The following is a 72,089-nucleotide window of genomic DNA, read 5'->3' on the forward strand; positions in this document are numbered from 1 at the left end:
GATCATCTTATAATGCTACCGTCAATCAAAGAAAGATAAGATGCATAAAAGATAAACATCACATGCAATCAATATAAGTGATATGATATGGTCATCATCATCTTGTGCTTGTGATCTCCATCTCCGAAGCATCGTCATGATCACCATCGTCACCGGTGCGACGCCTTGATCTCCATCGTAGCATCGTTGTCGTCTCGCCAATCTTATGCTTCTACGACTAGCGCTACCGCTTAGTGATAAAGTAAAGCATTACAGGGCGATTGCATTGCATACAATAAAGCGACAACCATATGGCTCCTGCCAGTTGCCGATAACTTGGTTACAAAACATGATCATCTCATACACTAAAATTTAGCATCATGCCTTGACCATATCACATCAAAACATGCCCTGCAAAAACAAGTTAGATGTCCTCTACTTTGTTTGTTGCAAGTTTTACGTGGCTGCTACGGGCTTAGCAAGAACCAATCTTACCTACGCATCAAAAACCACAACGATAGTTTGTCAAGTTGGTGCTGTTTTAACCTTCGCAAGGACCGGGCGTAGCCACACTCGGTTCAACTAAAGTTGGAGAAACTGACACCCGCCAGCCACCTGTGTGCAAAGCACGTCGGTAGAACCAGTCTCACGTAAGCGTACGCGTAATGTCGGTCCGCGCCGCTTCATCCAACAATACCGCCGAACCAAAGTATGACATGCTGGTAAGCAGTATGACTTATATCGCCCACAACCCACTTGTGTTCTACTCGTGCATATAAAATCAACACATAAAACCTAGGCTCGGATGCCACTGTTGGGGAACGTAGTAATTTCAAAAAAATTCCTACGCACAGGCAAGATCATGGTGATGCACAGCAACAGAGGGGAGAGTGTTGTCTACGTACCCTCGTAGACCGGAAGCGGAAGCGTTATAACAACGTGGTTGATGTAGTCGTACGTCTTCACGGCCCGACCGATCAAGCACCGAAACTACGGCTCCTCCGAGTTTTTGCACACGTTCAGCTCGATAACGATCCCCGGACTCCGATCTAGCAAAGTGTCGGGGATGAGTTCTGTCAGCATGACGGCGTGGTGACGATCTTGATGTTCTACCGTTGCAGGGCTTTGCCTAAGCACCGCTACAATATTATCGAGGATTATGGTGGAGGGGGGCACCGCACACGGCTAAGAGATCAATGATCAATTGTTGTGTCCGACGGCGAAGCCCTGCGACGGTAGTACATCAAGATCGTCACCACGCCGTCGTGCTGACGGAACTCTTCCCCGACACTTTGCTGGATCGGAGTCCGGGGATCGTCATCGAGCTGAACGTGTGCTAGAACTCGGAGGTGCCGTAGTTTCGGTGCTTGATCGGTCGGGCCATGGAGACGTACGACTACATCAACTAAGTTAACGCTTCCGTTGTCGATCTACAAGGGTATGTAGATCACACTCTCCCCCTCTCGTTGCTATGCATCACCATGATCTTGCGTGTGTGTAGGATTTTTTTTGAAATTACTACGAAACCCAACAGTGGCATCCGAGCCTAGGTTTTATGTCTTGATGTTATATGCACGAGTAGAACACAAGTGAGTTGTGGGCGATATAAGTCATACTGCTTACCAGCATGTCATACTTTGGTTCGGCGGTATTGTTGGACGAAGCGGCTCGGACCGACATTACGCGTACGCTTACGCGAGACCGGTTCTCCTGACGTGCTTTGCACAAAGGTGGCTAGCGGGTGACAGTTTCTCCAACTTTAGTTGAACCGAGTGTGGCTACGCCCGGTCCTTGCGAAGGTTAAAACAGCACCAACTTGACAAACTATCATTGTGGTTTTGATGCGTAGGTAAGATTGGTTCTTGCTTAAGCCCGTAGCAGCCACGTAAAACTTGCAACAACAAAGTAGAGGACGTCTAACTTTTTTTTTGCAGGGCATGTTGTGATGTGATATGGTCTAGACATGATGCTAAATTTTATTGTATGAGATGATCATGTTTTGTAACCGAGTTATCGGCAACTGGCAGGAGCCATATGGTTGTCGCTTTATTGTATGCAATGCAATCGCGCTGTAATGCTTTACTTTATCACTAAGCGGTAGCGATAGTCGTGGAAGCATGAGATTGGCGAGACGACAACGATGCTACGATGGAGATCAAGGTGTCGCGCCGGTGATGATGGTGATCACGACGGTGCTTCGAGGATGGAGATCACAAGCACAAGATTATGATGGCCATATCATATCACTTATATTGATTGCATGTGATGTTTATCTTCTATGCATCTTATCTTGCTTTGATTGACGGTAGCATTATAAGATGATCTATCACTAATTATCAAGAAGTGTTCTCCCTGAGTATGCACCGTTGCGAAAGTTCTTCGTGCTGAGACACCACGTGATGATCGGGTGTGATAGGCTCTACGTTCAAATACAACGGGTGCAAAACAGTTGCACACGCAGAATACTTAGGTTATACTTGACGAGCCAAGCATATACAGATATGGCCTCGGAACACGGAGATCGAAAGGTCGAGCGTGAATCATATAGTAGATATGATCAACATAGTGATGTTCACCAATGAAACTACTCCATCTCACGTGATGATCAGACATGGTTTAGTTGACTTGGATCACGTAATCACTTAGAGGATTAGAGGGATGTCTATCTAAGTGGGAGTTCTTTAAGTAATATGATTACTTGAACCTAAATTTATCATGAACTTAGTACCTGATAGTATCTTGCTTATGTATGTTTGATTGTAGATAGATGGCCCCTGTTGTTGTTCCGTTGAATTTTAATGTGTTCCTTGAGAAAGCAAAGTTGAAAGATGATGGTAGCAATTACACGGACTGGGTCCGTAACTTGAGGATTATCCTCATTGCTGCACAGAAGAATTATGTCCTGGAAGCACCACTGGGTGCCAGGCCTGCTGCTGGAGCAACACCAGATGTTATGAACGTCTGGCAGAGCAAAGCTGATGATTACTCGATAGTTCAATGTGCCATGCTTTACGGCTTAGAACCGGGACGTCAACGACGTTTTAAACGTCATGGGGCATATGAGATGTTCCAGGAGTTGAAGTTAATATTTCAAGCAAATGCCCGGATTGAGAGATATGAAGTCTCCAATAAGTTCTATAGCTGCAAGATGGAGGAGAACAGTTCTGTCAGTGAGCATATACTCAAGATGTCTGGGTATTGTAATCACTTGATTCAACTGGGAGTTAATCTTCCGGATGATAGCGTCATTGACAGAATTCCACAATCACTTCCACCAAGCTACAAGAGCTTCGTGATGAATCTATAATATGCAAGGGATGAATTTTTATAAGACTATTCCTGAGCTCTTCGCAATGCTAAAAGTTGCGGAGGTAGAAATCAAGAAGGAGCATCAAGTGTTGATGGTCAACAAGACCACTTGTTTCAAGAAAAAGGGCAAAGGGAAGAAGAAGGGGAACTTCAAGAAGAACAACAAGCAAGTTGCTGCTCGAGAGAAGAAACCCAAGTCTGAACCTAAGCCTGAAACTGAGTGCTTCTACTGCAAGTAGACTGGTCACTGGAAGCGGAACTGCCCAAGTATTTGGCGGATAAGAAGGATGGCAAGGTGAACAAAGTGTGATATACATGTTATTGATGTGTACCGTACTAGAGCTCGCAGTAGCACCTGGGTATTTGATACTGGTTCTGTTGCTAATATTTGCAACTCGAAACAGGGACTACGGATTAAGCGAAGATTGGCTAAGGTCGAGGTGACGATGCGCGTGGGAAACGATTCCAAAGTCGATGTGATCGCGGTCGGCGCGCTACCTCTACATCTACCTTCGGGATTAATATTAGACCTAAATAATTGTTATTTGGTGCCAGCGTTAAGCATGAACATTATATCTAGATCTTGTTTGATGCGAGACGGTTATTCATTTAAATCAGAGAATAATGGTTGTTCTATTTATATGAGTAATATCTTTTATGGTCATGCACCCTTGAAGAAGTGTCTATTCTTATTGAATCTCGATAGTAGTGACACACATATTCATAATGTTGAAGCCAAAAGATGCAGAGTTGATAATGATACTGCAACTTATTTGTGGCACTGCCGTTTAGGTCATATCGGTGTAAAGCGCATGAAGAAACTCCATACTGATGGACTTTTGGAACCACTTGATTATGAATCACTTGGTACTTGCGAACCATGCCTCATGGGCAAGATGACTAAAACGCCGTTCTCCGGTACTATGGAGAGAGCAACAGATTTGTTGGAAATCATACATACAGATGTATGTGGTCCGATGAATATTGAGGCTCGTGGCGTATATCGTTATTTTCTCACCTTCACAGATGACTTAAGCAGATATGGGTATATCTACTTAATGAAACATAAGTCTGAAATGTTTGAAAAGTTCAAAGAATTTCAGAGTGAAGTTGAAAATCATCGTAACAAGAAAATAAAGTTTCTACGATCTGATCGTGGAGGAGAATATTTGAGTTACGAGTTTGGTGTACATTTGAAACAATACGGAATAGTTTCGCAACTCACGCCACCCGGAACACCACAGCGTAATGGTGTGTCCGAATGTCGTAATCGTACTTTACTAGATATGGTGCGATCTATGATGTCTCTTACTGATTTACTGCTATCGTTTTGGGGTTATGCTTTAGAGACGGCCGCATTCACGTTAAATAGGGCACCATCAAAATCCGTTGAGACGACGCCTTATGAACTGTGGTTTGGCAAGAAACCAAAGTTGTCATTTCTGAAAGTTTGGGGCTGCGATGCTTATGTGAAAAAGCTTCAACCTGATAAGCTCGAACCCAAATCGGAGAAATGTGTCTTCATAGGATATTCAAAGGAAACTATTGGATACACCTTCTATCACAGATCCGAAGGCAAGACTTTTGTTGCTAAATTCGGAAACTTTCTGGAGAAGGAGTTTCTCTCGAAAGAAGTGAGTGGGAGGAAAGTAGAACTTGACGAGGTAACTGTACCTACTCCCTTATTGGAAAGTAGTACATCACAAAAACCTATTTCTGTGACACCTACACCAGTTAGTGAGGAAGCTAATGATGATGATCATGAAACTTTAGAACAAGATACTACTGAACCTCGTAGATCAACCAGAGTGAGATCCGCGCCAGAGTGGTACGGTAATCCTGTTCTGGTAGTCATGCTACTAGATCATGATGAACCTACGAACTATGAAGAAGCGACGGTGAGCCCAGATTCCGCAAAATGGCTTGAAGCCATGAAATCTGAGATGGGATCCATGTATGAGAACAAAGTATGGACTTTGGTTGACTTGCTCGATGATCGGCAAGCAATTGAGAATAAATGGATCTTCAAGAAGAAGACTGACGCTGACGGTAATATTACTGTCTACAAAGCTCGACTTGTCGCAAAAGGTTTTCGGCAAGTTCAAGGGATTGACTACGATGAGACCTTCTCACCCGTAGCGATGCTTAAGTCTGTCCGAATCATGTTAGCAATTGCCGCATTTTATGATTATGAAATTTGGCAGATGGATGTCAAAACCGCATTCCTGAATGGATTTCTGGAAGAAGAGTTGTATATGATGCAACCAGAAGGTTTTGTTGATCCAAAGGGAGCTAACAAAGTGTGCAAGCTCCAGCGATCCATTTATGGACTGGTTTTGATAGTGTGATCAAAGCATTTGGTTTTATACAGACTTTTGGAGAAGCCTGTATTTACAAGAAAGTGAGTGGGAGCTCTGTAGCATTTCTGATATTATATGTGGATGACATATTACTAATTGGAAATGATATAGAATTTCTGGATAGCATAAAGGGATACTTGAATAAGAGTTTTTCAATGAAAGACCTCGGTGAAGCTGCTTACATATTAGGCATTAAGATCTATAGAGATAGATCAAGACGCTTAATTGGACTTTCACAAAGCACATACCTTGACAAAGTTTTGAAGAAGTTCAAAATGGATCAAGCAAAGAAAGGGTTCTTGCCTGTGTTACAAGGTGTGAAGTTGAGTAAGACTCAATGCCCGACCACTGCAGAAGATAGAGAGAAAATGAAAGATGTTCCCTATGCTTCAGCCATAGGCTCTATCATGTATGCAATGTTGTGTACCAGACCTGATGTGTGCCTTGCTATAAGTCTAGCAGGGAGGTACCAAAGTGATCCAGGAGTGGATCACTGGACAGCGGTCAAGAACATCCTGAAATACCTGAAAAGGACTAAGGATATGTTTCTCGTATATGGAGGTGACAAAGAGCTCATCGTAAAAGGTTACGTTGATGCAAGCTTTGACACTGATCCGGACGATTCTAAATCGCAAACCGGATACGTGTTTACATTAAACGGTGGAGCTGTCAGTTGGTGCAGTTCTAAACAAAGCGTTGTGGCGGGATCTACATGTGAAGCGGAGTACATAGCTGCTTCGGAAGCAGCAAATGAAGGAGTCTGGATGAAGGAGTTCATATCCGACCTAGGTGTCATACCTAGTGCATCGGGTCCAATGAAAATCTTTTGTGACAATACTGGTGCAATTTCCTTAGCAAAGGAATCCAGATTTCACAAGAGAACCAAGCACATCAAGAGACGCTTCAATTCCATCCGGGATCTAGTCCAGGTGGGAGACATAGAGATTTGCAAGATACATACGGATCTGAATGTAGCAGACCCGTTGACTAAGCCTCTTCCACGAGCAAAACATGATCAACACCAAGGCTCCATGGGTGTTAGAATCATTACAGTATAATCTAGATTATTGACTCTAGTGCAAGTGGGAGACTAAAGGAAATATGCCCTAGAGGCAATAATAAAGTTATTATTTATTTCCTTATATCATGATAAAAGTTTATTATTCATGCTGGAATTGTATTAACCGGAAACATAATACATGTGTGAATACATAGAGAAACAGAGTGTCACTAGTATGCCTCTACTTGATTAGCTCGTTAATCAAAGATGGTTATGTTTCCTAACCATAAACAAAGAGTTGTTATTTGATTAACGGGATCACATCATTAGGTGAATGATCTGATTGACATGACCCATTCCATTAGCTTAGCACCCGATCGTTTAGTATGTTGCTATTGCTTTCTTCATGACTTATACATGTTCCTATGACTATGAGATTATGCAACTCCCGTTTGCCGGAGGAACACTTTGTGTGCTACCAAACGTCACAACGTAAATGGGTGATTATAAAGGTGCTCTACAGGTGTCTCCAAAGGTACATGTTGGGTTGGCGTATTTCGAGATTAGGATTTGTCACTCCGATTGTCGGAGAGGTATCTCTGGGCCCTCTCGGTAATGCACATCACATAAGCCTTGCAAGCATTGCAAGCATTGCAACTAATGAGTTAGTTGTGAGATGATGTATTACGGAACGAGTAAAGAGACTTGCCGGTAACGAGATTGAACTAGGTATTGAGATACCGACGATCGAATCTCGGGCAAGTAACATACCGATGACAAAGGGAACAACGTATGTTGTTATGCGGTCTGACCGATAAAGATCTTCGTAGAATATGTAGGAGCCAATATGAGCATCCAGGTTCCGCTATTGGTTATTGACCGGAGATGTGTCTCGGTCATGTCTACATTGTTCTCGAACCCGTAGGGTCCGCACGCTTAAGGTTTCGATGACAGTTATATTATGAGTTTATGAGTTTTGATGTACCGAAGTTAGTTCAGAGTCCCGGATGTGATCACGGACATGACGAGGAGTCTCGAAATGGCCGAGACATAAAGATTGATATATCGCACGGCTATATTCGGACACCGGAAGTGTTCCGGGTGATTTCGGAGAAAACCGGAGAGCCGGAGGGTTACCGGAACCCCCCCGGGAGAAGTAATGGGCCATATGGGCCTTATTGGAGAGAGAGAGAGGGGCAGCCAAAGGTGGGCCGCGCGCCTCCTCCCCCCTGGTCCGAACTGGACTAGGAGAGGGGGGGGGGGGGCGGCGCCGCCCTTTCCTTCTCCCTCCCCACTTCTTTCCCCCTCCTAGTAGGAGTCCTACTCCTACTAGGAGGAGGACTCCTCCTTGGCGCGCCATAGGGGCCGGCCGGCCTCCTCCCCTTGATCCTTTATATACGGGGGCAGGGGGCACCCCTAGACACACAAGTTGATCCACGTGATCATATTCTTAGCCGTGTGCGGTGCCTCCTTCCACCATAGTCCTCGATAATATTGTAGCGGTGGTTAGGCGAAGCCCTGCGACGGTAGTACATCAAGATCGTCACCACGCCGTCGTGCTGACGGAACTCTTCCCCGACACTTTGCTGGATCGGAGTCCGGGGATCGTCATCGAGCTGAAGGTGTGCTAGAACTCGGAGGTGCCGTAGTTTCGGTGCTTGATCGGTCGGGCCGTGGAGACGTACGACTACATCAACTAAGTTAACGCTTCCGTTGTCGATCTACAAGGGTACGTAGATCACACTCTCCCCCTCTCGTTGCTATGTATCACCATGATCTTGCGTGTGCGTAGGAATTTTTTTGAAATTACTACAAAACCCAACATGTCCGCCATAGGTTTTGTTTAAATAATCCAAAAGAAATATATTCAAATTACAATGCATGGATGCAATCAATTAATAAGGAAAAACTGAATCAATCATAGTACATAATAAGCATCATCAAATATAATCTCGAATACGTCGTCTCGAATAATAGATATAATCTCGAATACATCGTCTCGAATAATAGATATAATCTTGAATACATCGTCTCCAATAATAGATATAATATCGAATACATCACTAGCTAGCTAGCTAGCAAGCTAATAAAGATCGAATACTACAGAGTAATCTAGGCCACTCGCGGTTCCTGAGGTGCGGGCGGTGGACACCCAAAGAGAAGGAACCATCACTAGATCATAGCTCGGGTGATCTCCCAAAAGAACCTGCCAGGTATTGGAGAACCTGATGTCCATAGCAGCCATGTAGCGATGGACGTGCTCGTCCTCCTCCCTGACACGGCGACGTACCACCTCCGGCGGGGCCGGCTCCCTCCGCACCGAAAGTGGCCCACGCGAACGCCACCAAAGGCGATGAGGGTCGACGACGGGACCCGGGGCCGGGTTCCTCACCAAGCGTCGCGCCCCTGAAGGTAGCACCTCCCAGTGCCAGCCCGACGGAGCCCAGTCCCGGACATGGGTCCTCTGAAGCAGGACATCGTCGCGAACGGGTCGATGGCGAGGATGCGGGCCGGGCATCATCGACAACAAATACTATATGCCGCAGAAGTAAAGTAACATTTTTCAAATGATGGATTGTGATTTCATATATGCAAATTCTAAATTTTATAACTAAAACTAACATTTCTAATATTTCTATAACTAAAACTAACATTTCTAATATTTCTACAACTAAAAAACATTTCTATATAACTAACATTTCTAATATTTCTATATAACTAACATTTCTATATAACTAACATTTCTATAACTAAAACTAACATTTCTAATAATTCTATAACTAAAAAACAGAAAGATTGCTAACAATTCTATAACAATGTGTGTGTGTGTGGTTGGCGGCCGGGGCAGGAGCTCACCGGCGAGGCGCGACGACGGGGACGGGGACGGAGACGGAGACAGAGATGGGGCGGCGACGATGGGGACGGGGCGGCGACGACGGGGACGGGGATGGGCCAGGCGGGGACGACGGGAGGACGGGGCGGGGCGCGGCGACGGGGACGGGGACGGTGACGGACGGCGACGAGGGGCGGCGGCGACGGGGCAGAGGAGAAAGAAGTAGGGAGAGATGAGAAACTGACAATTTTTTTGAAGTGTTTTCTTATATAGAACCCACCTTTAGTACCGGTTGGAGCCACCAACCGATACTAAAGGTCTGTTTTGGCCAGGCGAAGCGGCGGGAACCGTACTCCCTTTAGTATTGGGTCGTGGCACCAACCGGTACTAAAGGCCCCCCTTTAGTACCGGTTGGAGCCACGACCCGGTACTAAAGGGTGTGCGCTGCCACGCGAGGGGCGCAAAAGTTTAGTCCCACCTCGCTAGCCGAGGGGCACTCGCACCTGCTTATAAGCCCTGCCGTCGCTGCTGTCTCGAGCTCCTCTCTTATGCAGGCCTTCTGGGCCTACCTCTTCTGCGATGCCCTGTTGGGCCTACTGGGCTAGTGGGCCTGTATCCTGGCCCAACTAGAATTTGGGTTTCTAGTCGTATGCAGGCCGCTGTGGCCCAGTAGGTGGGCTTTTTTTTCTTATTTTTTTGCTTTATTTATTGTTGTTTTATTTATTTTAGAGTTTTTTTTGCTGTATTTAGAGTTTGTTTGTGAATATTTTTGCTTTAGGTACAAAAAATTACAAACTTTCTGTTAGTACCGGTAGTTTACAAATTTGAATAGTTTAAATTTTGAATTATTTGAAATTTGTGTGAATCACTAGTTTGTGAATAACTTAACTTTGAAAATAGATTTTTCAGTGATTCTTTTTTCTTATGTTTAATATTAGTGTGTTTTATCATTATATTCAATTTGGTAATGCTTAGGTTATTTAAAAAATGAAATGCCTTTGTAACGGATGAGTTTTCGTCCGAAACCCTGATACTTCGAAAGAGATTGCCTATTTTTTACACGAAGTGCATCCAGTTTTGCGGTAATCCTCTCTACTTTTTGCACATGCTATATTGGTGAAATTATGATACCATGCCAACTTTCAACCTTTTCTGAGTTCATTTGAAATGCTTTTCAATTTCAGGGTCATTTAGCTGAAAAAAATCAGTAAATGCATGAAAGAATTTGCTTGCACATAAAATTTCTTCGCGTTTCAAATGCCAAAACACATAACTAGCTACCCTAACTATTACAGAGATTCCCTCCTGGGTGTGAAACACAGAAGAAAGTGATGATAGTGAAGCCGATCACATCCCAGATCTTTGGGTGTGAAACTTTTTCTTCGCGTGTGTCCCTTTGCGCCGTAGCCATGGAAAATCTTCATCATTTAACTGGATGCTCGGGTCAATATTCACTGTGAATGGAGCAATTTCATCAAACTTTTCATAATCTCCTGACATGTCTGTCTTGTCATCCACTTCCACGATGTTTCTCTTCCCAGAAAGAACTATGTGCCGCTTTGGCTCATCGTACGATGCATTCGCTTCCTTATCTTTTCTTTTCTCGGCTTGGTAGACATGTCCTTCACATAGAAAACCTGTGCCACATCATTGGCTAGGACGAATGGTTCATCTACATACGCAAGATTGTTGAGATCCACTGTTGTCATTCCATACTGCGGGTCTTCCGTTACCCCGCCTCGTGTCATATTGACCCATTTGCACCGAAACAAAGGGACCTTCAAACCACGTCGATAGTCAAGTTCCCATATGTCCTGTATATAACCATAATATGTTTCCTTTCCCGTCTTGGTTTCTGCATCAAAGCGGACACCACTGTTTTGGTTGGTGCTCTTCTTATCTTGGGCGATCGTGTAAAATGTATTACCATTTATCTCGTACCCTTTGAAAGTCATTATATTCGAAGATGGTAACTGGGACAGCAAGTACAGGTCATCTTCAATAGAGGCGTCATGCATGGTACGTGTCTGCAACCAGCTGGCGAAACTCCTGGTTTGTTCATGTGTAATCCAGTCATCAGACCGCTCCGGGTGTTTGGAGCGTAGAAAATTCTTGTGTTCATCCATATACGGAGCCACCAAGGCGGAATTCTGTAGAACTGTGTAGTGTGCTTCAGTGAGAGAATGTCCGTCCATACATATTATTTGTTCCCCTCCTAGCGTGCCTTTTCCATCCAGTCTGCCCTTATGCCACGATTCAGGAACACCAATCGGCTTAAGGTCAGGAATAAAGTCAATACAAAACTCAATGACCTCCTCATTTTCATGGCCCTTGGAGATGCTTCCTTCTGGCCTAGCACGGTTATGAACATATTTCTGTAAGACTCCCATGAACCTCTCAAAGGGGAACATATTGTGCAGAAATACAGAACCCAAAACGTTAATCTCTTCACATAGGTGAACTAGGACGTGCGTCATGATGTTGAAGAAGGATGGTGGGAACACCAACTCGAAACTGACAAGACATTGCACCAAATCATTCTCTAACCTTGGTATGATTTCTGGATTGATTACCTTCTGAGAGATTGCATTGAGGAATGCACATAGCTTCACAATGGCTAATCGAACGTTTTCCGGTAGAAGCCCCCTCAATGCAACCGGAAGCAGTTGCGTCATAATCACGTGGCAGTCATGAGACTTTAGGTTCTGGAACTTTTTCTCTGCCATGTTTATTATTCCCTTTATATTCGATGAGAAGCCAGACGGTACCTTAATACCGAGCAGGCATTCAAAGAAGATTTCCTTCTCTTCTTTGGTAAGAGCGTAGCTTGCATGACCCTGATGTATGCCGTCTTTTCCGTGCATACGTTGCTGGTCCTCCCGTGCCTCAGGTGTATCTTTTGTCTTCCCATACACGCCCAAGAAGCCAAGCAGGGTCACACAAAGATTCTTCGTCACGTGCATCACGTTGATTGGAGCGGGCCTCTAGGTCTTTCCAATAGGGCAGGTCCCAAAATATAGATTTCTTCTTCCACATGGGTGCACGTCCGTTAGCGTCATTCGGAACAGGTTGTCCACCAGGACCCTTTCCAAAGACCACCTTCAAATCCTTGACCATATCATGTACATCAGCACCAATACGGTGGCGAGGCTTCGTCCGGTGATACGCCTCACCTTTGAAATGCTTGCCTTTCTTTCTTACAGGATGCCTGCTCGGAAGAAATCGACGATGTCCCAGGTACACATTCTTCTTACAATTAGCCAAATATATACTGTCGGTATCGTCCAAACAGTGCATGCATGCACGGTATCCCTTGTTTGTCTGTCCTGAAAGGTTACTGAGAGCAGGCCAATCATTGATGGTCATGAACAGCAATGCCTTTAGGTCAAATTCTTCCCCCATGTGCTCATCCCACGCACGTACACCTGTTCCATTCCACAGTTGTAAGAGTTCTTCAACTAATGGCCTTAGGTACACATCAATGTCATTGCCGGGTTGCTTAGGGTCTTGGATGAGCACTGGCATCATAATGAACTTCCGCTTCATGCACAACCAAGGAGGAAGGTTATACAAACATAGAGTCATAGGCCAGGTGCTATGGTTGCTGCTCTTGTCCCCAAAAGGATTAATGCCATCTGCGCTTAGACCAAACCATACGTTCCTTGCGTCATTTGCAAACTCCTTCCCGTACTTTCTTTCGATTTTTCTCCACTGCGACCCATCAGCGGGTACTCTCAACTTTCCGTCTTTCTTACGGTCTTCTCTGTGTCATCGCATCGCCTTGGTATGCTCTTTGTTTTGGAACAAATGTTTCAACTGTGGTATTATAGGAGCATACCACACCACCTTGGTAGGAATCTTCTTCCTGGGGCGCTCACCCTCGACATCACCAGGGTCATCACGGCTGATCTTATAGCGCAATGCACCGCATACTAGGCAAGCGTTCAAATCCTCGTACTCACCGTGGTAGAGGATGCAATCATTAGGGCATGCATGTATCTTCTGCACCTCTAACCCTAGAGGGCAGACAACCTTCTTTGCTTCGTACGTACTCTCGGGCAATTCGTTGTCCTTTGGAAGCATATTCTTTATTATTACCAGCAACTTTCCAAATCCCTTGTCAGATACACCATTCTCTGCCTTCTATTGTAGCAATTCCAGTGTGGTGCCCAGCTTTTTCTTGTCACCTACGCAATTCGGGTACAATAATTTTTTGTGATCCTCTAACATGCGCTGCAACTTCTTCTTCTCCAAATCACTTGCGCAGTTTCTCTTTGCATCGGCAATGGCCCGACCTAGATCATCAACGGGCTCATCTGATGTCTCTTCTTCAGCTTCTTCCCGCATTGCCGGCTCATCTTCTTCCCGCATTACCGGCTCAGCTTTTTCCCTCATTGTTGTATCATCATATTCAGGGAACCCATGGCCAGGATAGCTGTCGCCGTCCTCTTCTTCTTTATTGTCTTCCATCATAACCCCTCTTTCTCCATGCTTGGTCCAACCATTATAGTGGGGCATGAAACCGGACTCAAACAGGTGGACGTGAATGGTTCTTGACGTAGAGTAATTATGACAATTCTTACAGCTAGCACATGGACAAGGCATAAAACCATCCGCCCGCTTGTTTGCCTCAGCCGCAAGCAGAAAAGTACGCATGCCATTAATGAAGTCGGGAGAGTATCGGTCATCGTACATCCATTGCAGGCTCATCTTCAATACACAGCACCGAAAACACCAAATTAATACAATACATAAAGTTCATACATAAAGATCATACAACACTTAAATGCAACAAACAAATAACTCTCTAGCTAAAGAATTTAAATGCAACAACAAATGCGATCAAGATCGCAACTAAGGTAACAATTGATCCAACAGTATAATGATACCAAGCCTCACTATGAATGGCATATTTTCTAATATTTCTAATCTTCAAGCGCATTTTCTCCATCTTAATCCTGTGATCATCGACAACATCGGCAACATGCAACTCCAATTCCATCTTCTCCCCCTCAATTCTTTTCAATTTTTCCTTCAAATCCTCGTTTTCTCTTTCAACTAAATTTAACCTCTCGACAATAGGGTCGGTTGGAATTTCCGGTTCAACTACCTCCTACATACAAACATCTATGTCAACTTGATGGGCATAATTTGTCATAAAAACGAAATGCAATGAATAGTTTTAAAAGAGAATACACCACATCCGAATCATAACCCGGACGAGGGCCGACGGGGACGGATATCAAAACCATGGCACTATGTATAACAAACAACGTATGGGTAAGATAATTATACGAGTAACTATATATCCAAATCACACAAACATCAATTTTTTATATAAAACTTCATGAACAAGAGGCTCACCACAAGGTGGTGCCGGTGATGGGACGTTGCGAGCGATCGACGGTGGTTACGACGGAGATTTAGAAGGTACTAAGTAAACCACACCTACATATGCAAACTAACTGTTAGTTTTGACCTCAAATTGCATATAAATCAAATACTAGCGCATATATATAATTCCTCCCAAATTACTAAACTCAAAAATCAATCACTATATAAAGCATTGCACGAGCTAATCTAGCAATGAGAGATGAAAGGACAAAATTGCTAACCTTTGTGATCATTTGAATGGATGGGGGCCTTCAAATCTTGACAAATTTTAGGCAAAATGTGTGATGAGCTTGAGAGGAAGAGGGAAAAGAACAGAGAGGAGAGGGGAAAGGGGAAGAACAGAGCGAGCTCGGGTGGACGAAGGGTCTATGTAGGACGACATTTAGCACTGGTTCATGATACGACCCGGTACTAAAGGTGCTGAAGGGACCCCGGACTGACAACATACTGCGACCACTCACTTTAGTACCGGTTCGTGGCACGAACCGGTGCTAAAGGTTCGCCACGAACCGGTACTAATGAGAGCGGCCGGCTAGCCGTTGGAACCGGCACTAATGCACACATTAATGCCGGCTCAAATTCAAACCGGCACTAATGTGCTTCACGTTTGACCCTTTTTCTACTAGTGGTACTCCATCTGGTTGCTTTTTACTCCGCATATTAAATATGTGTCAAGTTAAATTTTGTAAAGTTTGATTAAATTTATATTTCAATATCAAATATGTATACACCCTCCATTTGTTTATACAAGACCACTATAAACATCTTGTATCTATATAAGGCCACCAACAATAATTGAGACAAAATTAATAATTTTTTCTCGTACTAGCATCCTGTCAGTCATAATGATGGCCAACCGCTTGCTTCACTCAGTTTCCTTGTATGCACGAGGCGTATTAATGATTCCAGTAAACGAAAAAAACTGACTTGCAAAGTACATTGATACATGTAATCTGAGTTTGTGGCCTTGTACATTTCATAATGAATCTAACCATGTTGATTTGACATCGTGAATGTTAATATTTTTTCTATAAGTTTGGTCAAAGTAGAGATACTTTGACTTGGGACAAAATTTATGTGCGGACTAAAAAGGACTGGAGGGAGCATATATTTCCTTTCTGGGTTGTCATAAGTTGCTTGAAAAAAAATCCAAGTATCCATCAGTTGATTTTTGCCCTAGGTTCCATCTTTCTCCCGCCGCCTTTTCTTCTTCCCATCCATGTCCCCCGTCACGTAGCCGTGACCAGTGGTGTTGTCACGCACGCCTCTTCGTCTGGGTCTGAAAGAATTTATGTTGAAGTTTACATAAATCAGATTTAAATTAATAGGATTAAAACTAAAAAAAGAAATGATTTTTTAATATAATGCCTATGACGAAGCCGTCGTCCTAGCCGTACCACATGGCAAGCAATCTATGCCGCCGGCCGCCGCCACGGCTATGCGTATATGTGACGGTGTCAACCCGCCGTCTGTCAGTGGGACGCCGGGCCCATGTGCATGCTGACAGCCCCTCTATGCCAGCGGGGGCCGTCTGCACAGAACGAGGTATGCTGACGGTCATTCTATGCCGATGGGGGCGGTAGGCATAGACCTAGCTATGCCGACGGCCTTCCTATACCGACGGGTGCCGCTAGGCCATCGGCATACCTACATATATGCCTACGGCCTCCGTCGGCATAGATGTGGCCGTCGGGACCGATGCTTATTCCGGTAGTGCCTGCCAAGCCGCCGGCTCCGGTACGCTACCGTCTCCATCCATCCTCTAAGCCTTGCTCTATTATCCAACGACGACGAACCCTACACTGTCAACCCCCTAGGGCGAAGACATCATCCCCGTCTCCAGCCAAGTCCTAGCGAGGCCTTGCCAGAAACAACAGCTCACCATCTTCTTCTCCCAAAATCGACTAATCGCAAATGCCATTTCCAGGCAACTTGCAAATACCTTTTTTTCCTTTGTCTTTCCCAGGGCTTGCCAATTGACGTTGACCAGAGAGAGAAAGTGTGCGGCTGGTGAGTGCGTGCGATTCATGGCCAGACCGCTGATCACACTTCATACGAGAACTGAAGGCAGTGCGGAGTGTGATGCCCTTTTCAAGTGTGCAGCAACCCATCCACCGAACAACGGATATGATACTACCTTATCTCTTACTCTGCATCGTTAATTACACACTGTATGTTACTACTAGACCATTGAAGGCGCGCGTTGCCGCACCCGTTCATTTTTACAATAGAAGATACAAATTCTATTAGTATCTAGAAACATGATCACAACCAGATCCAAGCCACATAATAACTTTGTCGGAATCACGATATGGCACATATAATTTCACTGAATCCATACATATAAACTGCAAACATACTCAAGTCTGGAAATAGCAGTGATCATTACTTCTTTTTTTCTGAACAGGCCCACTACAAAGATATAACATTATTAAGAAAGGAGAGCTCTGTCATTTTTCCGTGTCTGAAATGGTAAGCCCTTCTGTTGTAACTTCCAGGAACACTTTGGCCTTACCAACAAAAACAACAACTTTAGCGTGCTCGTATGAGCAGTGAATTAGCACATCAAACCTGCAATAATTGTATAGCAGATGGTACAAAGGTATACCAAAGAGACAAAACTTGCTCGGAACAAAATGCAAGGAAAACTATTGTCTGATGAAGAATATAACCTAATGATGGCAGATCCAAGGACCAAAAAAAGGACTCCATGGACTATCTCCCAAGGCCAAACAAATTTTCTCTCAAACGAATATGTGAAGTGCCTCAGGCCCTCACACTGCCCATGAATGATTATCTAATTGGTAATATAATTTCTATATGGATTATCACTTATCACTACTATAATGTAACAAATTTACCAACACAAGGAGCGCCAAAAACTGGAATCAAAGCTAAATCTTCTTGTTTTTTACTCTTTGGCACAAAATTGCATAAACACTGAGAACTGGTCAATGTAGGGAATGTCGAGGAAGGAGAAAAAAACTATACTATAGTTGATATCTGATATAGTTTAACACGGTGTTAAATGATAAAAAAAAACTTGTATCCATCTGGATCTGTATAATTTGAAAGTAATGGTTACCAAAGGAAGAAATCTCCATTCCAAATAGAAATAATTTAAACGACGTACTAATTTTCTTACGAAAGTAACCTGCAGGCTAAAAATGTATTTTAAGAACTAAAGCTACTACAAATTAACGATCTATTTCAGACAAGCAAGTGGCAACTACTCATTGTTTTGTAAATAGCAGATTGAAAAATAACATTTACTTTCTAAATCCGGAGTAACACAGTCCTCGGTATGGGGACTATATAATCTGGATTATCAATTTGGAGTTCACCAACTTATGTTATTTGCATATGTGCCATGTGTTGATAAACAGAGGCCAGGAGTGCAGGTTCCAGCAGTGTCAGAAGTAGGATATGTAGAACGAAAAAAAGTCTAACTAATGAGTTTGATGGAGCAAATGAGTCTAATGCAGCAACCTTAATGAAAAACAAGACCTTAACTGGTAATAACAAAGTACACCATCTGCGTGCTTTGAATCTAAGTCAGCTATAATTTTACTGTAGATAACAGTAACATGGGCGCAACTATGTGTTTGAAATTTTTAGTCTTATAAAAATGTCTGCCACTGCTGTAAATTTCTTTTAGGCCCATCTAATAATGCGAAGCGCAAATTCATACTACAAATTAGCAATGGGAGATCCATTTGAACTTCAACGACAATAAAACAATGCAGCGTTTTTCTGATTTTAGGCTATCACAGGATAAAGCCATGAACTGGTTGGTGCTGCAAAGCGATATGCCAGAAGAAACATTGATGACAAATGTAAAAGCTGATAAATTAATCAGCTATACTGTTAACAAAAACCTATTCAGAATCATGTGAAATTTGTGTTCTTTGGGACCCACAAAAATCAGTGAAATGGAAGAGCATTGAACTATATCCCTAAGAATAGGAAGAGCTTCCACGACCTTGTTATATTTACGAATTTTTTATGGACAGGTGGTAATAAAAATAAATTGATATACTGAAAGCATGATCCTCTCTAAACAGTATCTCCATACACACACGAAAAACAGACCTAAGTCGCAAGCATAGAAGCAGGTTACAACCAGAATCTCTCATTTCTATGTACGATGTATTTGTTAGGCCAGATAAACGCACACGATATCAGGTCCGATGATTTGATTTGCTACAATTTTGGTCTAAACCATATTCAAGTTGTGCACTAATAGAGAAAATTCTATTTTAGAGCACGCATGTGCGAGAGGTTCTGTCCAATAATGTTTTGGATGAAAGCAAACAAGAAGGCATGATAGAATTATAGATCAGGATAAAAGATAGAGCAGCACCTAGAGGTCTTCGACGTCGACAGAAAGGCCAGCGGAGTACTGTTGTTACACAATGACACATCAAGTTACCTGACTACTAAGTTATCAATGTGAAATTGCTCAGCTAGATCCTGTAACATAGCTCATGGTCAGTTAAGAAGCCTATCTTTCATGACAGAACAATGTCAAGAAGAAAAATATGTCAGAACAATGTCAAGAAGAAAAAGAAAGTATATGTTAGTTGAGAGGTTGAGAGACATACCTTCTCAATCTGACCAATAAGAATAATGACATTGTTCAAAGCCTAGCAAAAGATGACACGTTTCTTCAGTTAATTTGGATATCCACCTAATAAAAGCACATATATGTGATGGTTGCTAATAAGAAAAGATCATGCCACAAGTTCTAAGAAATCTGTGACTGTTATGAGGACTTGTCATTATTAAAATGCCAGCTATATAGAATTAAATTGTACAACCAAACAGCGAGTCGTTATAACTATATCACACATTCACTCTGAATAGAAAAGATGGTTAGTGAACTACCTTGAGAGCACCTTTAGCAACGCAATCAGATACTCCATCTCTTAATTCAAATATCGCATATATTCCTAAATTGAACAATCCAAATATTAAAAACTGAACAGTCCCGATTGATCTTGAGCCAACAAATATTACAGATACAATACATCATTTCCTTTCACTTTATTTTGGGAGAAATTTTGAACTGTCATTTTACTGATTTTATTATTCCATCAGTACATAAATTCTTTTCACTTCATTCTTCCATGATGTATACTCCATGGCTCCATGCAGATTGTCATATTTATCGGTACAGAAACTGGCATCGATAAATAAAGAGACTGTAGCTAGCAAGTGACGGAGTGCATTGGAACGGATAGTGAGAGCAATATCATTGAACGGAGTTAGGGAAGAGGGGTGGTAGAAGAGGAGTAGAACCGGATTACCTGCAAAATTGGGTTGTCGCAGACGCGGGTTGGTGAATGAGAAAATTCCCTATATAACACTATTTTAAATAGTAAATGGCATGTGACATGCACGTGTTGTGAAATGTCATATATTACGAGGGAAATTTGTTGATTTTATTTAGTATTCATTTACTTATTTTATTCAACTAAGATACATCTGCTAATCTCACAAAGTTTGTAGGAAAAAAAGAAGTAATTCACGATTGTATCATCAACTAAACTATGGTGAGCTTATTCGTGTAGCTCATTAAGTAATTCATGATCAACAGTAAAGAAAAATTAGAAAAATTGTAGCAGGTTTTAACGTTTTATAGTACTACAGAAAAAAATGATATCCCTTCAAGTCTCTTATTATCGTTCTAAACCATATGATTATTCAGAAAATTGACCCCTATACACAAAAGTTATTAGTAAAAATAAAGGAAAGCCATTCTACAATATTTTTCAAACGGATCTATGAGCGAAGGTAAAAGATATTTAGTTACAACATAGATCACATTCATACTTTGTTTTGAGGTGTGCCACATAGATACTTCTATTTAATTTGCAGTTCTCTAGTTTGATTACAAAGAATAGTACCTTTCCATACAGTGTACCGCTGCATGTCATTTCTCTCCTTCTCTAATTTGCTAGCTAGTTGCTAGTACTAACGTGAGCATATCAGAATTTTCTAATCCCTCTCCTATCTCTCTTCTGTTTGCTTGTGTAGTACTGTAGTTACTAGTACTGCTAAAGGTGACATGCTCAATCTCTGTCTCTCTCTGCTTGCTAGTCGCAGTCAAACTTTGACTGAAGGCTCAATCCCTCCGGTCCTTTTTAGTTCGTATATAAGATTTGACTGAAGTCAAGCCTCGTAAAGTTTGACCAACTTTATAGAAAAAGGTACCAACATTCACATCTAAAATCAATATCAATAAATGTGTTATGACTTAAAGTTTCATATTATATAACTATAGCATTGCAGATGTTGATATTTTTTCATATAAATACGGTCAAACTTTGTGAAGTTTGACTTCATAGAATTCTAATATGCAGAGTAAAAAGGATCGGAGGGAGTACGTACTACTCATGGGAGGATGACAGAACTTTCTGGTCAGGGATGGAAGAATCATGCATGCGTACAGGCCTGTTCAGAAAGGGATACGCTGCACAGTGGCCACAATGCCTGCCACTGCGAATCCCTGCATTGTGGACCGTCTGATTAGTCTATCCGACGGTGTAGCTGTAGCCATGTTAACCTCTAGATAAAAATATTAAATGCGAGTCGTCGGATAAGAAAGATCAAACGGTCCATATGACTCCATGCTCATACACTATATAGGAGTATAGAAATGTTGTTTCCCTATTTAACACTGCAAAAAAGTTCTTCCTTATATAACACCAACCTTAAATTTCTTTCCCTTTTTAACACTTCCGTCAGTTCCGTTAGCCTACACTGTTAAAATTGATTTTAACTGATGTCAGTTTTTTATAGTTGGACGAAATTGCCCTTGTCCATAAGCATGAGAAAATAGAAAACAGACGCCGAACCAGGGCTCTCTATTCTCTCCCGACCCGAGCTCTTCTCTTTCCCCTTTCTCCCCAACCCTAGAGGCGGCGGCGGCGGCAGCAAACCTCCCAGGCCTAGCGGCGGCGGCGGCGGCGGTGCTGCGGAGTGCGGAGGGAGATGGCGCCGCGGACGACGGGCAGGGCGCGGCTGCGGACGGCTCAGGCCTTGGCGCGACTGTGGATCCAGCGTTGACCGATGACGACGGCGGGGCAGCGGTGGGGTCGCGCCAGCGTCGGGCTGCGGTGCGGTCGACCAGCGCCTGGCAAAGGCGGTGCCTCGGCTGCAGCGGCATCAGGCCAGGGCGTAGCTACTGGCCAGGGCACCCGAGCTGGCTGGAGGTTCCTGTCAGGGTGTCCCCAAGTTGGCATCGGCAACAGCTTCAGGCCGGGCGCAGCCACATGGGCTTGTTCAGGTGGCTAAATGGCACTCCTGGGAATGCAATGTTAGTAGTAGCAATACAGAGGCTCATTTGAACGCAATGTTAGTAGCAGCTAGGAGTACTGACCATCTAGTTAATGATCAGATTGCCTAGCAATGTTTGTAATGGAGGAGTTAGTTTGCTTGGCTGTGATCACAACAAGATTAACACTTTACTTTATTTCTGTTAATGTTGCAAAATATGTATATGTGAATTGTGTGATCGGATATGCATCAAATTACAAAGGAGGTTGTGCCCAATTTTTGAACTAAATATCAAAATAATTTAAATCCAGATATGGAATTTTGCATGTTTACAAGGGAGGTTCTGCCTAATCTTGTATTTAATAACAGAAAAAGTTATTGCTTTTTAGTATGTGAACAATTTTGGTCATAATTTGCGCCAGGGGTAAAATTGTCTTCTCACGTGTCATTTAACACCGTTAGTACTTAGAATGGATGGAAGTGTTAGAAAGGGAACAAATTTTAGAATTGGTGTTAGATAAGGAAGAAATTTTTTACCAATGTTAAATAAGGCACACAATTTTAAGCTAATGTTAAATAAGGAATTCTCTCTTGGTGAATAAGGCCAGGCGGACGTGGTGAGGGTGCCTGAGGTGTCGAGTCACATCGAATCGGGAGGACTGTGCGCTGCTACTGGTCTGTACAAATCAGGCGCCGGCGCCTAGGGTGAAGGTGGGAAATCGGTCGTGTCATTAGTTGGACACGCTGACGTCCCAGTGAGCTTGTGTGACGCGAAAGGTGAAGGTGGATTGCCGGGGTCAATAAGGAAGAGGGGACGCCGCTGCAGCATCAACTCACATCGCCGCGGAGGAAGGGCAACCCGCTGGTTGGGCATCCACATCGCCCAGAGTCACTGCCGCCGTCAGCGTTATCAGAGAAGGGTTGATGACAAAAGGGAGAGGCGAGGTCTGCAAATGGAGGACTCGGGTCGCCCCACTGGGCCGATGCACATTGAGAGCCCGTTGGAATCTCTTTGCCTAGTCAATCACAGTGCTCCAATTTTGTTGAAGGAGCAGCGGCCCGGAAAATTGTTGCGTTAAATGAACATCCAACGGCCAAAAACGCCCACATCATGAGATCTGACGGCTGAAACAAGTAGGGGCGTGAGAGGCCAGGAAAATTGCGCGGTTATAATGTATCTAAAAATTGGGCTGTGCGACTTTACATGTGCCTATCCAGTTTTTTTTTTTTGAAAGACAATGTGCCTATCCAGTTAGCAGCATGCCATGGAAAGTGCGTCGTACAGGACGAAAACAAGAGATGGTGGAGAAGCCGCGAGACACTGAGACGGTGGTTGTGGGCTTGTGGCCAGCGATAGTGGATAGGCCATTCCACAGACCACAGTACCAGGGCCGTACCAGTGAAATCGGAGGCCCTGTGCAAATCAAAATTAGGTCTTATGTGCGAAAAAAAAAGAATCAATTTTTTTGTCAACCACTGCAATTTTTCGCAGGGAATTACACCAGTTGGAAGGACAAGCTCAAAAGACCTGATGATAGCATGTAATGCATTGATGGATGGTGATTGTGGATAGTAGGTGGCTTGGCGTAAAATATTTCCAACTGTTATTTAGTAGTATTAGGGCCTCAGTTGAAACATTGATTAACAAACAATTTGGGGCCCTCCGATGCTGGGGGCCCTGTTCAGTCGCTCCTGTTGCACATGGGGACATACAGCCCTGCACAGTACCTTCATTCGTGTCAAACCTAGCACACACCTATCACCTATGCCTCGCCAACACTAACTCATCCATGCCCCCAATCTGGGAGAAATTATGGAGTTCGAGCTGCCCGGGAAAAGTCAAAATATTCTTGTGGAGAGCAATGCACTGTCGTGTGTCAAGCAATTCTGGCCGATATACATATATATGAAGATACAGGCGCAATGCTCAGCTTATGATGAGGGGCCAGAGACTATCAAGTACCTTCCGGGTGTTCGAAAAGACAAGGGAGGTATGGTAAGAGTTAGGCCTTAGCAATGTTATCTCCAAGGCATGCACCGTGACCATGCAGGTGAAGCTATCCTTGAACATCTGATTGGCACACCCGAATAGTTTGAGACTGCTAGGCCAAGGAAGAATCGATCTGACGATAGCCTTTGGCCGTTGGCACTTGTGGTGGGAGAGCAGAAAACTAGTTCATGATGAGCACACCCAATCACCGGCTCAATTTACCGTGCCCTGTCGGAGCTTCATTGTCAAATTATGCAGCGGTAGCTTCGCTAAAGGAAGAAGTGAAACGCGGAGGATTGTCACCCCCCCCAGGGGCTATATGAAACTGAACCTCGACGCAAGTTTTGATGATTGGGTGCTCAGAGGAACTGCAGGTGGTGCTGTTATCCGTGACAGGTCTCCAGGTTAGTTGGCCTGCCACCGTAGGAGATTTTTCATTCCGCGTCCCTCTCTGAGGTGACTCAGGATCGGGGGAACCCTAGCTCCCTCCACCGCTGGCCCTCCTCCATCCTCCCTCCCCCCTCGCCGCCACCGAGGGACACAGCCGGGCAAAGCCCAGGCAGTGCCGGCGGCGGCGGGTCTCTCCCTGGCGCGTCTCTCTCTCTCTCTCTCTCTCTCCCCTGGCGGCGGCGCGAGTTCTTTCCTGCGGTGGCTTGGCGGCGTGGTGCGGCGGAGCTCCTGCGATGACTCGGTTCTACGGCGGGGTGGAGGGCAGGGCACCGTCCAGTGGTGCTGCCTCCGCGGCGGCTGCGGCTTGGAGTCCTTGACCCCGATCCGATCTGGATCTGGTGGTGCTTGGGTCTGGGCCATGGCGGCTGGCGAGGCGTGATGTTTGTCGGGGCTTGTCGGCCTTGGGGGTGCCGGCGGCGACGCGTGCCCGGCGTGATGACGCTGGTGGACGTGGTGGTCATCTTCTTCCAGAGATGGCCGGCCAGAGGCTTGGTGATCGGATCTCGAGATCCATCATCTAGTCCCGGATACGAGTAGGGGAGACATGGTTGCCGGTGAAAACCGAGCCGACGGCAGGCGATGGCAGCGTTCTCGCCGTTACCTTGATGGAGGCATCGTCGTGTAACTACTATCGACCCACTCGTGCTGCTCCGGGGGAAACCCTGAGATCTGGTGTTCCAGATCGGACGATGGCGACACTGCGGTGTCGTTTCTCTCTTGGGAGCATCGTTTATGGAGCAGCACTGGAAGTCAGAGGCAGGAGGTGGAGCGGCTTCGTCTTGCACGGAGTTTTAGTGGAGATGTCAAGTCACGCCTGACCGACAGGTGCTACGCTTTGTCATGTCTGGTCGGCAGGTGCTACGCACGACAGATCTTCCAAGGACTTCAAGCTGTGTCGGCTGGTGGTACTTGGCAGCATGGCGCTGAGGTGCATCAGTGGCGACCACGACGTGCTCAGCTGTTTGCGCGCAGGGAGGAGGTGCCGTTGGGCGCCGTGGTGGCGTCGATGATAGCTAGACCGAGCAAGGTTGATGCATCAGTACAGTTCTGAAGATGGAGCGGTGGCAGTTGGCGGCGGCGGCCTCTAAGAGCACGCCGGACCGGTGTGTGTGCCCCAAACCCAGCAAGTGGCTAGGTTGGGGTCTTAGATCTTAGATGTTAGGCTTGGCTGCTATGTCTGTTTGGTATTAGGCCCAGGCTATCTGCGCCCCTTCATCAACTGAATAGGTGTAGCGACAGTTTGTTACTTAGACGGCGGCTTTAGTCTTATGTTGTATGACTTTACAAAGTCTTGTGAGAATAATTAATAAAGTGGACGTATACATCGCCCAGATGCAGAGGCCCGGGGTCATCCTCCTTTTCTAAAAAAAACTATATTTGATGATTTGCTATCGTATATGATGTGATTTGGTCTCCCACACGTGGAGTAAATTTTTACCCCCTCGGCCGCACACCCTTCCCACCCCGCTCCTCATCCACTCCGATGCTGTCCTACTTGTCTTCGCCGGCCACCACGCGCCACCGCCGACCACCCGTAGACGGACTCCTCCCCCACCTCAATTCGGCCGCTTCTCGTCGTCGGCACCTAAATCGAGGGATCTACGCTTGTCGCCGGACTCGACACACCCAGTCATCGATCTCGTCGCATTTTGGAGGGATTCGATGGGGATTGAACCACATAGCCACCTCGGTCGCTCCGTGTTGCCTCTCCGTATGTCCTCCTCCTCTCGGCGCTCGCATCTCACCAGCCCAGCTAGCACTCCATGCAAAGCACCGTGCGTTGGGAAGCAACAGAATTTGTTTGGATTGATTCTCTTGGCAAAGAACTGATGAAATATATGACCAGGATGTCGTTTATAATAAAATAATTGAATAGTGAAGTTTAACTAAATGGCCTAAAAATAAACAAAGTTGTGTTAATTTTTTTAGGGAGTTAAATTTAGACGGGTTAGAAATCACAATTTTTTGGAAAAGTAAATATACTTCTTTAAAAGATACTCAATCGTTGCTCCTCTAAATTACTCCATAACGGATCGATTAGAGATGTTTATATTATAGCGATCCGGCAGCGCATCTAAGGCCTTGTAGAACAGCAGGTGCTTACACAGGTGCCTGAAGAAAAAACCTGTGTTTTTCTAAAGATCAGATTGCAGAGATGTTTAGGAAGGCAGACAAAAGCAAAGATTTGCTTCCAGTGCTAGCCGATGCCTGGGAGAAATACAAAACTTGGAGAAATAAGAATAACCACTCCTTAAAAGTCACGAACGCTTCAACCCAGTGCCTTCAAATCGCAAAAGAAAAAAAAAAAGAAGCCCAACTAGCACTCCATATAAAGCACTGTGGGTTGGGAAGCAACGAAATTTACTGAGACGGTTGGTGTTGTGTTCGGATCGTCATGGCACGGTGGTTTCTCTTAGCGGCACGGCTCCGGTCCTTTTAAGTTGTCTTGGTTGTAGTGTGTTAGGAGTGGCCTATCCTGCTTTTCATGTTTCACATTGGCTTAGTGGCACTTGTGCCACTCGCTCGGTGCCTTCTTATTTTTCATTTTGACTTGTGCTTGTATGAGGGTTTTCTCACCATTATGTATCAGTTCGGTCGTCTGTGCCTTTATCTATAAAGGGGCGAAAGGCTGTTTCGAGTAAATCTATGAGACGCAGCGCATCTAGCACCCGTGCCTAATAATCCCGTCATCCGTACCATCAAACCGGAGGCCGTCATCCTGGTACGACCGTGCATGCATGCAGGCAGCCGGGTTGCATAAACCTTCAGGGATGCATGCGTTGGAAGGGTCAAACAGAGGCTTCAACGGAAGGCAAAGTGATCAATCTCTCTGACTCGACGGAGGTGCGGCCATGGATGGACAGACGCAGGGGATTGTGTGAATCCTAACCGGAGCGCACCATGGCTCACTAGCTAGCATTAGGCGTGGCATGGCAACTGGGCGCCGGACGTCGTCGATCGCCGATGGTACTGCGACACGCTGCGTCCTGCATAATTGCGTCCATTTGCGTTCAGGTGGACGCCCCTCTCATTCCTCGTCTGTGCAGACAAGGAGAGGCAGCACCCCGGTCGTAAATTTATGCACACTCTCGGCACTAGTCCATCGCATCGTGTCTTCTTGGTGAGAAACAGAAGAGGAGGAATGTGCGTGGGAGACGCGTGACCACGAGAAATGTGCCTTTTCTCTCACTTTTGATTGATAGCTTGGTTGGACTTGTTGAAACAAGTTTTGCCGGAATTAACAAGTATTGCTGCTACATCTTATCAAGCTAAGCTCGCACTGGGACACAAGGGCATGCTGAGGCAGGCGCATCCATGACTCGGATCCACCCATGGGCTACGCTACACTTGGCGTCCAGCTCCTGAACCCTACTACATGTTCTGTTGGCCGCACATTGTTGACGGAGCGCGTCTATATAAAGGAGACGGTTCCCGTGTGAGCTCATCGCCTCGTTAGTCACAGCCATTGCTTCACATCGAGCTCGAGCTACTGAGTGAGAGAAGCTAGCTAGCTAGCCAGACAGAGGGGGAGAGAGAGAGATGGGTATGGGATGGAGAGTTCTGAACGATGTGAAGCCATACCTAGCGATGGTGCTGCTGCAGGTGGGGTTCGCCGGGATGAACATCGTTGCCGTGTCGTCCCTCAAGGCCGGGATGAGCCACTTCGTCCTCGTCGTCTACCGTAACATCGTCGCCACCGCCTTCATGGCGCCCTTCGCCCTCTATTTCGAGAGGTAACTAGCTAATTACATCCATCCATGCATGGACAGATGGACTGACTACTCTCTCATATACCATCATATATCCAAGCAAGGGCTCTCGGTTGTTAATTAGAGTAGATGGTTCCACATGGTTTACCATAAAATTACACCACAACTTGCAAAATTTTACAGAGCACCACTTACACATGCATGCAGGCATGGATGAGTAGCGGAAGCCCGAAAGGATTCGATCGATTTATTTCAGTCCAGTTAGCAGCCTATGATTCAGTCCAGTTATATAGCAGCCTATGCTTGGCGCTGCGCCGCTATGTTAGCCTAGTTCTGGCCATGTATCACACGTCTTCCGACTTTTCGATCTCTCAAACGTATTTGTTTGAACTTGTAAAAGGCTTTAGTTTAAGCCCGGGCAAGTACTTCCGGTCTAAAAAAGTTCATTATTTTTAGACCAACTTTCGAGGATCTAGGGATAACTGAACAAACAGATAGATTGTGTAAAGGAAGATTGGGAAAATTAAAAAAGCCAACTTGCCAAACGTGCACCTCCACGATCTCGAGCAAACAAACACGTACAATTTGCTCAGTCCATTCTCATTTTTTGTCTCATTTAGATGGTGCAACAAGCTACACGACCACCACTCTTGGAACCTAATCGAGAAAAGTGTAGATGCACATCTTGATATACCTTCCATTTTTGTACCAGCATTTTTTTTGCAACAAAACTTCCGTATTCATCAACTGTCAAGGTAATACAAAGAACACCAAAAGTAAAAATTACATACAGGTACGTCGAGCACATAGCGACGACTACAAGTACTGAAGCGAGCCAAAGACACGTTGCCGTCATCGCACGTCCCTCACTGGAGCCGGGCAAAACTTGTTGTAGTAGACAGTTGAAAAATTGTCATGCTAAGGCCCTAAGAACATTACAACCAGCCGTAGATCAGAAGGATCCAACCTATAGACATACGAACACACATGAACGAAGACCGGATCTACATGGATCCACCGAAGACAAACGCCAACCGAATCCCGCGAGATCCGCCGGAGACAAACCATCACACTCCCTTCGACGACGCTCGAAGCACCGTTGGGACTTTCTTTATCACGAGTTAAATCAAATACGTGTAGATGTACGTACCACATCGAGAAGCATGAACATATGGATATGTAGAAAATTAGAGTGCATGAGTATAGGCAACCATGGATCTGCCTTACGGTTGCTCCTAGCGACCTCCCCCCCCCCCCCTCTGCCGCCAGAGGATGCAGGTGGGGCTGGTGGTGTTGTCTGATATAGATTTGACACCATCTGCCACCTGGGAGGATGTCATGAGACTGACCAAGCGTCCCGATTGGTAATCTTCCCCCTCATGAATGGCATCATCATGTGTGTGACATTGATATTTCTTCGTTCAACGTTTTGTGTGGCAAGCAACTCTCTTTGGTGCTTGTGGGGGCATGGTCATCATTTGGGTGGAATCTCATGTCATGATCATGCGCGTATGTAGATGTAGGATCATGGAAAGTGAAGGCGCCATCAGATAAGGGCTTCGATTTGGTGGTACTTCTTTTTTTTTCTGAAAAGGAGGACATCCCCCGGCCTCTGCATCAGAATGATGCATACGGTCATTTTATTTAAACGAACCAAAGTGAAACATGGTCTGCAGTCCAGTACAACCCACAAAAGGAGCAAGAATCAAAATGAAAATTTGAAAATAACAGAATGCCACAACCGGCGAAACATAGGACTAGATGACTAAACACCTATCCTATTGGTGGTACTTCTTGAGTACCCGAGAAAAAAACTATTGGGTGAAAATCATAGGCCAGACCCTAGTTGGTCATATTTGGCAATGGCGGCGCTTGGGTTCATTACCTTGGTGAAAGCTTTGCTTCGAGTTTGTTTAGATACGATCTTTAGGGTGAGAATCAACGAACTGACTATTGATGGTCATTTCGATTCTAAAGGCGCTGCCTTTGAAAAACCTTACTCATAGTCATTATGTTGTCATGATATGATTGGTGCCGATGGTCGTTGCTGGATTTCTTCGATCATTCTTTAAATCGCTTTAGGGTTTTCTTCTCGGTTTTTTCGCTCGTGCATAGTTTCGGTCTTGTATGAATTTGTTCTTCCCCAGCTGATTTCATATGTGTGTGCATTTGTGTTGACTATGTGCATCCTAGTCCTGCAGAGATTAGGTATGTGCTCATTGTGTTTGTATCTCCCTTCAGCTTTATTATGAATCAATAAAAACGTCTTCTGTCAAGAAAAAAGAAAATCAGAGTGCATTAATTAGCAGAAGTAGAAAATGACACATAAGCAGGTATATGCAGCTAGCTATCCGGTCTGTCTGCGGTATTTGTGCTTACGTACGTGTAAACGCACTTGAGACGACCTCCACTAAGGCAGTGTGCCCTGATTGGCCACTGGTGGAGGTCCTACCATGCATGGAACCCGCCACATGTCAGCTGGAAGCATGCACGGTTACAGTTCCATCCACTCGTACAATTAATTTTATTTATACGAGTTCATTTCGATTCATTTTTACCAAGCTCCTAGATCATCATTTCATGATAAAACGTATAACATGTGCAGGGAACGGAGGCCAAAGATGACAACCACCATCTTCATAAAGATTATGTGGCTCGCATTTCTCGAGTACGTCCGTATGGTTAATTACACAGAACTCTTTCTTCATTACCGACTGACACGTAGGTGCCCATTGTCTCTTAGGCCGGTGCTCGACCAGAACCTGTATTTCATGGGCGCGAAGCTGACCTCGGCGGGGTTCGCGACGGCGCTCCTCAACACCCTCCCAGCCGTCACCTTCGTGCTGGCCCTCATCCTGCGCATGGAGAAGGTGCGGCTGCGGAGCCTGCACAGCCAGGCCAAGATCGCTGGCACAGTCCTCGCGGTGGCCGGCGCCGTGCTGATGGTTCTGTACCACGGCCCTGTCGTGCGGTTCCCGTGGACTAGTGGCCATCACCACGCCACCATCGGTGGCCAGGTTGCCGCCGCGCGGGACTGGCTGATCGGGACCGTAATGCTCATCGCCTCCTGCATGATCTGGCCGGGCTTCTTCATCCTCCAGGCCAACACGCTCGGGAGCTACCCGGCGGAGCTGTCTCTCACGGCGCTCATCTGCAGCATGGGCTCGCTGATGAGCGGCGCCGTCGCCCTCGTTGCTGAGCGCGCCGACACCCAGGTCTGGGTTGTCGGCTTCGATAGCCGCCTCTTGACCGTCGTCTACGCCGGCATAGTGTGCTCCGGCGTGGCGTACTACTTGCAGGGCGTCGTGTCAAGGCAAAGGGGCCCGGTGTTCGTGACGGCCTTCAGCCCGCTCAGCATGATCATAACCGCCGTCATGGGCTCCATCATTCTCAAAGAGGAGATCACTCTCGGAAGGTACGTACATTAGTGCTGCCTGCCACCATATCAAAATGGACCAGGATAAATATACATGCATGCAGCAGTGGAACGTTCCATACTAATGATACCATTTCCTTTGTGCTTTCAGTGTGATTGGTGCAGTGATCATCGTGACAGGCCTCTACTTTATCATCTGGGGCAAGAGCAAGGACGACATCAGCCCCAGTCAAGTCTCCGACGTCAGCGTCAAGGGAGCCGGTGAACTGCCCTTAACCTCGGTGACCAACGGCCACGGCAAGCAGTACGAGCTCGGCAACGGCAACGGCAACGGCGGCCATGTCGACGTCGAGACGCCCACGACCAATGGGCACTACTTGCCAAGGGATCGTGCTATAGTACGTCCTTTAGTTGTCCATCTAGCTTTTCCCCTTGTACTGCATAGTCCATCGATCGATCATGCATGGAGACGATTTTTCTCTCTCTACTTTCTTCTTGCCAGCTTCTCCGTAGCTACGATCTTATCATGTGACTATGTGAGAGTAAGTAAGTGCTGCTTATAGCATTTCCCGTGATGGTTATACTGGATGCTGCCAGACATCTCCAACGCTGACCCTTAAAATGGACAATATTTGTCCATGAACCGGTAGGAATCAGTCCGTGAACGGTAATGCAGGAGATGGTCATCCAACCATGTCCCCTAAATCTTCCTCGATGCATGTGTGTGTCGCGGTTGAGGAAAGAGAGGAGATGTATGGATGACCGACGTGGTGGCCACAGGACTCTCCCAAAACAAGCCCTCCCCCCCTCCAAAAAAATTGCTTCTAGTTTGAAAGAGTTTGGACGTCCATAAGTTTGAGGGATAAAATTGGATGACGAAAAATGTTTGTACTCCAGCAAAGGACATATAGAGGCGATTTGAGGGCCTATGTTGGAAATGTCCTAGATGTGTACAAGGGTATTCATGAAATTCTAAACATGAAAGCTAACTGGTGACCGGTAGCTGGGGGCTGGATGGTAAGCGAACGGGTTTGCCTGGCAATTTTAGGTCATAGCGAATGTATTTTGATGGCAATTTATGTCTGTTCTTGCGCATGTTTTCCTTCCTAACAAAAACTGCCATGTGCCTCTAAGAAAAATGCCATGTGTTTCTAGAAAGACGACAGGTAAAAACGTTCAGAAATGCCATCTTCCTGGCGACCATTATTGGATATTGGGATCCATTCTAAAAGTGGGTATAAAGGCTGGACGTTAATGTGGAGGGTGAAGATCTCGTCCATAACTTCATTTTTGGGCCATCAGCATGTCAATTAAACAACCCAGGACCCTCTCAGGAGACTGGACTAAGCCCACAAGGGGAAATGCCACCCCGTGGCCTTGTATGATGAACGCTCGTCAAAAGGGTCTGTAATAACTGAAAATGCTCTTTTCTTTAGCAAATCTGAAAATACTCATTTTTTCTAAAACATCTGTAATTTTATTCATACTCATAACAATTACAGGTACACTGATTTGGATCTAAGATCCAAAAAAATACAAAATAACTTCTATGACTAAGAATTATAATAAAATCTCTTGGAAACACCCGTTAGATGATGTATAACACGGTGCATAAACCGTATAGGCGTATGTGTGCATGTGTATATCTGATGTATATCGGTTCAGGTTGTTGTGATTCGGTACTCAACTCATGTATCTTGTATCTATATTAACATGCACCGCGCCCCGGCTAACGCATGCGCTTCCAGCCTCGTTTCACATGGTATACAGAGCCTAGTACTTCCAATACATCTAGGTTATGTCTTCCTCCTCCTCCCCCCTCGCCATGGCCACGCCCTCTATCGCCTCCCTCGGCCACACCATCACGGAGAAGCTTACCCGTGAAAACTTCTTGGTGTGGAAGGCGCAAGTTCTTCCACACGTCAGGGCTGCGGCGATGATGGGTTACCTCGACGGCTCGACCAAGGAACCTGTTGCTGTCATCTCACCGAGAAGGAGACCGCTGGGAAGAAGGAGACCACCTCTACGCCGAACCCAGGGCATGCGATCTGGGTCACTCAAGATCAACAGGTGCTCACTTTTTTGCTTGCCTCCCTATGCCGCGAGGTTCTGCTGCAGGTCTCCAACCACACCACGGCTACGGGCATCTGGCAAGCCCTTGTTGAGAGCTTCTCTGCGCAATCCAGGGCGCGCCAGATCCAGCTCTGACCGGCGATCGGAAACACTCGCAAGGGCGACCTCTCTGTTGCTGCTTACTTCACCAAGATGGAGGGGCTAGCGGACGAGCTCGCTGCTGCAGGGAAACCCCTCGATGAAGATGATGTCATGTTGCACATCTTGGAGGGTCTCATGCACGAGCCCGACTAGAACGGGTTCGTCACCGCCATATCCACGCGCGCTGTCACCGATCAACCAATCGGCCTCAGCGAACTGTTTTCGCTTCTGCTTTCCGCGGAAGCCCGGATCACTGCCCAGCATGCCGCCTACACTGCCCACCACTTCGCCAACCTCGCTGCGAAAGGTGGTCGTGGTGGCTACGGCGGCGGACGTGGCGGTCAGGGTGGCGGATGTGGCAGCTACAACGCCAACAACTACTCCGACAACTCGGGCAACGATGGCGGCGGTGGTGCGCCGCGCCAACAGGGTGGTGATCGCGAATGCTGCCAAATCTGCAAGGAGGACGGCCACAGTGCGTGGCGCTGCAGAAAGCGGTTCGACAAAAGCTACAACAACAACATTCGCAATCCCGCATGCGGCGGCGGTGGCGGCGGACACCACGGCGGCGGCGGCGGTGGCAATCCCCGTTCGGCCAACTCTGCTCACTCCTACGGCGTGGATACCAACTGGTATCTTGATACCGGCGCCACTGATCATGTTACTGATGAATTGGAGAAACTAGCTGTTCGCGATCGCTACACTGGCACCGACCAAATCCACACGGCTAGCGGTCAAGGTATGGATATTGCACATATCGGTCATTCAGTTTTATCTACTCCCTATGGTTCCTTGTGTTGGGGAACGTTGCAGAAAACAAAATTTTCCTACGGTTTCACCAAGATCCATCTAGGAGTTCATCTAGCAACGAGTGATCGAATTGCATCTACATACCTTTGTAGATCGCGCGCGGAAGCGTTCAAGAGAACGGGGTTGATGGAGTCGTACTCGTCGTGATCCAAATCACCGGAGATCCTAGCGCCGAACGGACGGCACCTCCGCGTTCAACACACGTATGGAGTAGCGACGTCTCCTCCTTCTTGATCCAGCAAGGGGGAAGGAGAGGTTGATGGAGATCCAGCAGCACGACGGCGTGGTGGTGGAAGTAGCGGGATTTCAACAGGGCTTCGCCAAGCGCTGCGGGAGGAGGGAGATGTGTCACGGGAGGGAGAGGGAGGCGCCAGGGCTTAGGTGTGGCTGCCCTCCCTTCCCCCCACTATATATAGGGCCAAGGGAGAGGGGGGGGGGCGCAGCCTTGGCCCTTCCTCCAAGGAAGGGTGCGGCCAGGGAGGAGTCCATCCTCCCCAAGGCACCTAGGAGGTGCCTTCCCCCCTTTAGGACTCTTCCTTTCCCTTATCTCTTGGCGCATGGGGCTCTTGGGGCTGGTGCCCTTGGCCCATATAGGCCAAGGCGCACACCCCTACAGCCCATGTGCCCCCCCGGGGCAGGTGGACCCCCTTGGTGGACCCCCGGACCCCTTTCGGCACTCCCGGTACAATACCGATAATGCGCGAAACTTTTCCGGCGACCAAAACAAGACTTCCCATATATAAATCTTTACCTCCGGACCATTCCGGAACTCCTCGTGACGTCCGGGATCTCATCCGGGACTCCGAACAACTTTCGGGTTACCGCATACTAATATCTCTATAACCCTAGCGTCACCGAACCTTAAGTGTGTAGACCCTACGGGTTCGGGAGACACGTAGACATGACCGAGATGACTCTCCGGCCAATAACCAACATCGGGATCTAGATACCCATGTTGGCTCCCACATGCTCCTCAATGATCTCATCGGATGAACCACGATGTCGAGGATTCAAGCAACCCCGTATACAATTCCCTTCCTCAATCGGTATGCTACTTGCCCGAGATTCGATCGTCGGTATCCCAATACCTCGTTCAATCTCGTTACCGGCAAGTCACTTTACTCGTACCGTAATGCATGATCCCGTGACCAAACACTTCGTCACTTTGAGCTCATTATGATGATGCATTACCGAGTGGGCCCAATGATACCTCTCCGTCATACGGAGTGACAAATCCCAGTCTTGATCCGTGTCAACCCAACAGACACTTTCGGAGATACCCGTAGTATACCTTTATAGTCACCCAGTTATGTTGTGACGTTTGGTACACCCAAAGCACTCCTACGGTATCTGGGAGTTACACGATCTCATGGTCTAAGGAAAAGATACTTGACATTGGAAAACTCTAGCAAACAAACTATACGATCTTGTGCTATGTTTAGAATTGGGTCTTGTCCATCACATCATTCTCCTAATGATGTGATCTCGTTATCAATGACATCCAATGTCCATAGTCAGGAAACCATGACTATCTGTTGATCAACGAGCTAGTCAACTAGAGGCTTACTAGGGACATGGTGGTGTCTATTATTCACACATGTATTACGATTTCCGGATAACACAATTATAGCATGAATAAAGACAATTATCATGAACAAGGAAATATAATAATAATGCTTTTATTATTGCCTCTAGGGCATATTTCCAACAGTCTCCTACTTGCACTAGAGTCAATAATCTAGTTACATTGTGATGAATCGAACACCCATGGAATTCTGGTGTTGATCATGTTTTGCTCTAGGGAGAGGTTTAGTCAACGGATCTGCTACATTCAGGTCCGTATGTACTTTACAAATATCTATGTCTCCATCTTGAACATTTTCACGAATGGAGTTGAAGCGACGGTTGATGTGCCTTGTCTTCTTGTGAAACCTGGGCTCCTTGGCAAGTGCAATAGCTCCAGTGTTGTCACAGAAGAGTTTGATCAGCCCCGACGCATTGGGTATGACTCCTAGGTCGGTGATGAACTCCTTCACCCAAATTGCTTCATGCGCTGCCTCCGAGGCTGCCATGTACTCCGCTTCACATGTAGATCCCGCCACGACGCTTTGCTTGCAACTGCACCAGCTTACTGCCCCACCATTCAAAATATACACGTATCCGGTTTGTGACTTAGAGTCATCCAGATCTGTGTCGAAGCTAGTGTCGACGTAACCTTTTACGACGAGCTCTTCGTCACCTCCATAAACGAGAAACATTTCCTTAGTCCTTTTCAGGTACTTCAGGATATTCTTGACCGCTGTCCAGTGTTCCTTGCCGGGATTACTTTGGTACCTTCCTACGAAACTCACGGCAAGGTTTACATCAGGTCTGGTACACAGCATGGCATACATAATAGAACCTATGGCTGAGGCATAGGGGATGACACTCATCTCTTCTATATCTTCTGCCGTGGTCGGACATTGAGCTGAGCTCAATTTCACACCTTGCAACACAGGCAAGAACCCCTTCTTAGACTGATCCATATTGAACTTCTTCAATATCTTATCAAGGTATGTGCTTTGTGAAAGACCTATGAGGAGTCTTGATCTATCTCTGTAGATCTTGATGCCTAATATATAAGCAGCTTCTCCAAGGTCCTTCATTGAAAAACTCTTATTCAAGTAGGCCTTAATGTTGTCCAAAAGCTCTATATCATTTCCCATCAAAAGTATGTCATCTATATATAATATGAGAAATGCTACAGAGCTCCCACTCACTTTCTTGTAAACACAGGCTTCTCCATAAGTCTGCGTAAACCCAAACACTTTGATCATCTCATCAAAGCGAATGTTCCAACTCCGAGATGCTTGCACCAGCCCATAAATCGAGCGTTGGAGCTTGCACACCTTGTCAGCATTCTTAGGATCGACAAAACCTTCCGGCTGCATCATATACAATTCTTCCTTAAGGAAACCATTAAGGAATGCCGTTTTGACGTCCATTTGCCATATCTCATAATTATAGAATGCGGCAATTGCTAACATGATTCGGACGGACTTTAGCTTCGCTACCGGTGAGAAAGTCTCATCGTAGTCAACCCCTTGAACTTGTCGATAACCCTTAGCGACAAGCCGAGCTTTATAGATGGTCACATTACCATCCGCGTCTGTCTTCTTCTTAAAGATCCATTTATTTTCTATGGCTCGCCGCTCTACGGGCAAGTCAGTCAAAGTCCATACTTCGTTTTCATACATGGATCCTATCTCGGATTTCATGGCTTCTAGCCATTTGTCGGAATCCGAGCCCACCATTGCTTCTTCATAGTTCGAAGGTTCACCGTTGTCTAACAACATGATTTCCAAGACAGGGTTACCGTACCAATCTGGTGCGGAACGTGTCCATGTGGACCTACGAAGTTCAGTAGCAACTTGATCTGAAGTAACTTCCTATCTAGTCGGTGCAGGCACCTCAGGAACATTTTCTTGAGTTGCGCCATTTTCCGGTTCAAGAGGTAATACTTCATCAAGTTCTACTTTCCTCCCACTTACTTCTTTCGAGAGAAACTCTTTCTCTAGAAAGGATCCATTCTTGGCAACAAAGATCTTGCCTTCGGATCTGAGGTAGAAGGTATACCCAATAGTTTCTTTAGGGTATCCTATGAAGACGCATTTTTCCGACTTGGGTTCGAGCTTTTCAGGCTAAAGTTTCTTGACATAAGCATCGCATCCCCAAACTTTTAGAAACGACAGCTTAGGTTTCTTCCCAAACCATAATTCATACGGTGTCATCTCAAAGGATTTCGACGGAGCCCTATTGAAAGTGAATGCGGCAGTCTCTAAAGCATAGCCCCAAAAGGATAGCGGTAAATCGGTAAGAGACATCATAGATCACACCATATCTAATAGAGTGCGATTACGATGTTCGGACACACCATTACGCTGAGGTGTTCCAGGCGGCGTGAGTTGTGAAACTATTCCACATCTTCTTAAGTGTGTGCCAAACTCGTGACTCAAGTATTCTCCTCCACGATCTGATCGCAAGAACTTGATTTTCCTATCACGTTGATTCTCAGCCTCACTCTGAAATTCCTTGAACTTTTCAAAGGTCTCAGACTTGTGTTTCATTAAGTAGACATACCCATATCTACTCAAGTCATCATTGAGGGTGAGAACATAACGATAGCCACCGCGAGCCTCAACACTCATTGGACCGCACACATCAGTATGTATGATTTCCAATAAGTTGGTTGCTCGCTCCATTGTTCCTGAGAACGGAGTCTTGGTCATTTTACCCATGAGGCATGGTTCACACGTGTCAAATGATTCGTAATCAAGAGACTCTAAAAGTCCATCAGCATGGAGCTTCTTCATGCGTTTGACACCTATGTGACCAAGGCGGCAGTGCCACAAGTATGTGGGACTATCATTATCAATCTTACATCTTTTGGTACTCACACTATGAACATGTGTAGCATTACGCTTGAGATTCATTAAGAATAAACCATTCACCATCGGAGCATGACCATAAAACATATCTCTCATATAAATAGAACAACCATTATTCTCGGATTTAAATGAGTAGCCATCTCGAATTAAACGAGATCCTGATACAATGTTCATGCTCAAAGCTGGCACTAAATAACAATTATTAAGGTTTAAAACTAATCCCGAAGGTAAATGTAGAGGTAGCGTGTCGATGGCGATCACATTGACCTTGGAACCATTCCCGACGCGCATTGTCACCTCGTCCTTCGCCAGTCTCCGCTTATTCCGCAGCTTCTGTTTTGAGTTACAAATGTGAGCAACCGCACCGGTATCAAATACCCAGGAGCTACTATGAGTACTGGTAAGGTACACATCAATTACATGTATATCACATATACCTTTCGTGATGCCGGCCTTCTTGTCCGCTAAGTATTTGGGGCAATTCCGCTTCCAGTGACCACTTCCCTTGCAATAAAAGCACTCAGTCTCGGGCTTGGGTCCATTCTTTGGCTTCTTTCCGGCAGCTTGCTTGCCGGGCGCGGCAACTCCCTTGCCGTCCTTCTTGAAAGCTTTCTTACCCTTGCCCTTCTTGAACTTAGTGGTTTTATTCACCATCAATACTTGATGTTCCTTTTTGACTTCTACCTCTGCTGATTTTAGCATTGCAAATACTTCAGGAATGGTCTTTTCCATCCCCTGCATATTGAAGTTCATCACAAAGCTCTTGTAGCTCGGTGGAAGCGACTGAAGGATTCTGTGAATGACCGCGTCATCCGGGAGATTAACTCCCAGCTGAGTCAAGCGGTTATGCAACCCAGACATAGTGAGTATGTGCTCACTGACAGAACTGTTTTCCTCCATCTTACAGCTGAAGAACTTGTTGGAGACTTGATATCTCTTGACCCGGGCATGAGCCTGGAAAACCATTTTCAGCTCTTTGAACATCTCATATGCTCCATGTCTCTCAAAACGCTTTTGGAGCCCCGGCTCTAAGCTGTAAAGCATGCCACACTGAACGAGGGAGTAGTCATCGGTACGTGCCTGCCAAGCGTTCATAACGTCTTGTTCTGCAGGGAGAACAGGTGCGTCACCTAGCGGTGCTTGTAGGACATAATCCTTCTTGGCAGCTATGAGGATGATCCTCAGGTTCCGGACCCAGTCCGTGTAGTTGCTGCCATCGTCTTTCAGCTTGGTTTTCTCTAGGAACGCGTTGAAGTTGAGGACTACGTTGGCCATTTGATCTACAAGACATATTGTAAAATTTTTAGACTAAGTTCATGATAACCAAGTTCATCTAATCAAATTATTCAACGAACTCTCACTTAGATAGACATCCCTCCAGTAATCTAAGTATAACATGATCCGAGTTAACTAGGCCGTGTCCGATCATCACGTGAGACGGACTAGTCAACATCGGTGAACATCTTCATGTTGATCGTATCTTCTATACGACTCATGCTCGACCTTTCGGTCTTCTGTGTTCCGAAGCCATGTCTGCACATGCTAGGCTCGTCAAGTCAACCTAAGTGTTTGCATGTGTAAATCTGTCTTACACCCGTTGTATGTGAACGTTGGAATCTAACACCCGATCATCACGTGGTGCTTCGAAACAACGAACTGTCGCAACGGTGCACAGTTAGAGGGAACACTTTCTTGAAATTATTACGAGGGATCATCTTATTTACTACCGTCGTTCTAAGTAAACAAGATGCAGAAACATGATAAACATCACATGCAATCAAATAATAATAGTGACATTATATGGCCAATATCACATAGCTCCTTTGATCTCCATCTTGGGGCTCCATGATCATCTTGTCACCGGCATGACACCATGATCTCCATCATCATGATCTCCATCATTGTGTCTCCATGAAGTTGCTCGCCAACTATTACTTCTACTACTACGGCTAACGCGTTTAGCAATAAAGTAAAGTAATTTACATGGTGTTTCTCAATGACACGCAGGTCATACAAAAAAATAAAGACAACTCCTATGGCTCCTGCCGGTTGTCATACTCATCGACATGCAAGTCGTGATTCCTATTACAATAGCATGAACATCTCATACATCACATATATATCATTCATCATTCATCACAACTTTGGCCATATCACATCACAGAACACTTGCTGCAAAAACAAGTTAGACGTCCTCTAATTGTTGTTGCAAGTTTTACGTGGCTGCAATAGGGTTCTAGCAAGAACGTTTTCTTACCTACGTGAAAGCCACAACGTGATTTGCCAACTTCTATTTACCCTTCAAAAGGACCCTTTTCATCGAATCTGCTCTAACTAAAGTGGGAGAGACAGACACCCGCCAGCCACCTTATGCAACTTGTGCATGTTAGTCGGTGGAACCGGTCTCACGTAAGCGTACGTGTAAGGTTGGTCCGGGCCGCTTCATCCCACAATACCGCTGAAGCAAGATAGGACTAGTAGCGGCAAGAAAGTTGACAACATCTACGCCCACAACAAATTGTGTTCTACTCGTGCAAGAGAACTACGCATAGACCTAGCTCATGATGCCACTGTTGGGGAACGTTGCAGAAAACAAAAAATTTCCTATGGTTTCACCAAGATCCATCTAGGAGTTCATCTAGCAACGAGTGATCGGATTGCATCTACATACCTTTGTAGATCGCGCGCGGAAGCGTTCAAGAGAACGGGGTTGATGGAGTCGTACTCGTCGTGATCCAAATCACCGGAGATCCTAGCGCCGAACGGACGGCACCTCCGCGTTCAACACACGTACGGAGCAGCGACGTCTCCTCCTTCTTGATCCAGCAAGGGGGAAGGAGAGGTTGATGGAGATCCAGCAGCACGATGGCGTGGTGGTGGAAGTAGCGGGATTTCAACAGGGCTTCGCCAAGCGTTGCGGGAGGAGGGAGATGTGTCACGGGAGGGAGAGGGAGGCGCCAGGGCTTAGGTGTGGCTTCCCTCCCTTCCCCCCACTATATATAGGGCCAAGGGAGAGGGGGGGGCAGCCTTGGCCCTTCCTCCAAGGAAGGGTGCAGCCAGGGAGGAGTCCATCCTCCCCAAGGCACCTAGGAGGTGCCTTCCCCCTTTAGGACTCTTCCTTTCCCTTATCTCTTGGCGCATGGGCCTCTTGGGGCTGGTGCTCTTGGCCCATATAGGCCAAGACGCACACCCCTACAGCCCATGTGCCCCCCCGGGGCAGGTGGACCCCCTTGGTGGACCCCCGGACCCCTTTCGGCACTCCCGGTACAATACCGATAATGCGCGAAACTTTTCCGGCGACCAAAACAAGACTTCCCATATATAAATCTTTACCTCCGGACCATTCCGGAACTCCTTGTGATGTCCGGGATCTCATCCGAGACTCTGAACAACTTTCGGGTTACCGCATACTAATATCTCTATAACCCTAGAGTCACCGAACCTTAAGTGTGTAGACCCTACGGGTTCGGGAGACACGTAGACATGACCGAGACGACTCTCCGGCCAATAACCAACAACGGGATCTGGATACCCATGTTGGCCCCCACATGCTCCTCAATTATCTCATCGGATGAACCACGATGTCGAGGATTCAAGCAACCCCGTATACAATTCCCTTCGTCAATCGGTATGCTACTTGCCCGAGATTCGATCGTCGGTATCCCAATACCTTGTTCAATCTCGTTACCGGCAAGTCACTTTACTCGTACCGTAATGCATGATCCCGTGACCAAACACTTGGTCACTTTGAGCTCATTATGATGATGCATTACCGAGTGGGCCCAGTGATACCTCTGTCATACGGAGTGACAAATCCCAGTCTTGATCCGTGTGAACCCAACAGACACTTTCAGAGATACCCGTAGTATACCTTTATAGTCACCCAGTTACGTTGTGACGTTTGGTACACCCAAAGCACTCCTACGGTATCCGGGAGTTACACGATCTCATGGTCTAAGGAAAAGATACTTGACATTGGAAAACTCTAGCAAACGAACTATACGATCTTGTGCTATGTTTAGAATTGGGTCTTGTCCATCACATCATTCTCCTAATGATGTGATCTCGTTATCAATGACATCCAATGTCCATAGTCAGGAAACCATGACTATCTGTTGATCAACGAGCTAGTCAACTAGAGGCTTACTAGGGACATGTTGGTGTCTATTATTCACACATGTATTACGATTTCCGGATAACACAATTATAGCATGAATAAAGACAATTATCATGAACAAGGAAATATAATAATAATGCTTTTATTATTTCCTCTAGGGCATATTTCCAACACCTTGAACTTAAATAATATTCTTCATGCTCCTATTGCTGACCAAAGTCTCGTTTCTGCCTATCATCTTACGCAAGATAATGATGTGTTTATTGAACTTCACCCTGAATTCTTTCTTGTCAAGGATCAGGCTACCCGGAGAACAATTCTTCAAAACAGGAGTAGATGGGGCTTGTTCCCCGTGACCGGATGGCAGAGTGCCCCTCAACGTCAATTGCTTGGTGCTATCAAACCATCCACATCTTGGTGGCACAAACATCTAGGGCATCTTGCTCTTCCGGTAGTTCAGAAGATCCTTCGCGACTTCAATCTTCGCATTTCAAATAAGCAAGATCATCTCTTAGTGTGTGATGCATGTCAGATGGCCAAGAGCCACCAATTACCCTATTCCCGTTCAACTAGCGAATCCACGTCTCCTTTAGAGCTTATTTTTTCAGACGTTTGGGGCCCTAGACCCGTCTCTGTAGGAAAACAGAAATATTATGTCGGCATTATTGATGATTTTAGCAAGTTCAGTTGGATATATTTGCTCAAAAATAAATCTGATGTCTTTGAGAAATTTCGTCTTTTTCCAACCCATGTTGAACGTCTATTTGATCATAAGATCATTGCTATGCAAACCGATTGGGGTGGTGAATACCAACGGTTGGGCTCCTTTTTTGAACGCATTGGCACCACGCATCACGTTTCATGCCCCCATGCTCATCAACAGAACGGTTCCGTGGAGCGAAAACATAGACACATCGGGGAAGTTTGTCTCCCTCTACTTGCTCATGCCTTTATGCCGCTCAAATTTTGGGACGAAGCGTTCCTCACTGCAGTCTATCTTATTAATTGTATTCCCAGTAGAGTCATCAAGAACCAAACTCCACTAGAACGACTTTTTGGCACCAAACCCAACTATTCTTTTCTTCGCATTTTTGGTTGTGACATTTGGCCGAATTTGCGTCCTTTCAACAAGCATAAACTTGAGTTTAGGTCCAAGCAATGTGCTTTATTGGGGTATGGTACCCTTCACAAAGGCTACAAGTGTCTCGCTATTTCATCTGGTCGTGTCTATGTTTCTCGCGATGTCATCTTTGATGAGCAAGTTTTTCCCTTCGCTAGTCTCCACTCCAATGTCGGTGCTCAATTTACAAAGAATTGCTTCTTTTGCCTTCCCATCTCTTACCGTCTCCTAGCTTTGTTCAAGGGGGAGCTGATTTTGCTGCTGATCATATGTCCATGTCTAATCCCAATAACCCAGATGACAGTGTGCAGGAAACAGGGCAGCCAGATACTGAAGATTTTGGTGAAAATTGGCATGATTTTATGCAGCAAACATGGAGCTCCATTGCAGCCATAGAAGATCCGCAGGTGGCCTCGGGATCAGCGGCTGCAGCGCCGCAGGCGAATCCGCCACGGGATCCGCATCGGTAGGTGTGGCAGGTGAATCCCCGCCGGGATCCGCGTCGACAGGCGAGCGGCCAGGCGGGCGCACTGACACGCTGTCTCCCACATGGGATGACGCACTGTCTCCTGGTGGGCCGGCTGGGCGAGGCCCACGTGGCGTCAGCGAGGCGGGGCGCATGGACTCCGATGCGGCACGGTCCCCCTCAAACCTTGTGCCCACTCCGAAACTGCCAAGTGGTAGTTCGGCATCGGCTGCCGCATTGGATCCTTCTGGCTCTCTGCATGAGGTGGATTCGGGATCCTCTGTGGCTGCATCTGACTCTGCTATGTCTTCTACACAAAACCGCCTCCAAATACAGCAAGTTCGACCAACTCCGCCTCCTCCTGTCCGCTCACACACCAGGTCAGAGAGTAGTATTGCCAAACCCAAGGTTTATAAAGATGGTTGTGTTCGTTGGGGCTCTTTTTGTGCCACATGTGAACCGAAGAACCTGCAGGACGCTCTTGGTGATCCCAAGTGGAAACAGGCGATGGATGAGGAATTTTCAGCCCTCGTAGAGAACAAAACATGGCACTTGGTTCCACCAGTCAGGGGGAGAAACGTGATTGACTGCAAATGGGTGTACAAGGTAAAGCGGAAATCTAATGGCACGATTGACAGGTATAAGGCACGTCTTGTGGCCAAAGGTTTCAAGCAAAGGTATGGAGTTGATTATGATGATACCTTTAATCATGTGGTAAAAGCTGCTACTATCAGATTAATTCTTTCAGTTGCAATATCTAGAATTGATGCATGCGACAGCTAGATGTAAAGAACGCGTTCTTACACGGTGTTCTGGAAGAAGAGTTTTTTATGAGGCAGCCTCCTGGGTATGAAAGTTCAGCTTTACCACGACATGTCTGCAAGCTTGATAAAGCAATCTATGGCTGGAAACAAGCACCCAGAGCTTGGTATTATCGTATGTACTCCAAGTTATTGTCTCTTGGTTTTGCTTCTTCCAAGGGAGACACCTCATTATTCTTTTATCGTCGGCATGGAGTAACCATTTTTATGCTTATTTATGTTGATGATATTATTGTCACGAGTTCCTCCTCTAGAGCAGTTGAAGCTCTTCTTAAGGATCTACGCATGGACTTTGCGCTCAAGGATTTGGGCAGTCTTCACTTCTTTCTTGGAATTGAGGTAAAGAATGTGGCTAGTGGAATTATTTTGTCTCAAGAAAAGTATGTGCAAGATATCCTTGAGCGAGTGGGCATGAAAGGTTGCAAACCTTCTCCAACTCCTTTGTCCACTTCAGAGAAATTGTCTCTTCATGATGGAGAGGTGCTTGGAGCCGAGGACTCCACCAGGTACAGGAGTGTTGTAGGAGCTTTGCAGTATTTGACTTTAACCAGACCAGATATCTGTTTTTCAGTCAACAAAGTTTGTCAGTTCCTTGATGCACCTACTAGTACTCATTGGACATCAGTAAAAAGAATTCTTCGGTATCTCCAGGCAACCAAGAGTCATGGCCTCAAACTTACTAAGTCAGACTCTACACTTGTTAGTGCTTTTTCAGATGCAGACTGGACAGGTTGTCCTGATGATCGGAGGTCCACTAGAGACCTTACTGTATTCTTTGGTGGTAATTTGATTTCTTGGAGTACACGTAAGCAAGCTATTGTGTCTAGATCAAGCACAGAAGCTGAGTACAAGGCCTTAGCAAATGCTACTGCTGAGATTATTTGGGTCTAGAATTTATTAACAGAGTTGGGTATTCGTCACTCATCTGCAACTTCTCTTTGGTGCAACAACATTGGTGCTACCTATCTTTCTGCCAATCATATTTTTCATGCTAGGACGAAGCACATTGAGATTGATTATCACTTCATTCGTGAAAGAGTGGCTAACAAGCTTTTGAATATTTGATTTGTTCCTACTGGTGATCAAGTGGCAGATGGCTTTACTAAACCACTATCACTGCGGGCCTGTGGCAGCTGGAGGTCTTTAGACGCAATCTCAACTTAGATAGTTGTGATTGAGGGGGAGTGTTAGATGATGTATAACATGGTGCTTGTATAAACCGTATAGGCGTATGTGTGCGTGTGTATATCTGATGTATATCGGTTCAGGTTGTTGTGATCGGGTCCTCAACTCATGTATCTCGTATCTATATTAACACGCACCGCGCCCCTGCTAACGCATGCGCTTCCAGCCTCATTTCACAACACCTTCTTCATGATATAAATCTCTGCTCGAAGAAATACTCCAAAGAATTTGGTAAAGAGGTTGCAACACTAAAGATTCACTTGAATGCCATTTGTGTATTCATAGGTATAGATATGGACGTCCACGGTTCCGCTATCGGTTATTGAAAGAAGTGGTTTCATTCATGTCTATGTTTTATGGAACCTACAAGGTCACAAGCTTAAGGTAATCATGATCCGCTGAGTGTTAGTAGGATGGAAATAATGAGAATATATTTTTAAAATAGCTTCACTAATATTTAGACTAGTTTTGACTGGAACCGGAAGCGTTTCAGGGTCACCAGAAGGGTTTCGGAGTTTATCGGGTAATACCGGGTATTTTTGATAAATAATATATAGGTGGAAAATATTTTGGATGATGTTACATTAATAATAAAAGGCTCTAGTAATTATTAGGAGGCTTTTATATTTAATTTAATATCCATGGTCATTAAAAGGACAAGTGGTGGAAGAGTACTTGGGCCACTCGGGCCCAAAAGGGGTGGCGCCGAGGCATAATTCGAGGCGGACTTCCCATCCTCTTGGCCGGCGCAAGGCGGGAGAGTTATTTCCCTCCTTATGGCGCCCCTCTTCTCTCCTCTAACCTATATATACTAGAGGCTTTTGCACCATTTCAACACATAAGTTTTGGAGCCTCCTCTAGCTCTCCACTTCTAGTTCTAGTTGGTCCTAGTTGATCAATTCGAGCTAGACCTAGATCTTCTAATACTCATAATAAGAAGCCTAGTGTGGTTCTAATATCCTCCTCTCATTCTCCGGCAACGATTAACTTTGGACGGCGAAGCGCTGCCGGACTATGTAGATCGTACGCTTGCAACTTGTAGAGAGACGATGCTTTCAGTCTTCATGGTCGGTTCGCGGGATGGTTCATCTACGGTTCGATGGACTTCAAGTACGATCTACACCGACTCGTCTTCTTCCGCTGCAACTTGGAGTCGGTAATGATCAAATCCAAACCGTTAATGCATTTTTATATTGTTCCTAGGTGAGCTTAGGATGATTTTTTCCTACTAAGTTTCCCCAATAGAAGGCCCATGTAGGGATGGCACCCCCGTTTAGCTTATTGGAGAAGCTAAGGGGCGCACGAGAGTTGGAGGACTCCTCCTCCTCCTTGGTGATGGCCCAAGGGAGGATTTCCCCTCCTCCAAGTCGTTCTGGCCCCTCCCTCCACCTATATATATGTGAGGAGGGCGCCCCTTTGAGACACGCAAGTTCTCCCTTGATCTTCGGTGCCCCCTCTCTCTAGTTCTAGTTTTTGATCTAGACTTGATCTAGATTAGAGCTAGTTATAATTCTCTCTAATTCTCATAATAGAGAAGCCACGTGAGGTTCTCTTCTCCCTCCTCTAATTCTCCGGCAAGGATTAGCTCTGGAGGTGAAGCGCTACTCGATCGTGAAGCATGTACACCTGCAATCCGCAGGGAGGCGTGCTTCCGGTCTTTTGTTCGAGGGATTGTCGTGGACGGTTCGAAGGACTTCAAGTTTGATCTACATCAATTCTTCTTCTGCTACAACTCAAAGTTGGTAAAGATCCGATCTAACCTTGTATGCATCTTTATAGTGTTCCTGGGATCGTGATCATAGGGCGAAAGTTTTTGTTTTCTACTACATTTCCAACACCGCGGCGGCGATGAGAGCCGCAGAGCGAGGAGGGGAGCGGCGGCGAGTTGGGCTAGAGTTTTCTTTGGGGGGGGGGTTGGGTGCGAAGTGGTTTTTTGGGCAAAAAATGAACCGCACACATTGTGGGTGTAGGAGTAACGGGCACAGGATACCGCACTCCACCCGAAAGGGGAAAAGCAGTGGTGGGCACTACCTAACACCCGCCACTTCTAAGACAGTATTCTATCGCCCCTTCTGCATGCCATTCTACATACATTTTCTACATCATTTTAACCTCAAACAATATGATTAGTACACAACATACAAAGCCTCATGCTCAAAATTCGGCAGTTTTTGTGTCGGTTTGCTATTTTTTGGCATTAATTGACTGACGGACAACTAAAAATGGCAAAAACCTTTGAACACGCAAACGAGCTTGGAAAGGGATGAAACTTTACATGGTGTCTTCGTCGGACACATATAGGGTGTGGTAAATATTTGAGATCGTTATGATAACAACTTCATCCACCTCGTGTACAAATCGGACATAATTCATTTTTGTCATTGGTTACTACAATGTATCTGTGGCGGGCATAAGTTTTGACCGCCACTATTGAGCGGTGAACTAGTGGCGGGTGTTATTAGACGCCCGTCACTGGTAGATTTCTTCAAGCGAACAAATTTGGAAGGGTTTGTGTATGGCGAGCATGTGTTTCTACCCGCCACTGCTATGGTAATACCAGTGGCGGGTACCTTTTGTTACCCGCCACTGCTACTCTTCCAAATTAGCTATGTCGGGTTACGATCCACTCCCGCCACTAATTTGAGGCCACGTATAAGTCTTTTCTCAGTAGTGCCTCTGCTGACATAACATGGGTCAATGTGCCACGCGAGAGGTCAGCGAGTGCTCGTGCTAAAAAGGACTGTGAGTGGAGAGAGGAGTTTGGGCGCTGCCGATGAATGCATTAGCATATGTATAGCTTACAGGAGAGCGCGGGGAGCGCAGAGTACATGCGCGACGTGCGCGGCGTGCGGCAGTTTGCACTGGGGCGTGCATGGCGCACGTCTAGCCTAGCTAAGTACGTGGGTAGAGGACGAGGTTGGCTGACACCCCGCCGCAACTGCAGCGTCCGGTGGTCGGATGCACAAGCTGGAACGAAACTCTTCAAACACTGGCGTTGGAAGCCCCTTGGTCATCACGTCCATGAACTGCTGGGTGGTGGGCACGTGGAGTACACGAAGCTATTCGAGCGCCACTTTCTCGCGTACGAAGTGGATGTCCAGCTCGATGTGCTTCGTGCGGCGATGATGTACCGGATTGGCAGCCATGTAGACAGAGGATATGTTGTCGCAGTACACCACGGTGGCCGTGCGCAGCGGGACGTGAAGTTCACACAGGAGCTGCCGGAGCCAGCAGCACTCTGCGACCGTGTTGGCGATGGCGCATTACTCCGCTTCGGCACTGGAGCGCGACACAGTGGGTTGCCTCTTGGAGGACCAGGAGACCAGAGCGTCACCGAGGAACACCGCGTAGCCAGATGTCGAGCGGCGCGTGTCTGGACAGCCGGCCCAGTCGGCGTCGGAGTATGCGACCAGGTCCAGGGGCGTCGACCGGTGAAGATGGAGTCCATGGGTGGAGGAGCCGCGGACGTAGCGAAGAATGCGTTTCACCAACGCAAGGTGTTGTTCGCGCGGGTCATGCATGTGTAGACATGCCTGCTGCACAGCATAGGCCAGATCGGGCCGCGTCATTGTTAGGTATTGGAGAGCACCCACCAGACTGCGGTATTCCGAAGGATCCGACACGGGTGCGCCGGCGTCACTGCTGAGCTTGTGGCGAGTGTCAACAGGCGTGCTGACGGGCTTGCAAGCGGTCATGTTGGCGCGGTCTAGAAGCTCTTCAGCGTACTTGCTTTGAGAGAGGAAGAAGCCGTCGGCGCTGCGGGTGACATGGATGCCGAGGAAGTAGTGTACAACACCGAGGTCCTTCATGGAGAACTCCGCAAAGAGGAGCTGCTGGAGTCATCGAAGCAGAGCTGGCGAGGACGCGGTGAGGATGATGTCGTCCACGTACAACAAGAGGTACGCGATCTCGTCGGCTTGGCGAAGCACGAACAGCGAGGGATCCGAGCGTGCGGCAATGAAGCCAACGGCGTGGAGGAAGGCGGCGAAGTGGTCGAACCATGCACGGGGCGCCTGCCGCAGCCCGTAGAGTGACTTGTCGAGGAGGCGGATGTGGTCGGGGTGGCGCTCGTCGACGAAGCCGGCCGGCTGTTGACAGTAGACACGCTCGGTGAGGCAGCTCTGGAGGAAGGCGTTGTTGACGTCCATTTGATGGACAGGCCACTCCCAAGCAGCGGCGATGGTTAGCACCGCGCGGATCATCGCCGACTTGACGACGGGGGAGAACGTCTCATCGAAGTCCACGCCTGGGCGCTGGGAGAAGCCGCGTACAACCCAGCTCGCCTTGTATCGCTCCAGCGTCCCGGCTGCCTTGAATTTGTGACAGAAGAGCCACTTGCCGGTGATGATGTTGGCGCCGGGCGGTCGTGGCACGAGCTTCCAGGTCTAGTTCGCCATCAGCGCCCCGTATTCCTCCTGCATAGCGGTTAGCCAGTGGGGATCTCGCAACACGGTGCAGACGGTTTTAGGTATAGGTGCGATGGAAGGGGTAACGGTGGCTGTGTTGGCATCGGCATAGCGCGGGTTTGGTTGGAAGATGCCGCGTTGTGCGTGGGTGGTCATGGCATGGGTGGGCACATGACGGATAGGACGAGCGGGAGGTTGGGCACGAGGTGCCGGCGTGGGAGAACGCTGGGGTTCAGGTGCTGCGTGAGGAGAGTTTGGCGGAGGCAACTCAGGTGAGCACGTCGGGGCGGTGGGTGGACTGCTAGACATACAGGCGGGAGGCACTGGTAGGCGAGGGGTTTTAGGGTATGGGTCGGATGGCGTGGTAGGCGAGGGAGGAGCGGGATCGGCTGTGGGAGGTGGGACCGGCTGCGGGCGCGGCGTGCGAGCACGACGGGGCACACTGGGGTGGGTGGGTGGTGGATCATCGTCGGCCTGAGGTGAGCGAGGGGTAGACGGTGTGGCAAAGGGGAAGTGGTGCTCGTCGAACGTGACATGGCGTGAGATAATGACGCGCCCGGTCTCGCGATTGAGGCAACGGTATCCCTTGTGATCGGGAGAGTAGCCGAGGAAAACGCAAGGGTGCGAGCGAGGAGCTAACTTGCGCGCCGCAGTTGACGCGAGGTTCAGGTAGCAGAGACACCCGAACACACGTAGGGCATCGTACGTCGGGGGAGTGCCGTGGAGGAGGAAGAAAGGGGTATGGCTGTCACGTGCGTGACAGGGGCGACGATTAAGCACGAAAGTGGCTGTAGCGAGTGCCTCAACCCAGTAGGTGTAAGGCATGGAGGCGTGGATGAGCATGGCACGGGCGATGTCGTTGAGCGTCCGTAGCACGCGTTCGGCATGCCCGTTCTGTGGAGAAGTGTAGGGACACGACATGCGCAGCTGGATTCCTTCCATAGAGAAGAACGCGCGAGAGGAACGATTGTCGAACTCGTGGCCGTTGTCACTCTGGATGGTGAGAATGTTGAGATGGAAGTGGCAGCGGACGAGCGCATGGAAGTGTTTGATGGTGGGAAGAACTTCAGATTTTTGGCATAATGGAAACGTCCAGACAAAGTGACTATAGTCATCCAATAGCACAAGATAATACTGAAATCCAGATATACTAGTGATAGGCGACGTCCAGACTGTTGGGTAACGTAGTAATTTCAAAAATTTCCTACGCACACGCAAGATCATGGTGATGCATAGCAATGAGAGGGGAGAGTGTGATCTACGTACCCTTGTAGACCGACAGCGGAAGCGTTAGCACAACGCGGTTCATGTAGTCGTACGTCTTCACGGCCCGACCGATCAAGCACCGAAACTACGGCACCTCCGAGTTCTAGCACACGTTCAGCTCGATGACGATCCCCGGACTCCGATCCAGCAAAGTGTCGGGGAAGAGTTCCGTCAGCACGACGGCGTGGTGATGATCTTGATGTTCTACCGTCGCAGGGCTTCGCCTAAGCACCGCTACAATATTATCGAGGAGTATGGTGGAAGGGGGCACCGCACACGGCTAAGAAAACGATCACGAGGATCAACTTGTGTGTCTATGGGGTGCCCCTGCCCCCGTATATAAAGGAGTGGAGGAGGGGAGGGCCGGCCCTCTCTATGGCGCGCCCTAGGGGAGTCCTACTCCCACTGGGAGTAGGATTCCCCCTTTCCTAGTCCAACTAGGAGTCCTTCCATGTAGTAGGAGTAGGAGACAAGGAAGGGGAAGAGGGAAGAGAAGGAAGGAGGGGGCGCAGCCCCTCCCCCTAGTCCAATTCGGACTAGGCCTTGGGGGGCGCACGACCTGCCTCTCCCTCTCCCCTAAAGCCCAATAAGGCCCATATACTTCTTCTCCCGTATTCCTGTAACTCCCCGGTACTCCGAAAAATACCCGAACCACTCGGAACCTTTCCGATGTCCGAATATAGTCGTCCAATATATAGATCTTTACGTCTCGACCATTTCGAGACTCCTCGTCATGTCCCTGATCTCATCCGGGACTCTGAACTCCTTCGGTACATCAAAACTCATAAACTCATAATATAACTGTCATCGAAACCTTAAGCGTGCGGACCCTATGGGTTAGAGAATAATGTAGACATGACCGAGACATGTCTCCGGTCAATAACCAATAGCGGAACCTGGATGCTCATATTGGCTCCCACATATTCTACGAAGATCTTTATCGGTCAGACCGCATAACAACATACGTTGTTCCCTTTGTCATCGGTATGTTACTTGCCCGAGATTCGATCGTCGGTATCTTAATACCTAGTTCAATCTCGTTACCGGCAAGTCTCTTTACTCGTTTCGTAATACATCATCTCGCAACTAACTCATTAGTTGCAATGCTTGCAAGGCTTATGTGATGTGCATTACCGAGAGGGCCCAGAGATACCTCTCCGACAATCAGAGTGACAAATCCTAATCTCGAAATACGCCAACCCAACATGTACCTTTGGAGACACCTGTAGAGCTCCTTTATAATCACCCAGTTACGTTGTGACATTTGGTAGCACACAAAGTGTTCCTCCGGCAAACGGGAGTTGCATAATCTCATAGTCATAGGAACATGTATAAGTCATGAAGAAAGCAATAGCAACATACTAAACGATCGGGTGCTAAGCTAATGGAATGGGTCATGTCAATCACATCATTCTCCTAATGATGTGATCCCGTTAATCAAATGACAACACATGTCTATGGTTAAGAAACATAACCATCTTCGATTAATGAGCTAGTCAAGTAGAGGCATACTAGTGACACTTTGTTTGTCTATGTATTCACACATGTATTATGTTTCCGGTTAATACAATTCTAGCATGAATAATAAACATTTATCATGAAATAAGGAAATTAATAATAACTTTATTATTGCCTCTAGGGCATATTTCCTTCAGTCTCCCACTTGCACTAGAGTCAATAATCTAGTTCACATTGCTATGTGATTTAACACCAATAGTTCACATCATCATGTGATTAACACTCAAAAGGTTTTACTAGAGTCAATAATCTAGTTCACATTGCTATGTGATTTAACACCAATAGTTCACATCATCATGTGATTAAGACTCAAAAGGGTTTACTAGACTCAATAATCTAGTTCACATCGCTATGTGATTAACACCCAAAGAGTACTAAGGTGTGATCATGTTTTGCTTGTCAGAGAAGTTTAGTCAACGGGTCTGCCACATTCAGATCCGTATGTATTTTGCAAATTTCTATGTCAACAATGCTCTGCACGGAGCTACTCTGGCTAATTGCTCCCACTTTCAATATGTATCCAGATTAAGACTTAGAGTCATCTGGATCAGTGTCAAAACTTGCATCGACGTAACCCTTTACGACGAACCTTTTTTTCATGTCCATAATCGAGAAACATATCCTTATTCCACTAAGGATAATTTTGACCAATGTCCAGTGATCTACTCCTAGATCACTATTGTACTCCCTTGTCAAACTCAGGGCAGGGTATACAATAGGTCTGGTACACAGCATGGCATACTTTATAGAACCTATGGCTGAGGCATAGGGAATGACTTTCATTCTCTCTCTATCTTCTGCCGTGGTCAGGTTTTGAGTCTTTCTCAACTTCACACCTTGCAACTGTTGGAAATATGCCCTAGAGGCAATAATAAAAGTGTTATTATTATATTTCTTTGTTCATGATAATAGTCTTTTATTCATGCTATAACTGTATTATCCGGAAATCGTAATACACGTGTGAATACATAGACCACAATATGTCCCTAGTGAGCCTCTAGTTGACTAGCTCGTTGTGATCAACAGATAGTCATGGTTTCCTGGCTATGGACATTGGATGTCGTTGATAACGGGATCACATCATTAGGAGAATGATGTGATGGACAAGACCCAATCCTAAGCATAGCACAAAGATCGTGTAGTTCATTTGCTAGAGCTTTGCCAATGTCAAGTATCTCTTCCTTTGACCATGAGATCGTGTAACTCCTGGATACCGTAGGAGTGCTTTGGGTGTATCAAACGTCACAACGTAACTGGGTGACTATAAAGGTGCACTACAGGTATCTCCGAAAGTATCTATTGTTTTATGCGGATCGAGACTGGGATTTGTCACTCCGTGTAAACGGAGAGGTATCTCTGGGCCCACTCGGTAGGACATCATCATATGCGCAATGTGACCAAGGATTTGATCACGGGATGATGTGTTACGGAACGAGTAAAGTGACTTGCCGATAACGAGATTGAACAAGGTATTGGATACCGACGATCGAATCTCGGGCAAGTAAAATACCGCTAGACAAAGGGAATTGAATACGGGATTGATTAAGTCCTTGCCATTGTGTTTCATCCGATGAGATCATCGTGGAACATGTGGGAGCCAACATGGGTATCCAGATCCCGCTGTTGGTTATTGACCGGAGAACGTCTCGGTCATGTCTACATGTCTCCCGAACCCGTAGGGTCTACACACTTAAGGTTCGATGACGCTAGGGTTATAAAGGAAGCTTGCATGTGGTAACCGAATGTTGTTCGGAGTCCCGGATGAGATCTGGACGTCACGAGGAGTTCCGGAATGGTCCGGAGGTAAAGATTTATATATAGGAAGTCTTGTTTCGGGCATCGGGACAAGTTTCGGGGTCATCGGTATTGTACCGGGACCACCGGAAGGGTCCCGGGGGCCCACCGGGTGGGGCCACCTGCCCCGGGGGGCCACATGGGCTGTAGGGGGTGCGCCTTGGCCTACATGGGCCAAGGGCACCAGCCCCTAGAGGCCCATGCGCCAAGATAAAGGAAAAAGGGGAGAGTCCTAAAGGGGGAAGGCACCTCCGAGGTGCCTTGGGGAGGATGGACTCCTCCCCATCCTTAGCCGCACCCCTTCCTTGGAGGAGGGGGCAAGGCTGCGCCCTCCCCTCTCCCTTGGCCCTATATATAGTGGGGAAAAGGAGGAGCAATCATACCTAAGGCCTTTGGTTGCCTCCCTCTCCCTCCCGTGACACATCTCCTCTCCCGTAGGTGCTCGGTGAAGCCCTGCAGGATTGCCACGCTCCTCCATCACCACCGCACCGTTGTGCTGCTGCTGGATGGAGTCTTCCTCAACCTCTCCCTCTCCCCTTGCTGGATCAAGGCGTGGGAGACGTCACCGAGCTGTACGTGTGTTGAACGCGGAGGTGCCGTCCGTTCGGCACTTGATCATCGGTGATCTGAATCACGACGAGTACGACTCCATCAACCCCGTTCACTTGAACGCTTCCGCTTAGCGATCTACAAGGGTATGTAGATGCACTCTCCTTTCTACTCGTTGCTGGTCTCTCCATAGATAGATCTTGGTGTTGCGTAGGAAAATTTTTGAATTTCTGCTACGTTCCCCAACAGTGGCATCATGAGCTAGGTCTATTGCGTAGATTCTATGCACGAGTAGAACACAAAGTAGTTGTGGGCGTTGATTTTGTTCAATATGCTTGCCGTTACTAGTCTTATCTTGATTCGACGGCATCGTGGGATGAAGCGGCCCGGACCGACCTTACACGTACTCTTACGTGAGACTGGTTCCACCGACTGACATGCACTAGATGCATAAGGTGGCTAGCGGGTGTCTGTCTCTCCTACTTTAGTCGGATCGGATTCGATGAAAAGGGTCCTTATGAAGGGTAAATAGCAATTGACATATCACGTTGTGGTCTTGCGTAGGTAAGAAACGTTCTTGCTAGAAACCCATAGCAGCCACGTAAAACATGCAAACAACAATTAGAGGACGTCTAACTTGTTTTTGCAGGGTATGCTATGTGATGTGATATGGCCAAAAGGATGTGATGAATGATATATGTAATGTATGAGATTGATCATGTTCTTGTAATAGGATTCACGACTTGCATGTCGATGAGTATAACAACCGGCAGGAGCCATAGGAGTTGTCTTTATTTTTGTATGACCTGCGTGTCATTGAAGAACGCCATGTAAATTACTTTACTTTATTGCTAAACGCGTTAGCCATAGAAGTAGAAGTAGTCGTTGGCGTGACAACTTCATGAAGACACGATGATGGAGATCATGATGATGGAGATCATGGTGTCATGCCGGTGACAAGATGATCATGAAGCCCCGAAGATGAAGATCAAAGGAGCTATATGATATTGGCCATATCATGTCACTACTCTTATTTGATTGCATGTGATGTTTATCATGTTTATACATCTTATTTGCTTAGAACGACGGTAGTAAATAAGATGATCCCTCATTAAAATATCAAGAAGTGTTCTCCCCTAACTGTGCACCGTTGCTATAGTTCATCGTTTCGAAGCACCACGTGATGATCGGGTGTGATAGATTCTTACGTTCACATACAACGGGTGTAAGACAGTTTTACACAGCGAAAACACTTAGGGTTAACTTGACGAGCCTAGCATGTACAGACATGGCCTCGGAACACGGAGACCGAAAGGTCGAGCATGAGTCGTATAGAAGATACGATCAACATGAAGATGTTCACCGATGATGACTAGTCCGTCTCACGTGATGATCGGACACGGCCTAGTTTGACTCGGATCATGTAATCACTTAGATGACTAGAGGGATGTCTATCTGAGTGGGAGTTCATAAGATGAACTTAATTATCCTGAACATAGTCAAAAGACCTTTTGCAAATTATGTCGTAGCTCGCGCTTTAGTTCTACTGTTTTAGATATGTTCCTAGAGAAAATATAGTTGAAAGTTGAAAGTAGCAATTGTGCGGACAGTGGAAAGCTTATGTCCTTAATGCACTGCTCAGTGTGCTGAACCCCAAACGTCGTTTGTGGATGTTTCGAACATCGAACATACACGTTTTGATAACTACGTGATAGTTCAGTTAAATGGTTTAAGTAGAGGCACCAAAGACGTTTTTCGAAACGTCGCGGAACATATGAGATGTTTCGAGGGCTGAAATTAGGATTTCAGGCTCGTGCCCACGTCAAGAGGTATAAGACCTCCGACGATTTTCTTAGCCTGCAAACTAAGGAGAGAAGCTCAATTGTTGAGCTTGTGCTCAGATTGTCTGAGTACAACAATCACTTGAATCGAGTGGGAGTTGATCTTCCAGATGAAATAGTGATAGTTTCTCCGAAGTCATTACCACCAAGCTGCTAGAGCTCTGTGATGAACTATAACATATCAGGGATAGATATGATGATCCTTGAAATATTCGCGTTGTTTGACACCGCGAAAGTAGAAATCAAGAAGGAGCATCAATTGTTGATGGTTGGTGAAACCACTAGTTTCAAGAAGGGCAAGGGAACAAAGGGATACTTCATGAAACGGCAATTCAGCTGCTGCTCTAGTGAGGAAACCCAAGGTTGAACCCAAACCCGAGACTAAGTGCTTCTGTAATAAGGGGAACAACCACTGGAGCAGCATTACCCTAGATACTTGGTAGATGAGAAGGCTGGCAAGGTCGATAGAAGTATATTGGATATACATTATGTTAATGTGTACTTTACTAGTACTCCTAGTAGCACCAGGGTATTGGATACAGGTTCGGTTGCTAAGTGTTAGTAACTCGAAATAAAAGCTACGGAATAAACGGAGACTAGCTAAAGGTGAGCTGACGATATATGTTGGAAGTGTTTCCAAGGTTGATATGATCAAGCATCGCACGCTCCCTCTACCACCGAGATTGGTGTTTGCGTTGAGCATAGACATGATTGGATTATGTCTATCGCAATACGGTTATTCATTTAAGGAGAATAATGGTTACTCTATTTTTGAATAATACCTTCAATGGTCTTGCACCTAAAGGAATGGTTTATTGAATCTCGGTCATAGTGATACACATTTTCATGCCAAAAGATATAAGATAGTAATGATAGTACCACTTACTTGTGGCACTGCCATGTAAGTCATAATGGTATAAAACGCATGAAGAAGCTCCATGTTGATGGATCTTTGGACTCACTCGTTTTTGAAAAGTTTGAGACATGCGAACCATGTCTATTGGTGTATATGCATGAAGAAACTCCATGCAAATGGATCGTTCGGACTCACTTGATTTTGAATCACTTGAGATATGCAAATCATACCACATGGGCAAGATGACTGAAAATCCTCATTTTCAGTAAGATGGAACAAGATAGCAACTTGTTGGAAGTAACACATTTTGATGTGTGCAGTCGAATGAGTGCTGAGGCATGCAGTGAATATCATTATGTTCTTACTTCACAGATGATTCGAGTAAATGTTGAGTATATTTACTTGATGAAACACAAGTCTGAATTATTGAATGGTTCAAGTAATTTCAGAGTGAAGTAGCAGATCATTGTGACAAGAGGATAAAATGTCTATGATATGATCATAGAGATGAATATCTGAGTTACGAGTTTTGGCACACAATTAAGACATTGTGGAAATTGTTTCGCAATTAATACCGCCTGGAACACCATAATGTGATGGTGTGTCCGAACATCATAGTTGCACCCTATTGGATATGGTGGGTACCATGATGTCTCTTATCGAATTACTACTATCGTTCATGGGTTAGGCATTAGAGACAACCACATTCACTTTAAATAGGGCACCACGTAATTCCGATGAGATGACACCGTATGAATTATGGTTTAGAGAAACCTAAGTTGTCGTTTCTTAAAAGTTTGGGGCTGCGACGCTTATATGAAAAAGTTTCAGGTTGATAAGCTCGAACCCAAAGCGGATAAAATGCATCTTCATAGGAAACCCAAAACAGTTGGGTATACCTCCTAATTCAGATCCGAAAGCAATATGGATTGTTTCTAGAATCGGGTCCTTTCTCGAGGAAAAGTTTCTCTCGAAAGAATTGAGTGGGAGGATGGTGGAGACTTGATGAGGTTATTGAACCGTCTCTTCAACTAGTGTGTGACAGGGCACAGGGAGTTGTTCCTGTGGCACCTACACCAATTGGAGTGGAAGCTTATGATATTGATCATGAAGTTTCGGATCAAGTCACTACCGAACCTCGTAGGACGACAAGGACACGTACTACTTCGGAGTGGTACGGTGATCCTGTCTTGAAGGTCATGTTGCTAGACAACAATGAACCTACGAGCTATGGAGAAGCGATGGTGGGCCCGGATTCCGATAAATGGCTTGAGGCCATAAAATCCGAGAGAGGATCCATGTATGAAAACAAAGTGTAGACTTTGGCAGAACGGCTCGATGGTCGTAAGGCTAATGAGTACAGATGGATTTCAAAAGGAAGACGGACAATGATGGTAAATGTCACCATTAAGAAAGCTCGACTTGTCGTTAAGATGTTTTCCGACAAGTTCAAGGAGTTGACTACGATGAGATTTTCTCACTCGTAGCGATGCTAAGAGTCTGTTGGAATTATATTAGCGATTACTGCATTATTTATGAAATCTTGCAGATAGGATGTCAAAACACTGTTTCCTCGATGATTTTCTTGAGTAAAGGTTGTATGTGATACAACCGGAAGGTTTTGTCAATCCCGTAAGATGCTAATAAGTATGCAAAGCTCCAGCAATCCTTCTAAGGACTGGAGTGAGCATCTCGGAGTTGGAATGTATGCTTTGATGATGATCAAAGATTTTGGGTTTGTACAAAGTTTATGAGAAACTTGTATTTCCAAAGAAGTGAGTGGGAGCACTATAGAATTTCTGATAAGTATATGTTGTTGACATATTGTTGATCAGAAATGACGTAGAATTTCTAGAAAGCATATAGGGTTATTTGAAAGGTGTTTTTCAATAGAAAACCTGGATTAAGCTACTTGAACATTGAGCATCAAGATCTATAAGGATAGATCAAAATGCTTAATAGTACTTTCAAATGAGCACATACCTTGACATGATCTTGAAGGTGTTCAAGATGGACCAGTCAAAGAAGGAGTTCTTGCCTGAGTTGTAAGGTACGAAGTTAGGACTTAAAGCTCGACCACGGCAGAATAGAGAGAAAGGACGAAGGTCGTCCCCTATGTTTATGACGTAGGCTCTTCAGTATGCTATGCTGTGTACCGCACCTGAAGTGTGCCTTGCCATGAGTCAGTCAAGGGGTACAAGAGTGATCCAAGAATGGCTCATAGGACAGCGGTCAAAGTTATCCTTAGTAACTAGTGGACTAAGGAATTTTCTCGATTATGGAGGTGGTAAAAGAGTTCGTCGTAAAGAGTTACGACGATGCAAGCTTAACACCTATCCGGATAGCTCTGAGTAGAGAGACCGGATACATATAATGGAGCAACAATTTTGAATAGATCCAAGTAGAACAGTTATTTGGAACAGCTCCAAATAGAGCGTGGTAGCTGCATCTAGGAGATGACATAGAGATTTGTAAAGCACACACGGATCTGAAAGGTTCAGACCCGTTGACTAAAACCTCTCTCACAAGCAACATGATCAAACATAAAACTCATTGAGTGTTAATCACATAGTGATGTGAACTAGACTACTGACTCTAGTAAACTCTTGGGTATTAGTCACATGGCGATGTGACCTGTGAGTATTAATCACATGGCGATGTGAACTAGATTATTGACTCTAGTGCAAGTGGGAGACTGTTGGAAATATGCCCTAGAGGCAATAATAAAAGTGTTATTATTATATTTCTTTGTTCATGATAATAGTCTTTTATTCATGCTATAACTGTATTATCCGGAAATCGTAATACACGTGTGAATACATAGACCACAATATGTCCCTAGTGAGCCTCTAGTTGACTAGCTCGTTGTGATCAACAGATAGTCATGGTTTCCTGGCTATGGACATTGGATGTCGTTGATAACGGGATCACATCATTAGGAGAATGATGTGATGGACAAGACCCAATCCTAAGCATAGCACAAAGATCGTGTAGTTCATTTGCTAGAGCTTTGCCAATGTCAAGTATCTCTTCCTTTGACCATGAGATCGTGTAACTCCTGGATACCGTAGGAGTGCTTTGGGTGTATCAAACGTCACAACGTAACTGGGTGACTATAAAGGTGCACTACAGGTATCTCCGAAAGTATCTATTGTTTTATGCGGATCGAGACTGGGATTTGTCACTCCGTGTAAACGGAGAGGTATCTCTGGGCCCACTCGGTAGGACATCATCATATGCGCAATGTGACCAACGAGTTGATCACGGGATGATGTGTTACGGAACGAGTAAAGTGACTTGCCGGAAACGAGATTGAACAAGGTATTGGATACCGACGATCGAATCTCGGGCAAGTAAAATACCGCTAGACAAAGGGAATTGAATACGGGATTGATTAAGTCCTTGACATCGTGGTTCATCCGATGAGATCATCGTGGAACATGTGGGAGCCAACATGGGTATCCAGATCCCGCTGTTGGTTATTGACCGGAGAACGTCTCGGTCATGTCTGCATGTCTCCCGAACCCGTAGGGTCTACACACTTAAGGTTCGATGACGCTAGGGTTATAAAGGAAGCTTGTATGTGGTTACCGAATGTTGTTCGGAGTCCCGGATGAGATCCCGGACGTCACGAGGAGTTCCGGAATGGTCCGGAGGTAAAGATTTATATATAGGAAGTCCTGTTTCGGCCATTGGGACAAGTTTCGGGGTCATCGGTATTGTACCGGGACCACCGGAAGGGTCCCGGGGGCCCACCGGGTGGGGCCACCTGCCCCGGGGGGCCACATGGGCTGTAGGGGGTGCGCCTTGGCCTACATGGGCCAAGGGCACCAGCCCCTAGAGGCCCATGCGCCAAGATAAAGGAAAAAGGGGAGAGTCCTAAAGGGGGAAGGCACCTCCGAGGTGCCTTGGGGAGGATGGACTCCTCCCCATCCTTAGCCGCACCCCTTCCTTGGAGGAGGGGGCAAGGCTGCGCCCTCCCCTCTCCCTTGGCCCTATATATAGTGGGGAAAAGGAGGAGCAATCATACCTAAGGCCTTTGGTTGCCTCCCTCTCCCTCCCGTGACACATCTCCTCTCCCGTAGGTGCTCGGTGAAGCCCTGCAGGATTGCCACGCTCCTCCATCACCACCGCACCGTTGTGCTGCTGCTGGATGGAGTCTTCCTCAACCTCTCCCTCTCCCCTTGCTGGATCAAGGCGTGGGAGACGTCACCGAGCTGTACGTGTGTTGAACGCGGAGGTGCCGTCCGTTCGGCACTTGATCATCGGTGATCTGAATCACGACGAGTACGACTCCATCAACCCCGTTCACTTGAACGCTTCCGCTTAGCGATCTACAAGGGTATGTAGATGCACTCTCCTTTCTACTCGTTGCTGGTCTCTCCATAGATAGATCTTGGTGTTGCGTAGGAAAATTTTTGAATTTCTGCTACGTTCCCCAACAGCAACACAGGCAAGAACTCCTTCTTTGACTGTTCCATTTTGAACTACTTCAAAATCTTGTCAAGGTATGTACTCATTGAAAAACTTATCAAGCGTCTTGATCTATCTCTATAGATCTTGATGCTCAATATGTAAGCAGCTTCATCGAGGTCTTTCTTTGAAAAAACTCTTTTCAAACATTCCTTTATGCTTTGCAGAATAATTCTACATCATCTCTGATCAACAATATGTCATACATATACTTATCAGAAATGCTGTAGTGCTCCCACTCACTTTCTTGTAAATACAGGCTTCACCGCAAGTCTGTATAAAACTATATGCTTTGATCAACTTATCAAAGCATATATTCCAACTCCGAGATGCTTGCACCAGTCCATAGATGGATCGCTGGAGCTTGCATATTTAGTTAACACCTTTAGGATCGACAAAACCTTCTAGTTGCATCGTATACAACTCTTCTTTAATAAATCCATTAAGGAATGAAGTTTTGTTTATCCATTTGCCAGATTTCATAAAATGCGGCAATTGCTAACATGATTCGGACAGACTTAAGCATAGATACGAGTGAGAAACTCTCATCGTAGTCAACACCTTGAACTTGTCAAAAACCTTTTTCGACAATTCTAGGTTTGTAGATAGTAACACTACTATCAGCGTCCGTCTTCCTCTTGAAGATCCATTTATTTTCTATGGCTTGCCGATCAACGGGCAAATCCATCAAAGTCCATACTTTGTTCTCATACATGGATCATATCTCAGATTTCATGGTCTCAAACCATTTCGCGGAATCTGGGCTCATCATCACTTCCTCATAGTTCGTAGGTTCGTCATGGTCTAGTAACATGACTTCCTGAATAGGATTACCGTACCACTCTGGTGCGGATCTCACTCTAGTTTACCTACGAGATTCGGTAGTAACTTGATCTGAAGTTACATGATTATCATCATTAGCTTCCTCACAAATTTGTGTAGTAGTCACAAGAACAGATTTCTGTGATGAACTACTTTCCAATAAGGGAGAAGGTACAATTACCTTATCAAGTTTTCTACTTTCCTCCCACTCACTTCTTTCGTGAGAAACTCCTTCTCTAGAAAGGATCCATTCTCAGCAATGAATAACTTGCATTCGGATCTATGATAGAAGGTGTACCCAACATTTTCTTTTGGGTAACCTATGAAGATTTACTTCTCCGATCTGGGTTCGAGCTTATCATGTTGAAACTTTTTCACATAAGCATCGCAGTCCCAAACTTTAAGAAACGACAGCTTAGGTTTCTTGCCAAACCATAGTTCATATGGTGTCGTCTCAACGGATTTAGATGGTGCCCTATTTAACGTGAATGTAGCTGTCTCTAATGCATAACCCCAAAACAATAGCGGTAAATCTGTAAGAGACATCATAGATCGCACCATATCAAGTAAAGTACAATTACGACGTTCGGACACACCATTACACTGTGGTGTTCCAGGTGGCGTGAGTAGTGAAACTATTTCACATTGTTTTAACTGAAGGCCAAACTCGTAACTCAAATATTTTACTTCTGCGATCATATCGTAGAAACTTTTATTTTTGTTACGATGATTCTCCACTTCACTCTGAAATTCTTTGAACTTTTCAAATATTTCAGACTTGTGTTTCATCAAGTAGATATACTCATATCTGCTCAAATCATCTGTGAAGATCAGAAAATAATGATACCTGCTGCGAGCTTCAATATTCATCGGTCCACATACATCAGTATGCATGATTTCCAACAAATCTGTTGCTTGCTGCATTGTTCCGGAGAACGGAGTTTTAGTCATCGTGCCCATGAGGCATGGTTCGTAAGCATCAACTGATTCATAATCAAGTTATTCCAAAAGTCCATCAGCATGGAGTTTCTTCATGCGCTTTACACCAATATGACCTAAACGGCAGTGCCACAAATAAGTTGCATTATCATTATTAACTTTGCATCTTTTGGTATGAATATGTGTATCACTACGATCGAGATCCAATGAACCATTTTCATTGGGTGTGTAACCATATATGTAAACAGAACAACAATTTATTCTCTTACTTAAATGAATAACTGTATTGCAATAAACATGATCAAATCATATTCATGCTCAACGCAAACACCAAATAACACTTATTTAGGTTCAATACTAATCCCGAAAGTATAGGGAGTGTGCGATGATGATCATATCAATCTTGGAACCACTTCCAACACACATCGTCACTTCACCCTTAACTAGTCTCTGTTCATTCTGCAACTCCCGTTTCGAGTTACTACTCTTAGCAACTCAACTAGTATCAAATACTGAGGGGTTGGTATAAACACTAGTAAAGTACACATCAATAACATGTATATCAAATATACCTATGTTCACTTTGCCATCCTTCTTATCCGCCAAATACTTGGGGTAGTTCCGCTTCCAGTGACCAGTTCCTTTGCAGTAGAAGCACTTAGTCTCAGGCTCAGGACCAGACTTGGGCTTCTTCACTTGAGCAGCAACTTGCTTGCCGTTCTTCTTGAAGTTCATCTTCTTCCCTTTGCCTTGAAACTAGTGGTTTCGTCAACCATCAACACTTGATGTTTTTCTTGATTTCTACCTTCGTCGATTTCAGCATCACGAAAAGCTTGGGAATCGTTTCTGTTATCCCTTGCATATTATAGTTCATCATGAAGTTCTACTAACTTGGTGATGGTGACTAGAGAATTCTGTCAATCACTATCTTATCTGGAAGATTAACTCCCACTTGATTCAAGCGATTGTAGTACCCAGACAATCTGAGCACATGCTCACTAGTTGAGCGATTCTCCTCCATCTTTTAGCTATAGAACTTGTTGGAGACTTCGTATCTCTCAACTCGGGTATTTGCTTGAAATATTAACTTCAACTCCTGGAACATCTCATATGGTCCATGACGTTCAAAACGTCTTTGAAGTCCCGATTCTAAGCCGTTAAGCATGGTGCACTAAACTATCAAGTAGTCATCATATTTAGCTAGCCAAACGTTCATAACGTCTGCATCTGCTCCTGCAATAGGTCTGTCACCTAGCGGTGCATCAAGGACATAATTCTTCTGTGCAGCAATGAGGATAAACCTCAGATCACGGATCCAATCCGCATCATTGCTACTAACATCTTTCAACACAATTTTCTCTAGGAACATATCAAAAATAAAGGGAGGCAACAACGCGAGCTATTGATCTACAACATAGATATGCTAATACTACCAGGACTAAGTTCATGATAAATTAAAGTTCAATTAATCATATTACTTAAGAACTCCCACTTAGATAGACATCCCTCTAATCCTCTAAGTGATCACATGATCCAAATCAACTAAACCATGTCCGATCATCACGTGAGATGGAGTAGTTTCAATGGTGAACATCACTATGTTGATCATATCTACTATATGATTCACGCTCGACCTTTCGGTCTCTGTGTTCCGAGGCCATATCTGTATATGCTTGGCTCGTCAAGTATAACCTGAGTATTCCGCGTGTGCAACTGTTTTGCACCCGTTGTATTTGAACGTAGAGCCTATCACACCCGATCATCACATGGTGTCTCGGCACGAAGAACTTTCGCAACGGTGCATACTCAGGGAGAACACTTCTTGATAATTAGTGAGAGATCATCTTAAAATGCTACCGTCAATCAAAGCAAGATAAGATGCATAAAAGATAAACATCACATGCAATCAATATAAGTGATATGATATGGCCATCATCATCTTGTGCTTGTGATCTCCATCTTCGAAGCACCGTCGTGATCACCATCGTCACCGGCGCGACACCTTGATCACCATCGTAGTATCGTTGTCGTCTCGCCAATCTTATGCTTCCACGACTATCGCTACCGCTTAGTGATAAAGTAAAGCATTAAAATGCAACTGCATTGCATACAATAAAGCTACAACCATATGGCTCCTGCCAGTTGCCGATAACTTGGTTACAAAACATGATCATCTCATACAATAAATTTTTTTACATCATGTCTTGACCATATCACATCACAATATGCCCTGCAAAAACAAGTTAGACGTCCTCTACTTTGTTTTTGCAAGTTTTACGTGGCTTCTACGGGCTTAAGCAAGAACCAATCTTACCTACGCATCAAAACCACAACGATAGTTTGTCAAGTTGGTGTTGTTTTAACCTTCGCAAGGACCGGGCATAGCCACACTTGGTTCAACTAAAGTTGGAGAAACTGACACCCGCCAGCCATCTGTGTGCAAAGCACGTCGGTAGAACCAGTCTCGCGTAAGCGTACATGTAATGTCGGTCCGGGCCGCTTCATCCAACAATACCGCCGAACCAAAGTATGACATGCTGGTAAGCAGTATGACTTATATCGCTCACAACTCACTTGTGTTCTACTCGTGCATATAACATCAACACATAAAACCTAGGCTCTGATACCACTGTTGGGTAACGTAGTAATTTCAAAAATTTCCTACGCACACGCAAGATCATGGTGGTGCATAGCAACGAGAGGGGAGAGTGTGATCTACGTACCCTTGTAGACCGACAGTGGAAGCGTTAGCACAACACGGTTGATGTAGTCGTACGTCTTCACGGCCGACCAATCAAGCACCAAAACTATAGCACCTCCGAGTTCTAGCACACGTTCAGCTTGATGAGGATCCCCGGACTCCGATCCAGCAAAGTGTCGGGGAAGAGTTCCGTCAGCACGACGGCGTGGTGACGATCTTGATGTTCTACCGTCGCAGGGCTTCGCCTAAGCACCGCTACAATATTATCGAGGAGTATGGTGGAAGGGGGCACCGCACACGGTTAAGAAAACGATCACGAGGATCAACTTGTGTGTCTATGGGGTGCCCCCTGCCCCCGTATATAAAGGAGTGGAGGAGGGGAGGGCCGGCCCTCTCTATGGCACGCCCTAGGGGAGTCCTACTCCCACCGGGAGTAGGATTCCCCCTTTCCTAGTCCAACTAGGAGTCCTTCCATGTAGTAGGAGTAGGAGACAAGGAAGGGGAAGAGGGAAGAGAAGGAAGGAGGGGGCGCAGCCCCTCCCCCTAGTCCAATTCGGACTAGGCCTTGGGGGGGCGCACGGCCTGCCTCTCCCTCTCCCCTAAAGCCCAATAAGGCCCATATACTTCTTCTCCCGTATTCCCGTAACTCCCCGGTACTCTGAAAAATACCCGAACCACTCGGAACCTTTCCGATGTCCGAATATAGTCGTCCAATATATCGATCTTTACGTATCGACCATTTCGAGACTCCTCGTCATGTCCCCGTTCTCATCCGGGACTCCGAACTCCTTCGGTACATCAAAACTCATAACCACATAATATAACTGTCATCGAAACCTTAAGCGTGCGGACCCTACGGGTTAGAGAACAATGTAGACATGACCGAGACATGTCTCCGATCAATAACCAATAGCGGAACTTGGATGCTCATATTGGCTCCCACATATTCTACGAAGATCTTTATCGGTCAGACCGCATAACAACATATGTTGTTCCCTTTGTCATCGGTATGTTACTTGCCCGAGATTCAATCGTCGGTATCTTAATACCTAGTTCAATCTCATTACTGGCAAGTCTCTTTACTCGTTTCGTAATACATCATCTCGCAACTAACTCATTAGTTGCAATGCTTGCAAGGCTTATGTGATGTGCATTACCGAGAGGGCCCAGAGATACCTCTCCGACAATCGGAGTGACAAATCCTAATCTCGAAATACGCCAACCCAACATGTACCTTTGGAGACACCTGTAGAGCTCCTTTATAATCACCCAGTTACGTTGTGACGTTTGGTAGCACACAAAGTGTTCCTCTGGCAAACGGGAGTTGCATAATCTCATAGTCATAGGAACATGTATAAGTCATGAAGAAAGCAATAGCAACATACTAAACGATCGGGTGCTAAGCTAATGGAATGGGTCATGTCAATCACATCATTCTCCTAATGATGTGATCTTGTTAATCAAATGACAACACATGTCTATGGTTAGGAAACATAACCATCTTCGATTAACGAGCTAGTCAAGTAGAGGCATACTAGTGACACTTTGTTTGTCTATGTATTCACACATGTATTATGTTTCTGGTTAATACAATTCTAGCATGAATAATAAACATTTATCATGAAATAAGGAAATAAATAATAACTTTATTATTGCCTCTAGGGCATATTTCCTTCACAGACATCACAGTGAACTAATTGAAACGGAAAGAAAGATACATGGTCCGAGGACCCAAATGGTAGTCTAATGTGCTTCCCAAGCTGGCAGGCGTGACACACGGACGACAGGGCACCATGGCGCGGCGTGGACGACGAGCGAAGCATGCTGAGGAGGGAGTCGTGGCCGGGGTGACCCAGCCGCTGGTGCCATGTATCGGTGGAGACGGCAGTGAGCGCGTGGTGCGACGGAGTGGATGTGGACGCGGACATGGGCGTAGACACGGGGTAGAGATCGCCGTTGGCATCACATCGGCGGATTACCCTCTTTGTCCTTCGTTCCTTGACAAAGAACCCACGATCATCAAACTCGACGTTAACAGGATTATCGCGAGCTAGGGCTTTGACAGAAATCAAAATTTGATGAGGTGGGGGAGACGAGTACGTTGCGAAGTGCAAGAGGTGTCGTGGTGGTGGGAATGGAGGTGTGACCAGTGTGTGTAACCGCGAGCGAGGTCCCATCACCAACTGTAATGCCTGAGGAAGTATAGGGGTGGGAGACGGAGAGCATACCAGAGCTCGACGCCATGTGCGACGAGGCACCTGAGTCGAGATACCAATCCGCGGTGGGCGCCGGCGGCTGGGGCTGCTGGACGTGGAGGTTGTTGAGGGCCTGCACCAGGCCGTGCTGATCCCACGCCGAAGTGGGAGCCGCACCGTAGAGGGGATGCGGCGGGACGGCGCCAGGAGTCCACTGCAGCGGAGGAGCGCCAGGCGGGATCGGGTGTGCTGCGGCCGATGGAGTCGCCGTCGTGTTGTTGTAGTAGTCGGAGACGGCGCCGGCGAACGGTGGCGAAGCCCCGGGGCGAGGCCCGAGAACACCAGCACCTGGGGCATGGGGACGCCATGGCATTGGCCAGGCATGGACCATGCCGGTCCAGGGGGTGGTGTTAGCCGCCGGCAGTGCAGGTGTGCGGGACGAGGAGGCCCCGCCGGAGTTGAAGCCACCGGTGTCGATCGCCTTGCCCTTGCCGCGACCGCGTCCGCAACCGCCACGGTTTCCCCCGCCTCCATTGGCAGGACCAGGAGCAGGAGTGCGCGCGGCGTGGAGAGCCGTCTCGGTGGTGGTGTCCGCCGTGTGACGACTTTCTTCAAATAGGAGGAAGGCCCGGCAGCAGAGGAAGGACGGGAACGGCGTCTGCATGGTGAGGATGGGAATCGTGTAGCGCAGGTGTGGGTGGAGACCGCGGAACATGTTAAGGACCTGCTCGCGATCGCTGACGGGCTCACCGAGGTCGGCGAGGCGGTCAGCGCACTCCTTGAGGCGCCCAAAGTAGTGGATGACGGAGGAGGAACCCTGCTCGATGCGCCGGAAGTCAGTGGCGAGGAACACCGCCTGATGCTCCTGGTTCTCCATGAACAGGGAGGTGATCGCGGCCCAGACCTCCGCCGCGGTCGCGTGACGCTGGTGGATGAGACCAAAGATCTCCGGGCTCACACGTGTGTACAGCCAGGAGAGGATGTGTGCGTCATCCTGAAGCCAGGCGGGATCGCCGAGACGGGGGCCGCCGGTGAGGTGGTGGGCGACACCGCTCTTCTGGAACATCACCTCGAACAACGTGCGCCACTGGGAGAAATTGGGCGGCTGCAGCGTGAGGACGAGGGGGACATGGTGGTTGATGAACACACCAGCCAGGGGGGAGAGCGGCAGTGGCTGGGCGGCGGACGACCTAGCGGTGAGAGCGTCATGGCCAGGGCGCATGCCCAGCACAAACGCCGAGGGCGTGAGGAGCGTAGGTGCAAGGGCCCAAGGGGTAGCGGAGGCGGCGTCGTCAAGAGCACCCGCGAGGGTGCGACCAGGACGAGGGGGAGGAGGTGGTGGGCTGGGGGAGGCGTCGGCCCAGACATGGCCGGAGACGGGAGGGGAGCAGGCAGCGGAAGCGACGTCAGGCGCTAGAGGGGCCTGGTGTCTGATACCATGTGAGTGGAGAGAGGAGTTTGGGCAATGCACCTTGGGTGCTGCCGATGAATGCATTAGCATATGTATAGGTTACAGGAGAGCGTGGGGAGCGCAGAGTACATGCGCGACGTGCACGGCGTGCGGCAGTTTGCACGGGGGCGTGCATGGCGCACGTCTAGCCTAGCTAAGTACGTGGGTAGAGGACGAGGTTGACTGACAAGGACCTTGAGTGAACCACTTACTATAAGATTAGGACCTTAATGTGTATTTTGAGACTTCGAGGACACTTTTAGGACCTTTAGTGCATTTTAACTCTACTTTTATTTATTAGCAGAAAGTAAATATATGATTCTGGTCCTTTCGGAAGAATCTCTAGATTTACAATTACGCATTTAGAACAAAGAGATTAACATTCACATTTTATTTTTCCGGGAATAATATCATTCACTTATGTAGCATGGTATTAC

General features: G+C 46.3%; 1 protein-coding gene across 1 annotated transcript; it reads left to right on the forward strand.

Moving 5' to 3' along the window:
* The first annotated feature begins 28,136 nt into the window (after positions 1–28,136).
* LOC119316001 (WAT1-related protein At1g44800-like) lies at positions 28,137–33,890 on the forward strand. The gene is made up of 6 exons (XM_037590409.1): positions 28,137–28,330; positions 30,912–30,974; positions 31,050–31,721; positions 31,834–32,224; positions 33,478–33,654; positions 33,801–33,890. The coding sequence occupies exons 1-6, from the start codon at positions 28,137–28,139 to the stop codon at positions 33,888–33,890; spliced, it is 1,587 nt and encodes a 528-aa protein (XP_037446306.1).
* The last annotated feature ends 38,199 nt before the right edge of the window (positions 33,891–72,089 follow it).

The sequence above is a fragment of the Triticum dicoccoides genome, chromosome 6A (genome assembly GCF_002162155.2).
Source record: "Triticum dicoccoides isolate Atlit2015 ecotype Zavitan chromosome 6A, WEW_v2.0, whole genome shotgun sequence".
Lineage (NCBI taxonomy): Eukaryota > Viridiplantae > Streptophyta > Magnoliopsida > Poales > Poaceae > Triticum > Triticum dicoccoides.

What these genes read in the sequence shown, in the direction of transcription:
- LOC119316001 (XM_037590409.1), top strand. Translation starts at nt 28,137, where the DNA reads ATGGGTATGGGATGGAGAGTTCTGAACGATGTGAAGCCATACCTAGCG. An exon ending in TTCGCCCTCTATTTCGAGAG is followed by an intron (nt 28,331 to 30,911) that starts GTAACTAGCTAA and finishes TAACATGTGCAG; the next exon opens with GGAACGGAGGCCAAAGATGA. An exon ending in ACGGCTCGACCAAGGAACCT is followed by an intron (nt 33,655 to 33,800) that starts GTTGCTGTCATC and finishes GTTCTGCTGCAG; the next exon opens with GTCTCCAACCACACCACGGC.